This window comes from Pelophylax lessonae (genome assembly GCF_965119305.1).
Source record: "Pelophylax lessonae genome assembly, chromosome: 10".
NCBI lineage: Eukaryota > Metazoa > Chordata > Amphibia > Anura > Ranidae > Pelophylax > Pelophylax lessonae.
The window spans coordinates 54,587,862-54,659,950 of record NC_138777.1 but is presented as its reverse complement, the minus strand read 5'-3'; the positions used below and the strand labels follow the sequence as shown (position 1 = coordinate 54,659,950).

Sequence of the window (72,089 nt, the reverse complement as noted above, 5' to 3'; positions counted from 1 at the left end):
ACACAGCAGCTCCCATGGGAGTAGTGCTACATGTTGAAGACCAGAGCCCCTGAACAGCAGTAAATCATAAAACGGAACTAAACCCACAGAGTTAACGGTTTCAAAAAACATTGTTAACTGTCACATTTGCTTGGAGGGGGGAAGGGGGTGCGAACAAGCGGAGCTTCCCCGTTTGGGTGGAGCTCCACTTTAACCACTTGCCGACTGCCTAACGCCGATCTACGTCGGCAGTCAGCCCCTCACAGGCAAAGTGACGTAGGGCTACGTCACTAGCTTGTGAGGGTCTAGGGAGCGAGCGCGCGCCCCCGGAGGCGCGCTCCCGCTCCCGCGTGGTCACGGACCCCCCGCGTGTGTGACCAGCGGACCCGATGTCCGCCGGTCACTCTGCGATCGGCGGGGGAGAGGAAGAAAGTCAGGCGGCTTGTGTAAACAAGCTGCCTGTCATTCTCCCCTCTGTATGAAGGATGATCATACAGTTCTACTATGTAGAACCGTTGATCACTCTTCATACATCTGAAGCCACAGCCAATCACAGTAGAAAGCATGCCCCTAGGGACACACATAGCCCCTCCCTTTCAAAAAAAGTTAACCCCTTCACTGCCAGTGTATTTTTACAGTAACAGTGCATATGTATAGCACTGATTAATGTAGAAATGTCACTGGTAACCCCAAAAGTGTAAAAAATGTCAGTCAAGGGTCCGATCTGTCCGCCGCAATGTCGCAGTACCGCAAAAAAAATAGCAGATCGCCGCCATTACGCGTTAAAAAAAAAAAAACAACAAAAATGACAAAAATCTTTCCCTTTGTTAGTAAACGCGATAACTTTTGCGCAAACCAATCAAAATACGCTTTTTGCGATTTTTTTTACCAAACATAGGTAGCATAAAACAAATTGGCCGAAAATGTTAAAAAATTTAGATTTTTACATTTTTTTGGGGGGGAATTTCATATAAAAAAATGTGAAAAATATTGCTATTTTTGCAAAATTGACGCTCTTTTTTTGTTTATAGCGCGTGATCAAAAAATCGCACAGGTGATCAAATACCACCAAAAGAAAGCTCTGTTTGTGGGAAAAAAAGGACGCCAAATTCGTTTAGATACAGCGTCGCACGACTGCACAATTGTCCGTTAAATTCACGCAGTGCCAAATCGCAAAATACCCCCTGGTCAGGAAGGGGGTAAAATCTTCCGGGGCTTAAGTGGTTAAAACTACCACAGTGGTAAAATGCTACTGTGTGAATTTTCTACTCAACAAACAGTGTTGTTCCCCTATTACAGGAAATGAGAAAATAATGAATGGATCGACCAGCAGGATCAACAGGTAATGGAAGAAAAACTGCCAAGTTAAAGCGGTTGTATCCCGCTTTTTTACACTTTTACCTACAGGTAAGCCTATAATAAGGCTTACCTGTAGGTACAATTAATATCTCCTAAACCGGCACGGTTTAGGAGATATTTCCAGTGCATGCAGCCGCTCACGCGAGCGGCGCATGCGCTCTGAAGGTCCGGGGGGACCTTCAGTTTTGCTTGCCGGGAGCTTGCCGGAAAATCACTCCTGCGCGCATGCGCAGGAGTGTCGTCATCGCGGCTCCGGCCAATCACCGCGCCGGAGCCGCCGAACGCGGAAGAGATGGCGAGGGATCATGGCAGCGCCCGCAGCGATGTCCGGGGGTCCGTGTCGGGGCTTTGTTCTAAGGTAAGTACAGTGGGTAAGGAAAGTATTCAGACCCCCTTAAATTTTTCACTCTTTGTTATATTGCAGCCATTTGCTAAAATCATTTAAGTTCATTCTTCTTCCTCATGAATGTACACATAGCACCCCATACTGACAGAAAAACACAGAATTGTTGACATTGTTGCAGATTTATTAAAAAAGAAAAACTGAAATTTCACATGGTCCTAAGTATTCAGACCCTTTGCTCAGTATTTAGTAGAAGCCCCCTTTTGATCTAATACAGCCAGGAGTCTTTTTGGGAAAGATGCAACAAGAAGAATGAACCTAAATGATTTTAGCAAATGGCTGCAATATAACAAAGAGTGAAAAATTTAAGGGGGTCTGAATACTTTCCGTACCCACTGTAATACATAATGAGCTAGTATGTGTGGCTTTGTCTTGCAGGTTTTTTTGTTTTTTTTTTTGTTCGCGATTTTGGGTTTACAACCGCTTTAATGTTATTGGAAAACTCATATATATGGTTTTTTCCTGTGTTTTTTTTTTTTTATTTTGCCTATATTTCTTTGTTTATGAATTACTTTATGTAAGCACATCCTTAGATAGCTCAATAAATGCAAACAATGCTTTCGATTTTCTGAACTTCAATACCAAGCGCTTAAGCCAGAGTTCCTCATCTATGGCCAGCCTAAGATTAACCTATTCTTTGCCTATCCCACCACTCCATTTAGCTGCTGGTAGTTAAGAGTCATAAGATAGAGCTTACACAGAGACTCTCTCTCCACTCCCATTTGACAGCCAATCACTTAGCTCCAGTACTGCCACCTGGGAAGGTTTCACATGCTCCAAATACTCAAGAATATTGGGTTATTTTCTTTGTTCCTAATGATGAATGTAGTGTGGCAGGGCAGCAAATGGAAGGTGAGTATAAGCTACTGCAGTGACTAACAATAAAGTCAATATAGCTTTCCACTGCATGACAAAGTTCACTTTAGTAGAACTATAGGCAAAACTTTTTTTTTCCATTTTGGATAGAGCAAGGGAGGGTTATGACCCCAGTCAGAGTTTTATTCGCCATTTGTGTCCCATTATGGAGATTTTCCTTCACTTCCTGTCCCACAGCCAAAAAGGAAGTGAGAGGAAATCCCTGAAAATTAAGGGATTTTCTTTAGGGACCCCCTGTTTACTAGAACTAGTGTCCCCATTGGAAGATTTCCATGCTATTACTCTTCAGGGGACAACCCAAAATTTGGGTAATTTCTTTTACTTTCACTTTCAATGATAATGGTGTAGCACTGTCTCCGTGGGGCTTGCTGTGTGATGACTTCTTGTGTCTCCCTCTGATACCAGCAGACAGTCATTAAGGGACATTTCACACATCCATCCTTACTCCAGGGTATTTGGGTTTATATTTATTGTGGAACTTGGATGAGAGAAGGGAATAGTGGGATACTCCAACTTGAACTATTCACAGTAGATGAGGACAACTCTCACTTGGCCTCACCAGGTTATTTGTGGAAGCAGACACACTGCTTTAACCATACTGCCACTTGGAAGAATAAGTCCTTTTGCTTTCTATAGCAGTATACTTGATGCAACTACATTATCTTCAGAATACCCTCTTGCATCCCATTGACTGACACCCGTCCACTGATTCTTCTAGCAGAAGGGGTGGCCTCACTGTAGGCAGAATCAGATCCTCTCTGGTGTCTCCCTTCCAGTCAGTTCTGCAGGACCTCTGGGTTCAGTTTTTCTCTGACTCTCAGGCCCTTAGGTCGACCCCCTGAGGCCGCATGGTAGCTTCTACAGAGGAGGGGCAGCCGCCCCCTCCCTCAAGGACCCCGCTCTCCAGCTGAAAGGCATGTCTTTGATAACGCCCATTGTAGGCGGGCGAAACGCGTTGGCGTACTTCCTGGCAGACGAGAAACCACACTACGTCACTTCCTATACTCCGTGGAACGCACGCCGGCAGCGTACCCGGAAGTGGACGTATTCGATGTGTTACTGCTGATGTTTAAATGCCATCTTATGCCTTATCATTGTGAGTAGATTTTATATATATTTTACATTTAATAAATGCTCTACGGGCTTCACTATTATTGGCTCCTTCCCTTCCTTTTGAGCACTTGATCGAGGGGGGACCTGTATATAGAGGCTGGTGGTCTACGTGAAAGAGGCTCTGCTGACCTGTCCATCTCCATTGGCAATTTGGTTGATTATCCACTGCATTTATGAGGCTCTAATATATCCGATATCTGGTGAGTGGATCCCCAAAAGGGTCTCTTTGAAAGCACTTTGGCACCTGTGTGGAGCACTTGAAGCACCTTATTCAGCACCTTTAAATTTAAAGTGGACTATATATATATATATTTTTTTTTTTTTATTTTTTGAATGCACAAGATTCAGCACTTTGGCACTCATGCACTATATATGAATTTAACTGCACATTTATATTTATTGATTTATTAATTTACATTTATTGTTATTTGGATTGTATAATTTTTAGATGTTGGCACTAGTGCACTTTACTATTTATATTTTATAACTTGGGAATTATTTATATTTGTCACTTTATATACACCTGGTAGCGCTGTTTTTATACCTCTTATAAGATAGCAACATAAATTTACATGGTAATCTCTCTAGTAAGCAGAAAGACCCAAAAACTATACACTCTCTCTAACACCTACCTAGGAGGGTGCTACAATGGTAAACAGGACAAATAGAGAGGGTGAATCTCCCTAAGGCTACATTCACGCGTTTTTTACCGCGATTTTACAGCGATTTTTACCGCGATTTACAGGCGTTTTTACAGGCGTTTTTTGTGCAGACGTTTTTAGATTGAATAGAAACCAATGGAAAATGCCTGTAATCTGCCCAAAAAGAAGCTCATGTACTTTTTTGAGCGTTTGGCGTTTTGCTTACAGCGTCAAAACGCTCAGATGTGAACAGGGGCCATTGAAATGAATAGGATTTGTCTTGTTGGGCGTTTTGAGAGCTGATCCTAGAGCAGAAAAACTCCTCAAAAACGCCCCAAAACGCCTACATGTGAACGGAGCCTAACAAGAACACAGACAGCAATAAAAAAAAATGACAAGTGTTCTAATCCCTCTCTACTCTATCCGAAACTAAAAAAATGTTTTGCCTGTAGGTATACTTTAGGCTCCATGCACACAGGGCGTCATAAAAACGTGCTCCAAAGCTGTTTACATAACGCCGGGAAACAGCAGCTGTAAAAACGTGCTTTCAGTAGCTTTTTCTACTAGCGTTATTGCACGTTTGGCCACAGTAGCTGTTAGCAGCGTTTTTTCTGCCTCCATTCAAAATCAATGGTTCCCTATGGGAGCCTATTGATTTGAATGGAAGTCACACCGCAGGTCGGATCGGGGTGATCCGACTTGCGGTGCGACCTGCACTGTGAGAATCTTGAGGGGGAACTCCACGCCAAAATGGGGAAAAAAGCGGCGTGGGGTTCCCCCCCAGGTTCCAAACCAGGCCCTTCGGGTCCGGTATGGAATTTGAGGGTAGCCCCGCGCCGAAAAAACGGCGTGGGGTCCCCCCCAAAATCCATACCAGACCCTTATCCGAGCATGCAGTCCGGCATGCCGGGAAAGGGGAGGGGACGAGCGAGCGGCCCCACCCCCCCTGGATCATACCAGGCCACACGCCCTCAACATGGGGGGGGTGTGGGTGCTTTGGGGCAGGGGGGGCTCTGCACCCCGCACCTCAAAGCACCTTGCCCCCATGTTGATGAGGACAAGGGCCTCATCCCCACAACCCTGGCCGGTGGTTGTGGGGGTCTGCGGGCAGGGGGCTCATCGGAATCTGGAAGCCCCCTTTAACAAGGGGGCCCCCCCAGATCCCGGACCCCCTCCCTATGTGAATGGGTATGGGGTACACTGTACCCCTACCCATTCACCCCATAAAATGCAGTGTATGGAAATAACGACAGGAGACGTTTTGGAAAATTTATTAAAAAACTTCATCCGGCTCTTGTCCTCTCCGGGGGTCTTCTGCTGTCTTCTCCTCTCCGAGGGTCTTCTGCTCTTTTGCTGTCCGCCCTTCTTGTCTTCTCTCCGGGGGTCTTCTGCTGTCTTCTCCTCTCCGGGGGTCTTCTGCTCTTTTGCTGTCCGCCCTTCTTGTCTTCTCCTCTCTGGGGGTCTTCTGCTGTCCGCCCTTCTTGTCTTCTCCTCTCCGAGGGTCTTCTGCTGTCCGCCCTTCTGCTGTCCAATCTTCTTGTCTTCTCCTCTCCGGTCTTCTGCTCTTTTGCTGTCGGCTGTCGGCTGTCCTTCTTCCTCCGGTCCTCCTCCGACGACGTCTCCAGCGATTATGCCGGCCTCTGGTCTCCGCAGCTTATTATATAGCCATTAGGGGCGTGGCCGCCAGATGACGTCATCTGTGACACGAGGGGGCGTGGTCTCCCGATGACGTCATCTGGCGGCCACGCCCCTAATGGCTATATAATAAGCTGCGGAGACCAGAGGCCGGCATAATCGCTGGAGACGTCGTCGGAGGAGGACCGGAGGAAGAAGGACAGCCGACAGCCGACAGCAAAAGAGCAGAAGACCGGAGAGGAGAAGACAAGAAGATTGGACAGCAGAAGGGCGGACAGCAGAAGACCCTCGGAGAGGAGAAGACAAGAAGGGCGGACAGCAGAAGACCCCCAGAGAGGAGAAGACAAGAAGGGCGGACAGCAAAAGAGCAGAAGACCCTCGGAGAGGAGAAGACAGCAGAAGACCCCCGGAGAGAAGACAAGAAGGGCGGACAGCAAAAGAGCAGAAGACCCTCGGAGAGGAGAAGACAGCAGAAGACCCCCGGAGAGGACAAGAGCCGGATGAAGTTTTTTAATAAATTTTCCAAAACGTCTCCTGTCGTTATTTCCATACACTGCATTATATGGGGTGAATGAGTAGGGGTACAGTGTACCCCATACCCATTCACATAGGGAGGGGGTCCGGGATCTGGGGGGGCCCCCTTGTTAAAGGGGGCTTCCAGATTCCGATGAGCCCCCTGCCCGCAGACCCCCACAACCACCGGCCAGGGTTGTGGGGATGAGGCCCTTGTCCTCATCAACATGGGGGCAAGGTGCTTTGAGGTGCGGGGTGCAGAGCCCCCCCTGCCCCAAAGCACCCACACCCCCCCCATGTTGAGGGCGTGTGGCCTGGTATGATCCAGGGGGGGTGGGGCCGCTCGCTCGTCCCCTCCCCTTTCCCGGCATGCCGGACTGCATGCTCGGATAAGGGTCTGGTATGGATTTTGGGGGGGACCCCACGCCGTTTTTTCGGCGCGGGGCTACCCTCAAATTCCATACCGGACCCGAAGGGCCTGGTTTGGAACCTGGGGGGGAACCCCACGCCATTTTTTTCCCCATTTTGGCGTGGAGTTCCCCCTCAAGATTCTCACAGTGCAGGTCGCACCGCAAGTCGGATCACCCCGATCCGACCTGCGGTGTGACTTCCATTCAAATCAATAGGCTCCCATAGGGAACCATTGATTTTGAATGGAAGAAAAAAAACGTATAACGTGGCTTAACGCACGTTAAGCAACGTTATGAAGCCTTATGGAGCCTTTAGCAGCGTCAGACGTTTTTTGCAGCTTGACGCTGGAGCTCCTGAACCCACAGTTCCTGGGTTTTTTTTGGAGCTGTAAAACGCCTATGCCACTTGGAGCTCCTAAAAGCTCTATGTGTGCATGAGGCCATAGAATAACATGGATGGGCGTTCTGCAGCTGCAAAAAAAAACGTCTGACGCTGCTAACAGCAGCTGTAAAAACGTCCAGTGTGCATGAGGCCTTAAGATTCACACCGCATTGGACACAAAGCATCCAATAAAGAGTATTTTCTGGTAGCTTTCTACCAGCCACTGGACCTCTCTCCCGGAACAGCAAGGAACCTCTGGAAGAAGCCAAAGAGTCAATAGCTGTGGTCCATATGTCACAGATCGTGTTCAGACCACAGTACTGCAATGTTCTGACCCCCATCCCTAAAGTGAACAGAGCTTTGGCTATTGTGAGATGAATACTCAGAGAAAGACAATTGTAACATGCTATATACTATATACATTCTTATTTACAACATACAGAAGATGTTGGTCAATCTGATGGCTATTTTTTATTTGTAGATGAAATTTTTTCAAGAAATATTATCAATACAAGCGTATTTAAGGCAACTGCAGTATAGAAGGTAATGGTCAGGTAATTCCAACCAAGCAAATGTGGAGACTCAGCCAGCAGACGTTCTATACAAATCTTGGCTTTAAAAAGTGAAGTCTCACCGTACCCCTCGAATGTCTCCTTATTGGTAATGGGTGACCTTACTAATCAATAGGGGGGCTCAAGAGGTGAGACAGGACCAAGCTCAACATGTACAGAAAAAGTCAAGATTTGCATATAACTTCAGCTATCTATATCTTTGGATCTAATTATAGTTTATGCATTGGGTTTTCGTAGAAGGTAACTCTAATTATACTTTGTTTCATCATATACTCGGTTGGAACTGGACAGGTTTGTGACAATGCTGTAATTTACACTATGTAGAAGAGACAGGTAATTACATAGATCAGAGAAGATGGCCAGGACAGTATATTATAGGGACAACAGATCAATTATTAGCACATAAATTACATAAATAAATTACTGTCATTCATTGTATGGATACAAAGAAAGTCATATACTCTACCTGTACCAATGCTATGACAATAATACACAATTGGTACTACAGATAAAAGCCACACAAATCAGTAAACCGAGTGAAAAAACACATTAGGAGGAGAAGCAGTAGCAGAGGAACCATGTTTCTGATTACATTACCAATATACAGTATTACTGTCCATTACTGGACTAAGATATAAAAGTGCATTTAACCACTTGCCGACCGCCGCAAGTACATATACTGCGGCGGTCAGCCCCTCACAGGCAAAGTGACGTATCGGTACGTCATTAGCCTGTGAGGCTCTGCGGAGCGAGCGCGCGCCGCTGGATGCGCGCTCCCGCTCGGTCACGGACCCCCCCGCACGTATGCCCGGCGGACCCGATATCTGCCGGGCACTCGCGATCGTCCGTTAGAGCAGGAGAAAGGCAGGCGGCTAATGTAAACAAAGCCGCCTGTCATTCTCCCCTGTGTAAGAATAGTGATCATACGGTTCTGCTATGTAGGACCGTTGATCACTGTTCTTACACCTCAAGCCACAGCCAATCACAGTTAGAAACACGCCCCTAGGGACACACTTAACCCCTCCCTCTCAAAAAAAAGTTAACCCCTTCACTGCCAGTGTCATTTTACAGTAACAGTGCATATGTATAACACATTATACATATATATGTATAACACAATAATGACATTATTGTAGTAATGTCACTGGTAACCCCAAAAGTGTCAAAAATGTCAGCCAAGGGTCTGATCTGTCAATGTCGCAGTCCCGCAAAAGAAATCGTAGATCGCTGCGATTACGCGTTAAATAAAAAAACAACAAAAATGACAAAAATCTTTCCCTTAGTTAGTAAACGCAATAACTTTTGCGCAAACCAATCAAAATACGCTTTTTGCAATTTTTTTTTACCATACATAACATATGTAGCAGAAATAAATTGGCCTAAAATGTTAAAAATCTTTGATTTTTACATTTTTTTGGGGGGAATTTCATATAAAAAAATGTGAAAAATATTGTTATTTTTGCAAAATTGACGCTCTTTTTTTGTTTATAGCGCATGATCAAAAAATCGCACAGGTGATCAAATACCACCAAAAGAAAGCTCTGTTTGTGGGAAAAATAGGTCATCAAATTTGTTTAGGTACAGCATTGTTAAAGTCACGCAGTGCCGAATCGCAAAATAGGCCCTGGTCAGGAAGGGGGTAAAATCTTCCGGGGCTTAAGTGGTTAAACAGAATTACTTTTCATGTTTTTCAGGCATTTTACTACATAGTGAATATTATTGCCTTTATGAGTCTCTCTGATCTAGTTTCACTTATATTTCACAGTCAGTGTTTATGAGGGAACCCCTCCCTCTGTTCTATTGTATTCTGAAGTTTCCCTGTTGTCAGAATACAATGATCACTGTTGCTGGCTAGAGCAGGCGGCAGTGATTGTACAGAAAAACCCAACAGGCTGGTTGTACTGAAGTCAATCAACAGATTGAATGTAGTACAACCTAAAGATGGATCGAAACTTAATTCCGTCTATGGTGTCTTAAGAGCTTGATTTTCTTGGCTTTTGAGTGAAGACCTGCCCAGCTACCACACCTTACCAATATTATCACTTTAGTGGCCATTAAGTGTGCGTTTATTGAACAGGTTTCATGAAGGTACTTGGGATTAGCCCAGAAGTTAGACAGGCCATAGATTAATTGATTTTCTTTTGGTGGAAGAAAAGAAAATTGCTTGATGCCCCCATCAATACAGTCAGTGTTGATAGAGGGAATCCCTCCCGCCGAGCTGTTGTGTTCTCATGGCAGTTGAGCGCAGGGAGCCATCCCTGCCAGGGGAACACAATGATTAGTGCTAGAGACTATAGCAGCTGGCAATAATTACATGTAAACATCCAACATGCTGGTTGCACCCAAGTCCATTGATGGATCCACTTGGGTACAATTGGCCTGCCAATTGATGATTTGAATCTTGGCTGCTCCCTGCTGAACTTTCCCCCTCCTCACCACTTTCGGTCTTCTCACTCCTATCCCCCCCCCCCCCTCCTTCTCTCTCACAATCAGACATTTTTAACCCTTTCTAGGGGCCACACCCCTGGATTCTCAACCAGCTTCCTGGGAGACTCACATCACACATTCCAAGAGGCCTTGTAGTACTCTACAGAGCATGAGCTACAGTGCCACAAGGAACCCTGTGGTCTTTCTGCCCTTGTAGCTGGCCCCTTATGGCGCTTTTCCACTGCATGGAACCAAACGGTTCGGCTCGCTTTTCCACTGCATGGTACCGCATGGTACGGTGTTGGAACAGTTCGGTGCGGTACGGCGGCGCTTTTCCACTACATGGAACCGAACAGTACGGCTCGCTTAAACAGTACCACCTCAGTTGTGGTTCCAAGATGGCTGTACCGGTACCATATCCCACAATCCTTTGCATGCAGCCTTGACTGTTTGTCACTACTAGCCACTGATTGGTCAGAGAATCGTTGTTATCCCACCCACTTACTATTAGTGGAAAAGCAAACCGTACCAAACCGTTCCAACACCCTACCATGCGGTACCATGCAGTGGAAAACCAAACAGAGCCTAGCAGGGCCAAGTAGGACCGAGTGGAGCCGAGCCGGTACTTGCAGTGGAAAAGTGCCATTAGTGAAGGGCTGAAACACATGCACATTATCAAGGAGCCGGCTGTAGAAACCCAAAAGGAACAGCCTGCTCCCAATAGATGGTGGCGTGGGACGAAGTAACCAGCAGCGGAGCAGGAAATGCTTCAGAAAACCCCTGGATTTGCTGGGTTTGAGTTTGTTTTTTGTAGGTATCCCAGTGATCAAGGTAAGAGGGGGTATAAAAACATGGGAGCAGGGTGTTAGGGTGGAGTAAAATTCCTCTCAAGTCCCAGCATGGAACTAATTCAGAGATGCACACTAATAAAGGTAGCAGCAGGCATTACAGGTGTAAGAACCACTCTTACACAGCTGTCACGAGTTAGGACAAGGGGTCTTACCCTTCACCACTCTAAAAATTGAAAAAAAAAAAGTCATTAGACATAGTTTTCCACCAACACTACCCCCTCCCTTCTGTAATCACATTCATATGTATATTGGCGAAGACAAGTATAGATTTGTGGGATAGCTGGCTGATAAATGTGCTAGAGGTCAGATTATGTTTGTACATCATATGTCTATGGTCAGTTTTAGACATTAGATGCCCTAAGGGGCGACTGAAAATGAAGGGTCTGGTAAACGTAAATGGAGACGTAGGAGAAGGAGCCCAACAAAGGAATAAAGCGACAAAAAAGTTTGGGGGAGGGAAGGTATAGGGTAGTGGGTTATAGTGGGAAATAGGTTGTATATGAAATAGGTGAAATATTTGTATGTTACGTATATAAGTATATTATGTGTATAGTATGTATACATTGATTTGAAAATTAATAACATTTATATAAAAAAAAAATGATAGACTCTAGAAAATGCCCAGTTCCAGGTTGAACCAAAATCAAGAAGACCATAAGCTAGGCTGCTAATTACACTATTTATTGTATGTGACATCCTTGACTTCTATAAATGTCCTTCCAAATTAAAGCATTTATGTGTCTGATGGGGGAGCCCTGGATCCTAGAGTAGACCAAAATAAAGATAAAAAAAAAACTAACTTTTAAAGGCAGCTCTCTGTCAACAACAGTATCCCAGAGGATCCTTGCAGTAGTCTGTAGAGCTCTTTAGAGCAGTGATTCTTAACCTTTCTGAGACCAGGGCTTGGTAAATTCTTCTAAAACCTACCATACCCAAACAGTAAAACATAAAATGTATACTCACACAATGAAATTATGGTAATAAAAATCATGCATTGAAATGTTGGAAGGCTCCGGATGGGACTAGGGCTCTGTGGGAGGCTAGGTGGCCTTGTAAGAGGTGGGGGGCACTATAGAGACTGAGGGCCTTTGGGGGCCTGTGGGCATTGTGGACTACTATGGGAGGTTGGGCAGCACTGTGGGAGGTTAAAGTGATACTAAACACACTGTTTAATTTACATTGTCCCTTCTATTTCTGTATATGGATGATTGATGGCACTGTAATTATTTAATTTAAAAAAAATCAAAACACCTTTTTCCTAAACGATGTACAGCTGTCACATGACCCAGATCTTTACCATCCTATCTGCAGGGAAACCTAAGCAGGAGGAGCTTCTAGGCCTCTGCTGCTGGTCACATGGTCAAAATGTGACCAAAAAAAAAAAAGCCTTTGGAATACAGAGCAAAAATAAATAAATGTTATCAATAAACTGTTTTATTATGATAAGAAGGTGGTTGAAGTGAATACTACAGATTTTTGAATGTTCCTTTACTACCCCCCCCCTTTTTTTTTTTATTGTGTGTTTTTATCAGTTTTCTAAAACTTAAATTGTCAATAAAAATCTATTTGATAAAAGAAAAAAAAAAAAACCTCTGTTTTAAATTGTCTTAAAAATATATGTTTGAACTTAAATCTTTATTATTTTATGGAAACAATGGTGTGGGCATGTTTCTGCTAGTCACAGGCTGTGTCATGCCGCTCTAGCCTGTGTCTTAGAATAAGAGGGAGGTGAAGCCTCCATAAATCAAGATGCAATTATCCCACCCCTATTGTTTCTAGCTGGTTAGTGGGCATGGAGAAAGAGGGAGGGAGTGGCCTGTCATTTACCACTGTGTATACGCCCACATGTGTGACTCTATGGTCACATGGGCTGCTGAAATGTGATAGGGAGGAAATGCTCAGCATAGAAACTCAGTGAAAACTGAGCATGTGCAGAGTTGCCACCACAGCGGCAAAATCCCTGGCTGAATTGGGACATGAACAGAAGATGGAGATAGAGAACAGGATAGAGCAGGATCAACCAGGATTTTTTGCAGAATACAGAAAATAAATCTCATAGTGACTCAATGAGTATGAACAGCATTTATTAATAGTTTTTATGATGTGGGTTTAGTGACATTTTAACCGCTTCCAGACCGCCCCACGCACATTTACTGCAGCAGGGCGGCCCTTCAGTGCAAAATCACGTACCTGTACGTAATTTTTTTTTTCCAGGTCTGTGACATGCATGTGCGCTGCCGATGCCCCGCTCCTGCTGTGATTGGACACAGGGGGAGCAAATCAGTGGATCCAGCAGACCCGACATTTGCCGGCACCTGGCGATCGTTTCCAAGAGAGGCAGAAAGGTGGTCTGCCTATGTTAACAAGATCAGCGTTCTGAAAAGATGGAGATCTTGTGTTTCTGCTAAGCAGATTTCTATCTTCCCCCAGTCAAAACACCTCCCCCACACAGGTAGCAGGCACTCCCTAGGGACACATTTAACCCTTTGACCACCCTTGATGTTAACCCCCTGTCCTGCCAGTGTCATTAGTACAGTGACACTGCATTTTAGCACTGATCACTGTACTGGTGTCACTGTGCCCCCAAAGAAGTGCGATTATGGCTAGTGGCTGCTATAGCACTGTCTGATCCCGGCAGGGACAGTTTGCACCCCCCCTTCCTGCTGGGAGCAGACAGTTGCTAGACGGGAGGGATTCCCCTGTCATGCCTGTTTGTGTTGATGGAGGAATCATGGTTGCAGGAAAGAGATTCACACTGTGCATGGCCTGCCTAAAGACCTGACACATTATCAGAATATCATAAATAAATCTTTAGAAGTGATCGTACGATAATCTGATCGTTAGTACACAGCTTTTGTCTGGGACAAACACGAAAATTTCTCATACGATACCAGATCGCACGATTTTCATTTCATCAGCACAGTTTTTGTCCAGAATTTCAGTACAAATACATTGCATCCAAATATTCTTTCTGTGGTATGAGAATTTTCATACTTTAGGAATCTATTCGTTTTCGTATGCAAAAAATAAAAAATAAAAAAACAAGCAAAAAAAAAAAAAAAAAAACGACAATCATTCCTCCGATCATCTCATTGTGTGTACTAGGCTTAACAGTTGGGCTGAAATTATGGGGTTCAGGGATACCCAGGACCAACCTCCCAAGTGGTCAATGGGGGGAAGGAAAACAACAAAAGGGGGGGGGGAATGATGGGAGGGAAGTGTATGTGGGACTTTCAGGGTACCGTACTCAACAATAGACACTAGTAAAATCTACAATTTTTATTTTAGAAGAACAAAATATTAAAATCACATGACAATGACGTGGATACAATCAGTGTTAACATGTACTCTGAATAGTGTTGAACATATACAATATAAGTTTTACAATCCTGTGATGGATTTTCAAACTTCAAAAATGTGCAACCTCGACATGTTTTGTGGTATACCCACTTCTTCAGGAGGATGTTATACACATTGATACTTGCATCTAGTGACAATGATAGAATATTTAATAGTCATGTAACAACAATATGGCATAGATAATACAAAACAGATATGGGAGGAGCCATCTTACCCAGTATTCAGAGCCAAGGTAGATCACAGATCCAGACCCAGCCATCATGTGCCTCTCACCGGCGGACATGGGAGACACTATATAAAGATTGGTTATAGAGGGTATGCATATTTAATCATCTAATGTGCGATTTATTACATTAGATGATTAAATACGCATACCCTCTATAACCAATCTTTATATAGTGTCTACACGACCATTAATATTCTATCGTTGTCACTAGATGGAAGTATCAATGTGTATAACATCCTCCTGAAGAAGTGGGTATACCACGAAACATGTCGAGGTTGCACATTTTTGAAGTTTGAAAATCCATCACAGGATTGTAAAACTTATATTGTATATGTTCAACACTATTCAGAGTACATGTTAACACTGATTGTATCCACATCATTGTCATGTGATTTTAATATTTTGTTCTTCTAAAATAAAAATTGTAGATTTTACTAGTGTCTATTGTTGAGTACGGTACCCTGAAAGTCCCACATACACTTCCCTCCCATCATTCCCCCCCCCCTTTTGTTGTTTTCCTTCCCCCCATTGACCACTTGGGAGGTTGGTCTTGGGTATCCCTGAACCCCATAATTTCATATGAATTCGGGATGCTGGTACTATAGATCTTTTAAATACCACAGGCGTCCATATTTATCTTAACAGTTGGGCTGTCAGTTGGTGACCTGGATCTCATGCTATGTGTAATAGTTTGCAATTGTCCAGTACAAACCTGAATTTACTGACAGCACACAAGCCTTGATGAAGGAGGAGTTCTGAGCATCCAAAATGTGTTGGCTTTTAAATTATGTTTAGTAAAAAATCTCATCCTTCTAATGCTCCATGGACAAAGTCTTTTCCAGATTTGAGGATGGGGGAACAATTTGCCGGTATAGGTCACCAAGCTGTCACCCTCCCGTAATGTTGCCCCACTTTTTTTGGGGATCTGTACTTTTCTAGTACATATCACAGGTGTAGCAACAATAAGTATAGGGGGTTATTGCTACAGACATGGAGTAAAATACATTGGTGATTCTTCCTTCCTCATGCAGTCACAGTATGTTCTTAATAAGAGGTAAAGCCCTGGAAGGTGATCTCCAGCAGGACAATGTTGGCATTATTTCTTAATCAGGACAACATTGATTTACCACATTTAATTAAGTTGTGTTGTCAGTGAGCCAGCTCAGAGATGTCCTTGTAGATAGATGACACTGTTCGGGGGCTTTCCAACATTGTACTACTACACCGGTCACTGTTACAGGTAGACGTCAGTCTAAGCAGATGCACAGCTCCATGCGACTGTCACTAATCATCGTGTAACACAGTAACGTGATCACAAGAGCTGGAGGACCGCCGATTCCATGTAGTAGGTCAGGCTGACTTTTATACGCACACAGACATGGGAACAAAGTATCATAGTAGTATCAAAGCTCTCTAGTGCCCGGCCAGAATACAATGGCACAGCCGGAGAGATCCCCACATCACACATTGTTGTGTTGATGTGGGAATCTGTTCGTTTTTCTTTGATAAAAGACAACTGTATGTACCCAGCTTTAGACACATAACAGGATATAGTCAAAGCCTATGGGTATGAAACAAGAGATTGTCAGAGACTGTGGACATAATACCAGAAATGATCAGAGGCTGCAGATGTGATGCAAGAGATGGTCAGAAACTGCAGACAGCATAGATAGGATGGTAAGAAACTGATCATCTTTTGTATCCTGGCTGCAGTCTCTGACCATCTCTTCTATTCTGTCTTTAGTCTCTGATCATCTCTTCTATTCTTTATAGAAGAGATGGTCAGAGACTGTAGACATGCTACAAGAGATGGTGAGAGATTGCAGACATGCTACAATAGATGGTGAGAGACTGCAGACATGCTACAATCGATGGTCAGAGACTGCAGACAGAATACAAGAGATGATCAGAGACTGCAAACAGAATAGAAGAGATTATCAGAAACTGCAGACAGAATACAAGAGATGATCAGAGACTGCAAACAGAATAGAAGAGATTATCAGAAACTGCAGACAGAATACAAGAGATGGTCAGAGACTGCAGACATACTACAAGAGATGGTCAGAGAATGAAGATAGAATACAAGATATGGTCAGAGAGTGCAGACATGCTACAAGAGATGGTCATAGAATGAAGATAGAATACAAGAGATGGTCAGAGACTGCAGGCATGCTCCAAGAGATGGTCAGAGAATGAAGATATAATACAAGATATGGTCAGAGACTGCAGACATGCTACAAGAGATGGTCAGAAGAGACTGCAGACAGAGTACAAGAGATGATCAGAGACTGCAGGCATGTTAGCACAGATGGTCAGAGACTACAGACATGATACAAGAGATGGTCAGAGACTGCAGACATGATACAAGAGATGGCCAGAGACTGCAATCAGAATAGAAAAGATGGTCAGAGACTTCAGACATGATACAAGAGGTGGTCAGAGACTGCAGACAGAATAGAAGATATGATCAGAGACAGAGACTGCAGACATGCTACAAGAGATGGGCAGAGAATACAGATGTGATACAAGAGATGGTCAGAGACTGCAGACATGATACAAGAGATGGTCAGAGACTGCAGATGTGATACAAGAAGAGATGATCAGAGACTGCAGGCAGAATAGAAGAGATGATCAGAGACTGCAGACATGATACAGGAGATGATCAGGGACATAATATATGATGCAGGAACGGGTAAACATGCTGTACACCTCCCCCCATGCTCCGGTTCCGATGATCACACTGTACACGTGCTTAGCGGAGCTCAGGAGCTTCTCCTAACATTGGGGGCGGTACGTGGTGTGGCTCCGCCCCGTGTGCAGTAGAAGAGGCGCAGAGCCCCGCCCCCAGGCTCAGTCGGGGATCCCGGGGAGAGGAGGATGGCTACAGTCCGGGAGAAGGCGCTGAGTCTCGGTCTGTGTGTGGAGTACAGCCCGCTACGCCGGCCGCCAGGTACGTCCCAGATATATACCGTGTATAGAGCGGCAGGAGATCTCCGTGTGATCGGGCGGAGCTGTGTGTAGAGATGGGATACACACGGAGGGAGATTTGGGGAGATGAGTTGGAAACTTTTCGGTGATGTTCTCTGATCACCGATTGACTCTCTTCTGTGAACATCACCTGACCTGTGCTGTGGGTGGGGGTCCTGGGTTGGTATATTTGTGGGGGATCCCTGGGATGGGGTATACTTTATTTATTGGGAACATCCTTGGCTGTTATGTGCTTGGGTGGTGTATTGGGGTGGGGGGGTTTATCTTTGGGCGGTGTATTGGGGTAGGGGGGGGGTTACCTTTTTGGGCGGTGTATTGGGGTATCTTTGGGTGGTGTATTGGGGTATCTTTGGGTGGTGTATTGGGGTATCTTTGGGTGGTGTATTGGGGTATCTTTGGGTGGTGTATTGGGGGGGGGGGGTTACCTATGGGCGGTGTATTGGGGAATCTTTTGGTGGTGTATTGGGGTGGGGGGGTTTACCTTTGGGTGGTGTATTGGGGTACGGGGGGTTTACCTTTGGGCGGTGTATTGGGGTGGGGGTTATCTTTGTGCAGTGTATTGGGGTGGGGGGGATCGGGATATCCCTGTTGGGTTAATTGTAGTGAAAGATGGATTGTCTCACCAGTGTTTGTGTTCAATGTTGGGGGGGGGGGGGGGGGTCCTGTTTCTTCTCTATATAATGAAGGGTTGGTGATCAGCAGAGACCTCCCATGTCTGATGGTTGCAGGTGATGATCTCATTAGTGACATTTCTCTCTCATCAGATTCTGTATAGCTTTGGTAAGCCAATTATCCTTTTGTTTTATTTGATCTATATCTGGGCTCACACTATAGACTGTTGGTGTACAGAACACACATGTGCTAACATGCATATAAGTTGTATTTTTGAACCATTGTGGAACATTATATTCTTTACTTTTCCATTTAGTGCATCATGCACAAAATTGCATAACAGCACCTTTGCACTGATAGGTGTGCGTTATTGTGTGCAAACTACGCGTCTGCTGCCGGCCATTGTGCAATCACACTGTGATACATTGCAGTGATTGCCTTTTTATTTACTTTCTTATATTTTACCAATAGGGCTCCATGCACACCGGCTTATAAAATTGCTGCTACTACAGGAGTTTTGTGTTCTTCCTGTAGAAGCCGCTGATTTTATCCTATGTGTCCAGGCACATTAGGACGATTAGAGACATATTTTAAGCTCAACGTTTGGAGGCAGGAAAAACCCTTCTAGTTTGTTTCTAATAGGAGCTTACTGGCAGAAAAATGCTAAACTCTCTAACTTGTCTAAACTCTGTACAAAAAATTCTCTATATGAGCTTTTTTTTTCTGCCAGAACTGTTTAAGCCCAGTGTGCATGGAGCCTGATCTTACCTGCTATAAAGTGCATCCGACTGCTGTGCAAAAACGCAGCTTATGCTTTTTGCAGCACATGCCAATGCAGCTCACTGGTGTGAATCGCAACCTGAGGGCATTATTGGTGGGGGGGATTGTTTATCACTGCTTGCCAACACGTCTCGTTGAGGCCAGTGTGAACAAGCCCTTAGGTCTAACTCCTGCTCTTCATATTTTATTCAGATAGAGAAGTCTAGGAGGTTAATGAAAAAACTTTAGATAGAAAAGGCGGGGCTTTGCGGGCCAGTGGGAGTAGAAGGATCAGAGACAAAACTAATTATAAAATCAAAAATACATTTTATTGATACATAAAGAGAATAAAAGACACGCATGGGCTACCATGCATGTATCATTGCAACACACAGACATACAGATAAAATCAAAACATATAATGTCACTGTTGGTCTAGAAACATATCCCGTAGGGATTAAAGCCAAAAGACAAAGCCTGTATAGGATGGAAGATGGGTCTCAAGCTGAGTTCGGTCACGGTAGGTCCCCAGCAAGCCGACGCGTTTCGCTCAAGGCTTCCTCAGGGCCTGAGAGACCATAACAGACCGATGTTTCTATAAGTAACATAAAGGTATATCAAATCAATGTGAGTTACAAATTTCATAATACACCATACATATACTATCAAATATTTTTATGTCTATGTTTATACTTAGTTCTAGTTTTGTACTGACCCTTCTTAGCAGTGACCGGTATTAGGCGACAGGGCTGCAGCGATACATATGCCGTTCGGAAGATATTGCTTCCATATTCACCATATAGAGTCTAAAATAAACCTCAAAAAGACCTCAAGGGTATATTTTTCTAGGTGGTGTTGTGCTGGAGAGATCATCTGCAGACCTTACCTGGTGTGCAGGTCCTCCTCCAGTTCCGGGTCTGTCTCGGGGGGGGGGGGGGGGTACCGGGTCTGTCTCGGGGGGGGGGGGGGGGGGGTACCGGGTCTGTCTCGGGGAACCAGGAACAGGTTGGTGATCTGTGATCAGGACTACCCCCAGCAAGTCATGTTTTCCATTCTCATTCACTGGTGACCCAATATCGGCTGCTAATTATTAGATATTTCATCTGATGGGTGACCTTAAACATGAATACACAAAAACCTCACTCAGAGTAACATCCCCAGCAAGGCTTGGTTCACACTAGTGCAACTCCAAAGTCACGCAACTTTAATGTGACTTATTACTCTTACATTAAAGTCACATCAAAGTAGTACAGGAAACTTTAAGACGCTGCAGCTTTAGTCGCATGGATTGGAACGGTTGCCATTGAAATAAATGGGTTTCGACTTTATCATGTAACTAGCACTAGTGTGAAATGAGCCATGAGGACAAAGAGAACCCCAAGTCCTGCCTAAGTGGTGCAGGCAATTAAAGACTATCTGACTCCTCAAAGGTTATTCCATGTAGAGTTGCCACCTCATCCCTATAAAACGGTACACAAATGAATTGCACAGGTTCTGTGGCTGATTAAGGTAATTAAATTCACTTAGTGCCTCATCTACACTAAATTTGCCCCAGAACCTGTGTACTTGGTGTGTTGGGTTTTAAAGGGATAAGGTGGCAATCCTATCCCAACGCGCAGGTCTTCCTTCGAAGGTCAGGTAATGAGTCTTGCTGCCCCCCCTTCTTCAACAGAACTGGAACAAGGACAAAAGAGGGCACACCAGCATTGTGCGTTTCCATTAAAATGATATATTGAGAAAAAATGCCAATGTATTCACAAAGGAAACTACGTAAAGGCTCATCAGAGCTCTGATGAAGGGGGGACTGCACTTGAAATGCATTACCCAACAATAGGGAGCAAAGCTAACACATTTCAAGTGCAGTCCCCTTCATCAGAGCTCTGATGAAGGGGGACTACACTTGAAATGCGTTAGCTTTGCTCCCTATTGTTGGCTATCACCTGAGCACCTCTATTGGACATGTTTTGTGCCTGTACATTTCCTTATGTGCGTATATTGGGATTACTTTTGCTATCAATAGATTGTTTTTATGGTAATGCACAAGGCTGGTGCCTCCTTTTTTGTTTTGGTCCAATTGCCCTAAAAACATGGCACGTTAGGAAAACATGAGGATTGCTGTTTAGAAAACGACCCGTGTATAAAACAGATTGGAATTATTAATTGGCTATTAACATTTAACGGGGTTGTTTGGAAAACAAATGTGAGGAATTGAATTAAATATTGGGTTTCCTGGGTAAATGCTGGCTTTATATAATGGGGATTTTTCAGAAATTCCAAGGACTCTTACACTAGCGGTTTGAGGGGTAAAACCATGTGTTTGAGCCTCGCTTTTACCACCCCCCAACCATTACTCCCTTTAGCTGTAGAGGCAGCAGCTGAGGGTGTTTACATGCTGCAGGCCACACTGCTTTGCTTCATGGCCTCGGCAGGCATTGTACCCCTTGTTGCTTTTGGCAAGAATAGTGCCCACCAAACGTCACCCATGCAATTGAATGGGGCTGCTCTGCAAGCACCCTGCCACCACTTGCAATGCACAATGTTGCAGCTTGTTAGTGTGGGGTTCAAAGGGTTAAAGTAGGCGGTCAGGAGGCGATATAATGCCTCCCCAACGCCTGTCATAATCACTGAAAAGTAATTGGAATGTGGATTGCTTTTCAGAGAGCATAGCTAGTGTGAACACCTTTTCTGATCTGAGCATGGCTGATAGAGGCTAGGTAAAATGTAAGGCTAAATCCTGGCACAAACATGCAGAATGTCAGGAGATATTTGACAGTTCAAAAATATTCTGCCCATGTGTATATCTCTGTAAACCAGCATCTGACTGATTATCCATTGTTTTCAGCCAATGGCGGAGAGGGCTGATCGGAGTGTTCTGGCGGGAGGGAGGGGTTAAATCGATCAATATGATTGTATAAGTAATCACTCTGTATAGGTGACCATACATACACAGATTTCTTTCAATCAGCCTGCAGGCAGAACAAAAATCCTAATGGATTTCTTCATCCAGGCCTAATGTGTGGCTGGCAGAATCTCCCCTGCCGACTGTTATATCCGGACAGCTGGCACCCACGCCTGTCAGAAAACCCAAACAGGACTACATCTAACTCCATGCAGTCGCTGTTTGTCTGACAATTTTCCACCTGACAGCTTTGACAGAAGTTGATTTAACAATCAATTTTTGTTGAGCTGGGTAATGCCGACAGGGACATCCATGACTTGAATTTCGGCTGATTCAGCAGGAGTTGTCAACATTCCAGCCGTGTATGGTAGCCCAAATCTAAGTTTTTGGAGGGACCAGAAGTCTGATGAAAAATGAGCAATTTAAAAAAAAATATATAACTGTTAACGGTAAACGCATACAGCTAAATTCATCCTACTTATGTTTATTGTATGTGTATCAATTCTGTGTGTATTTGCAGTTTAATAGTGTATCTGCGCTGTGTGTCTTGTGTTCTGTGTGTGTGCGCGCCGTATGTATTAGTGTGTGTATGCGCCGTGTGTATTTATAGTGTGTGCGGTGTGTGTCATGTGGATTAGTGTGTGCGTGTGCGCGTGTACCGTGTATTAATTGTGTGTGTATGCGCCATGTGTATTTATTGTGTGCCGTGTATTAGTGTGTGTGTGTGTGTGTGTGTGTGTATTAGTGTGTGTGTGTGTGTATTAGTGTGTGTGTGTGTGTGTGTATTAGTGTGTGTGTGTGTGTGTGTGTATTGTAGTGTGTTATTGCGTGCGCGTGTCATGTATTATAGTGTGTGTGTGTGTGTGTGTGTGTGTGCCGTGTATATTGTAGCATGTGTGTGCCGTGTCTTATAGCGTGGTAAGTGCACCAATGGTATCAGTACGCACTCCGTGTGTGCGCGCGCGTCGTGTGGATTATAGTGTGTCGTGTGTATAAGTGTGTGTATGCGCCATGTGTATTGTGTTTGTGTGCGCGCGTCATGTGTATTATAGTGTGTGCGCACGTCTTGTATTATAGTGTGTATTATTGTGTGCGCATGTGTTGTGTATTATAGTGTGTGTGTGTGTGCCGTGTATTGTAGTGTGTATTATAGTGTGTGTGCGTGCCGTGTGTATTGTAGCGTGTGTGTGCCGTGTGTCTTATAGCGTGGTAAGTGCACCAATGGTATCAGTACGCACTCCATATCTATGTGCACCAATTGTATCAGTGTATTGTATGTACGCCATGTGTATTATGTAATCTTGTAATTAAGCTTTTAACTCCACTAATGTTCAATGCTGCTTTATGTTCAGCATTGTTTACATGCTTCTGTTTTTATTAGTTTGTTTATGCACACGTTGTGGTTTGTGTGGTGTAATGGCTTATTATCCTATTAGTCAGTGGTGTGGGATTCTGGTGCTTTCGGAGAACAGGGCTGTGTAATGCACATACCATATGGCAGTTGGACGGGTTGTCCTTTGCCGCGTTGCATGTGAAGGTATGCAATGTCTCAGCACAGGGAATGTGGACGGGGCAGCTCAGCCGTCTGGTTTGAAATTTTGTATTTTGCTCATTTCCTTTGAACGGCTGTGTCTTCCTGTCAGGGAGAGGATACAGTTTCTGTATATACCTGGATTTCTCTGGATGAGGCTGTGTGATCAGAAGAATCCTGGGTGGAGAGCGGATCAGTCCATCTTGTGTGTTGTGGTTGGGTTAGGCTGCGCTCTGTGCAGTCTGCTTGTTATGATTTCAGGTCCTCATGCACATGGGTGGTTTGGCTCGTCTGGGTCAAATTTCTAGAGCCTTTGGGCACAATAGGAAGCACAGCTGAAATGCATAGAGGTTGGACACTGTACTAAGCTATACTGGTTTAACTGGCTGCATGCTTTCTCAATGCTAAGTGTCCAGCCAGCGCATATTTCAGCTGGTTGTAGATTGACAAGCTTCTGGCAGTAGGGCTGGATGCTGCACATATTCATCCCAGGTGCCTGGAAAGTCTCTCCAATTTGCATTAAAGTTCTTCAGTCCCCCCCCCCAACCCCCCCCCCCCCATTCAATAAGTTGGCTACAAATATTGTAGCTGCTGACCCTTTAATAAAAGGACACTCCCCAATCCAGCACCGTCCTCACCCAGGCCAGTTCTTTGACGGTCTTTGGGTCTCCAGCACCTTCATGTTTCCTTTGGGAAGCCGGCTGTGACTCCTTGAGTCGTTTTTACTGCGCGTGCTTGAGCTGTGCTGTGCTTTGTGAATGGTCCTGCAGCCTTCTGGGATCTGACCAGTGTTCATTTCGTCGATTAAAAACAGACTAAAACGTTTTCGTCGACTAAAATACGACTAAAACTAAAACCATTCAGATGACTAAAATACAACTAAAACGACATTTTAGTCAAGACTATAACTAAAACTAAATCGAAATTTGCTGCCAAAATTAACACTGGTGCATGCTCAAAGCTTAATACCATAAATAACATATTAGATTTTTCGCTCCAGGACCAGCAGTAGTATATAATGAGTTTGGAAATTGTAGAGAAATGCTTAAATAATGCATTACAAATTACAATTGAACTACACCCATTCGATTATAGATGACTAAAATGAGTTTTAGTTGACTGAAATGTAGGACGTTTTAGTCGACTAAATACGACTAAAACTAAAACACTTGCAGAAGACTAAAATGGGACTAAAATGCTATTTTAGTCCTAAGACTAAAATTTAAATTTGCTGCCAAAATTAACACTGGATCTGACGTGTCCCAGAAGGGTGAAGGCAAAGGCTGGGGGCGATTTCCACTCGGATCGCCTAGAGCAGGTACCTGCCAAAACTGGACACTTTTTTTTTTTTTTTTTTTGGGGAGCGGGAACCTAAAGTGAGAGAGGGGGGAGGCAAGGAAAAACAGAGCGTCCCCTTTTGAGTGAGTTAAATTCCTGTTGTAGTTCCCCCTAATTATGGTGGTTTGGTTTTTGATTAGTTTCCAACTATGTCAGTTTTTGGTACTTTTGCACGGAATACATCGCTACCTTGCTATATTTGCCTATGTGGCGCACCAGGTTCACCAAAAACGGGGGTCTCCAAACTTTCTAAACATAGGGCCAGTTAACTGGCCTTCATACTTTAGGGGGGCTGGACAGAAGTAGAAAAGGCATCAGTTGGAGTAAAAAGCCCAATCTTTGGTGTCAGTGAGAAGAATTGCGCCCTATTTTGTCATTGGTAGGAATTGTTCCCCATTGTTTTATTGGTAAGAATTGTGCCCGATTGTTAGTGTCAGTGGGAGGAACTGTACCCCATCATTGTTGTCTTTGGGCCCCATTGTTGGGGTCATGTGGATGAACTGTGCCCCTTCATTGGTGTCAGTGATTGAAATGGTACCCAGAGGCCAGCTAAAAGCAGAGGGCTGCACCCAGCCCCTGGGGTGCAGTTTGGAGACCACTGACTAAAGCCTAGTACACACGCAACGAATTTCTGCCGACCGGTCGTCCATCTTTTGTCCAGAGTGGTGTTTTGTTTGAATGTGCTTAGACTGCCCACGAATTTTCCCCCACGACAAAATTCTACTTCAGAAGTGATATCATGTGTTGGTTTGTTTTCTTTGTGTTCTTTCTTCTCTGAGCATGCCCAGTCTTGCTCATTAGATTTTTCCCTGTCGAAATCTGTACTGACTGCACGAAAATCGGCCGTGTTTTGACGGAGGACAAAAATTTTATAGCCTGCACTTCAGATTTTTTTTGGCTGAAAAGTCAGTAAGTTGTCGGAAGCATCATACGAACAAGCCGAAAATCGGCAGATCCGTCGTCGGACAAAAATTCCCGGCAGAATTTCGACTCGTGTCTACGGGCCTTTAGAATGTATGTAAAGGCAGGAAATAAAACATGCAATGCGTCTCTGCTATACTACACGTCTCTTCTTTACATACCCTAAAAGTACAGAAATGCCTATTGATCGGGCAGTAATGAACTCGGTGCGAATTCCTGTTGTGGGCTGACAATGCACAGCCCTTGCTGGAATGAAATCTCAAGGTATGGTATTGACTGTCTGGGTTGACTGATGTAGTATACATTAACCACTTTACAACCGGAGGATTTTGCTGTCTTCCGTCCAGGCCACTTTTTGCGATTCGGCGCTGTGCGACTTCAACTGACAATTGCGCGGTCGTGCGACGCCGTACCCAAACGAAATTTACGTCCTTTTTCTCCCACAAACAGAGCTTTCTTTTGGTGGTATTTGATCACCTGTGCGATTTTTACTTTTTGCGCTATAAACAAAAAAAGAGCGTTTATTTTGAAAAAATAACTATTTTTCACATTTTTTTATATGAAATTCCCCCCCAAAAAAGATGTAAAAACCAATTTTTTTAAAAGTTTTTTGCCAATTTGTTTTATGCTACATATGTTTGGTAAAAAAAATCGCAATAAGCGTATTTTGATTGGTTTGCGCAAAAGTTATTGCGTTTACTAACAAAGGGAAAGATTTCTGTCATTTTTGGTGTTTTTTTTTTAACGCGTAATGGCGGCGATCTGCGATTTTTTTTTGCGGGACTGCGACATTGCGGCGGACAGACCGGACCCCTGACTGACATTTTTGACACTTTTGGGGGTACCAGTGACATTACTGCAGTAATCAGTGCTATATATATGCACTGTTACTGTAAAAATGACACTGGCAGGGAAGGGGTTAATTTTATTGGAGAGGGAGGGGTTAATGTATGCCTGGTGCTTACTGACGTGTAGGGGGGGAGGTGACTATGTGATTCATGGACAGATCGGATGTCCAGCTATGCTGAACAGTCCGATCTGTCACTCCCTGTCACTATGGAGATCCGCCCGCTGTGTTTACACACAGCGGGCGGATCTCCAGACTCGATCCCCGACGATCGGGTAAGAGCAGCGGCGATCGCCGCTGCTCCTCCCCTGGCCCGACTCCCGCTGTGAATGAAAACAGCGGGAGCGAGCCTCCGGCGGCGCGCAAGCGCCGCCCAGAAGGGGAGGAGTCCAGTCACGTTAATACTACGTGACTGGACGGGAACGAGCCACTCTGCCGCAGTAGTATTCCCGTAAGCGGTAGTAAAGTGGTTAAACTGCAGTATACATTCCCCCATCTCCTTCCATAACATGGGGAGTTCTTTGTATCCCCAGACAAGAACTTAGCAGGGCTGATTAGACAGCTTGAAATGATGCAGGCAGAGTGGACAGAAGACCAAAGATCAATCTTTTGCTTTCCATTTGTTGAACAGGGCAAAATGCTTTTAATGACATAACGGTTAAAGGGAGCAAATAAAAGTAGTAGTATCACAAAAACTGCTCCCCAATGTGCTCTTTTCAACTGCTGGGAATGAAAAAATGCATGCGGTATTTCTGGGTATAAAGGAATGACCCCCCCCCCCAATATAATGCGATAGATAGATGGATGGATGGATGGATGGATAGATTTACAAAATGAAGGTGGACATTACCGTTAAAATAGGATTCAATACAAGAGGAATCTGAGGGCTCTGCTCATTGGGAGCTTTCGATCTAAAATTGGCTGCTCATGCGCCCTGTGTTGCATGGGGATAAGCAAAGACTCCAGTCCTGGGCTTCCTACGGTAGGCTAACACTTTCCTGCTCTCATAAGGCAAAGTTAAGGTTTGTATGTAGGCTCTTTATTGCAGAAGAGCCATGCATTAGAATATATATTTGCCCGTTGATGATCCCCCTTTAGATTATACATGGAGCTGAGCATGCGTAGCTTGGTCTACATTTGGGCACACTGCCTGTATGCCAGGATAATCACTGTGCATGCATGGGAGTAATATCTGCTTTAGGAGCTTTTGAGTTAAACTGGTTGACTCAACGATGGCAAGTGCTAAATTCTGATGAGCATTTTTGTATGAACGTTCATTTGAAGTTCTAGTCTATGGCCATCATAATGAATGGATTGGCCATGTACTGGGTCAGTTGGTTAATTTTCCAAATAAAAATCTTTTATGTTCGATCCTCTAATCGGCCCTGGAGTATACCTGGTTCAGCTCATTGTTGCTGATTGCAGTTTGTTTGCTGGGTGACAGCAGGTTACAGGCGTGTAGAGATAAGACTGAGGAATGCTCCGGTATTTATTGCATGATCTGAATGTGACCTTGTTCAATGTGGAAGTCCAATGTACCAAATCTGCCGCTTTGGAGTTCTAGTGGCAATATATCCAGCGCTGACTCGCTTTTGGCATCTAACTACAAAGTAGCAAATAGTTATGTATTTGTGTCCAATATAACCTTGGTTTCCTATAAACAGTGGAACAATGGCAAACATTCAGAGGACCGGTGTTGGCAGAGGATTGTCCATACATTGATTGACATCCTCTAGGAATCCGTTTACCATTTTTCCAGTATTGGAAATTTGAGGTTCTAAGTAAAGTTGGTTGCATAAATTTGCTGTCATGTTGCATTTGCCAAAAAAGTGGGGCATTTTTTACCATTGTTATGAGTATAGCTAAAGGCAAAACAACTTTATTTTTCTTTTAGTTTTGGATAGTGGAGAGGTATTAGAACCCCTGTCAATTTTTTTATTGTAGGTATATCAAAAATATACAGTAATAAAAACACACTTTGTCTGCCTGCTCAGGGGCTACGACTGACAACATAGAGGGCATAAGTGTACATACAAAACGCAGGTGAAGTAGGGCCTCCTTTCCTCAAAAGGCACATCTAACTTAAACAAAACATATGTTTTTCAGGAAGAACCCCCCCCATAATTGCCAAGTTGCCAACTCCTTAATGGATAGTCCTGGACACCAATAGGCAGCTAATGAGGACTTTAAAAACCCCATCAAAAAAAGATGCAGAGAGCAAGACAGGGAAGAGGGGTGGGGACCCGAGAGCAAGACGGGGAAGAGGGGTAGGGACCCGAGAGCAAGACGGGGAAGAGGGGTAGGGACCCGAGAGCAAGACGGAGAAGAGGGGTAGGGACCCAAGAGCAAGACGGGGAAGAGGGGTAGGGACCCGAGAGCAAGACGGGGAAGAGGGGTAGGGACCCGGGGTCGACCTACACTTCTCAGAGGAAGATGAGTGAAGGCTGTCAGTTTTTATTTCTAGGGAGAAGAGGTAATCCCTGATGCCGCACGACCATGTAGTCCTGTGGTGGTAATGAGACTGACCTCAGCTGGGACTCCAACCAAGCCATGCCCCAACACGTTTCGCTCTGCCTCCATAGTTTTAATCAGGGGGATTAGGTCCCCATGATCTCCATTGGTGGAGTGAAACACAATGGGGCATAGCCTGGTTGGAGTCCCCATGATTTAGCTCTGGGGCTGAGCGAAACATGTTTGGGGCATGGCCTGTTTGGAGTCCAGGCGGAGTTTCACACTCATCAACGCCATAGGATTACATGGGATGTGCAACATGAGGGATTACCGCCTTCTCCTTAGAGCTATAGCGAAGAGCCAGGGTGGGCTGGGCTATGTCACTTGCCAGCACTTCCAGATGCGGAGGAATCTACATGCCTGAACGGCAGTTATACCACGGGTCACTGTCAGTTTTTATTGCGGTCTGTGCCTCCATCAGGGAGATTTACCTTCTTGATGTGTTCTGTTTTTACCTTTTACCATTGAAAGTAAAAGAAAATTCAAAGTTTTGGGTTGTCCCCAGAAAAGTATTAGAGGGGAATCTTCCAATGAAGACACTAGTTTTGTGGACCTAGATGGGGACCCCCTAGGAATTTGCAAGGATTTCCTCCCCAAGGAATTTGCAAGGATTTCCTCCCTGTTTTGGCTATGGGACCAGAAGTGAAGGGAAATCTCTACAATGGAACACAGATGGCGGAAAACTGACAGGGGTTATAACCCTTCCTTGTGCTATCCAAAATGAAGAGTTTTGCCTATAGCTTTACTTTAAAGGCATGGCGACATTTTGGCTACACACTCAATACCTTGCATTCGGTTTATGCTTCTTTGTGTGTCCAGGGAACTACAGAATGAATGTGAAATTTGTCATGATTCACACTTTCTCCTTTAATAACCTATTTTAATCTAGTCTTGCGTGATCAGATGTCTCATGTTCATGTGACCTTGGCAGATCTGGTAGTATTTGATCTCCTTGAACCTTCTGTAGCAGGAGTTGCCAGTTTTCCCAAAGAGCCACATGAGAAACTGGGACTTCTAAGAGGCTGAGCCACAGTTTATATAAAATATTTAGACGTGTGCGGTTTAATTCCGAATTGAAATTCAGACTCTTTTCTTTGTAAATTCGGATGTAACTACTTTAAACAAATCCAAAATTGCAAAACACGATTTGGGACGTATTTCGAACCTAACTCCGACTCGTTTTCATAGAATATACATTTCGAAATAAACAGAACTAATTTTTTCGTTCTGCACGGCTAGAAATGATTTTAAACCAGCAACACTGGACTGAGGTCTGCAAGTATGTAATTCTAAAGCATTCAAACACCCAGTAATAGGAATAATTGGTACAGCTACTCATGAAATAGTGTGCACACATTTTACAATTCTTAGCAACCGTAGTGAAGAAATGTCCTCTGTTGGTCAGAGTTGGTGTAGGACAGGCTAGTAATAGCATTGGGGTTAATGACCTGATCTGATGTTCTGAGCGCCAATGTGTGACAAAGGCTCAGGGGATAACTTGCAGCACTGTGACTGGAAGGGGAGAGCCTTAGATTGGTACAGTGGGGATTTCTGCTGATCCTGACCTGGAGTGAAGGACAGGTGCACGGCTCCTGGGGTTTTCAGCTTGTAGGCGCTAACACAGGAATATTTTGGCCAGGTAGTAGAGTGGCGGTAGAGCCTCATGATGTCTCCAAGGCACTGCTCTTCCGTATTGCCCTGGAGACATCCTGAGGAACCCAGCCTCCCCATTGTTCTGATCAGCTCCTCAGGCTCTCTCCTTCCAGTTCTTGCAGCTCTCGGCACAGAAATCTCAGCGTGCCTATCTGAGCCTGTTGGCTTCCTCCACTGAGGAAGCTCACAGGAGCAGAGAGGTATGCTGACAGTGGAGGCATTGTGGGCCAGATGTGGAGATGTGGCCTGGGGGCTGCAGTTTGCCCAGGTCTGTTCTATGGTAGGGCTTTTTTTTTTTTTTTTTCTCCTCTGCATTTTGGGTTCTATAAGCTGGAAAATAACTTGGCAATTGTCCTGGTTCAAATCACTTAAGCTTACCACAAGTTACAATCCGATTTTACAATATTCTATCGGCTGCCAAGGGCCTCCTGAATTGGGATAGGTAGGTCCAAGTATCTGTTTTAGTAAAGCTAAAGTTAATTGTAATGTGTAGTGATCCTAAGTAAGGCAGGTGATCGAGGAATTCCCCCCTTTTTGCAAAAAATTTAATTTGCAAAAATATGCTTTTTGCTTTTGACACTGCAAACCACAGTCAGGAGATCATTGGTGCAATGCTCTGCCTCCTACAGACACTTCTCCAGGTTTGTACAGAGGTACATACCTTTAAGTGTTTAAAAGTTCTTTGAAACAGTTATATTTGCCTGTTTTGTGTAATGGTTTTGCACAAAGCAGCCCTGATACTTCTCTCCTGGGGTCCCCTGCTGACTCCTCCTACTTTGCTGTGGCGGCACTTGTGCAGGTTTGATTCTCGAGTGCAACTCGGCACCGCTCCCAACTCCTACTTTTGACAGCAGCAGGAACCAATGGCTCCTGCTGCTCTGAGTTCAGTAAGAGATAGAGAGCACTGTTGCTGAATCGAGACCAGGCTTGGGTGAGTGTTTAGGTAGGCAGAGGGGGCTGCACATAAATGTTTTTTAACCTTCATGCAGATAATGCATTAAGGTAAACTTTACAACCACTTTAAGCTACAGGACTGGAGGAAGTATCAATGGATGTGCTCATCTCTGCACATGCCTCATTGAATGCGTGAAAGATGTAGAAAAGTGTGAGTTTTCTGCTGCTTTGACAGATGGGTATTTTTCGTTTACAACTTGCAGGTCCATTACTCCACTGGATAGGTATCCAGCAATGTACCCCCTTTCTTAAATGTATGCCTAAATTAGTCTGCAGCTTGTCTGTCCTTTGCAGACATTTTTCATGGTGGTCCCCTGGATTTAGTAAGGTTTTATATTCTCTTGAGTCCGTAGTAGTTCAATTAGTCTCCTAAATACCACAAGTTGTGCCACAACCATAATGCCGGTGTAATCGCTTTTGAGATTTACTGCTGTGCGTGAATTGACTGCTGTTCTCCAAAGAACAGGGAACTTTAGTATTTCTGCCAGTAAAAATGTCAACTGGTAAAATATATTTGTGGTTTTCAGGAGTACAATGGTTAAGCTGGTAGTTCATAGCAAGGCGTATAATGAGGAAAACTTCTAGACTGCAGGCTAAAACCCATTCTGTAGGTTTAGTTGGTGAAACCTTTCATGGCTGTAAGGGGGCTCGGCATTCTCTGCTGCCACCCCTGCTAGCTTGCTACTGCCTGTATTCCTCAGGAAGTTAAAAGGGAGGGGATGTGTTTGCCCCATTCTATGGCTCGGTGTGCAACATCAGGACATCAGCTATGAGGAAAGGCTACAAGCACTGAACCTATTCTCTCTGGAGAAGAGACGATTGAGGGGGGATATGATATCAATGTACAAATACTATACTGGCGACCCGAGCATAAGGAACAAACTATTCAGAGAGAGGAGATACAATAAGACACGTGGCCACTCACTAAAACTAGAGGAAAGGCGGTTTAACCTTAAAATGCTTAAGGGGTTCTTCACTGTAAGAGCGGTAAGGATGTGGAATTCTCTTCCACAAGCAGTCGTATCAGCAGGGAGCATTGATAGTTTCAAAAAACTGTTAGATGATCACCTTAGAGACCACAACTTACAGGGGTATACAATGTACGGTTAAAAGCAAACACACACACACACACACACACACACACACACACACACATCATAGGTTGAACTGGATGGACTGTTGTCTTTTTTTTCAACCTCACTAACTATGTAACTATGTAACATTGGGGAGATTTACTAAAACTGGAGCACTTGGCATCTGGTGCAGCTGTCCATGGTAGCCAATCGGCTTCTAACTTAAGCTTGTTCAATGAAGCTTTGAAAATAAGCCTTCGTTCACACTGAAACGCGTCTTTGAAATCGTGTGAGTTCATCTGAACGCGCAATTTCAAAGCTGCACTTGAGTCCGACTTTGGGGGAAACTTCAAAGACATCTAGGTGAGTTCATGCACGGATATCTATTGAAATTGCTCCCGAAGTCGCCAAAAGTAGTGCAGGAACTACCTTTTGAAATTGGTGTTAAGTTGGCGATGCTCGGATTGCCAGTAATAAGCTGCAATTCGACCTGTCAAATCGCGCTGATGTGAATGGGGGGGAAAAAACCTGGAAGCTGACTGGTTTCTAAGCACAGCTGCACAAGATTTTGCATGCTCCAGTTTTAATTATTAATTCAGGTACTTGTATAGCGCTGTCAATTTACGCAGCGCTTTACATATACATTGTACATCATTTCGGGCCCCCCCCCTTCCCCCCGGTGGTGGTTTGAATTTTTTGGGTTCCCGAGTAGTTGGCTTTATTCGCGTTTTTTTACAACCGTCTAAAACAATACTGGGTTAATCTATCATCCAAGGAGTACATTGAGTTTTTATGACTTTAATATATATTTGTCAAGTAGTTTTTTTGTTTTGGCAGCTTGCTTGGACTGCAAACTGAACACTTTTTAAAGCTACAAAAAAAGTTTGCTGTTCCATATTTTATAGCTTCTGCCTCTATTAATGTTTGCTCAATTTAACATTGATTACACTGAAAGTTAATAAAGTATATGAAGTCTTTGGTTAAATACCTAGATTAGCCAGATTCCTGAGATTTGAAAACTGGGGAAGTAGGGGAGGAGGTAGGATCCTTATGGTGGTTGGAAGTGTCTGCCATGGTTTAATTTCCAAGGAGCAATGGTGATGTCCCCTGGTGTGGGTGGGAAAACAATGATTGGCATCTCTCGACACTTGCCATCTACAGCGAGATGTAGCTTGCAACAGCTGCGTGGGGGGGGGGGGGATTCCAGCAACAGTCTTGACTATGGGACTTACAGGTGCGTTGACATGGCATCCGGAGTCTCCCAAGTTAGGAGAGATGGAAGCTGGCAATGTTGGCATACCAAGGGGAACTGGCGCATTCAGAAAGTATTTCCTAGTGAAGCAGAGTGTAGCAGCATAAGAAGCAACATGTACCATATTTTTTTTTTTTTTTTTTTTAAATAAAAAATTGGTTACTTATCAATTTTTAAGGGTTGCATAAACTGACCATTTTCTCATGTATAGCCAAATACAATAGTCCAAGATGTGGGCACTTTATTATCTGACCAATACAACAACTTAACTGACCTTCTTTTCTTCATCTTGCCAGGTCCGAACCTGAATAACAAACCTTTCCGAGCCACCTACATCTGGAGCAGCATCATCCACGCTCTGCACACTCAGGTGGAGGTGAAGAAGCGGCGGCACCACTTGAAGTCCCACCCGGACTGTTTCATTGGCTCAGACGCTGTGGATGTTGTATTTGCTCATCTGGTGCAGCACAAATACTTTGGCGATGCCGATATCCCACGTTCCAAGGTTGTGCGGGTGTGCCAGGCTCTTATGGACTGTAAGGTGTTTGAATCCGTATTGAGCACGTGTGTGTTTGGGAAAGAAAAGAAACGCTCGGTGTTTGAAGACAGCAGCTGCAGCCTCTACAGATTCCTCAATGTACCACATCGCACTACTGGGCAGATTGAAAAGGGCAATGGCCGATGTACACCACAGAGGTACGTGAGAGTAAGGTGGTATGGGGCTGTGGAACCCTTTAGGCCTCGTGCACTCGGGAAATCTGTTTAGCCCCATCTGAATGCTGGAAGGAGAAAAGCTGCTTAAAATGGCAAAAAGCTGCATCATTACACATGCATTTAGGTGCATCAAGCATTTGAGCATTGGCTTCCATGATCTAGAACAGGGGTGTCAAACACAATTTCATTGTGGGCCATAACCGCATTATGGTTGCCCTCAAAGGGCCAGTTATATCTGTAGGATTGATGTCCAGAGCCCCCCACACCCTTACACCCCTACATGAGATGTCAAGAACCCCCCACCATTAGAATTCAAGCCACCCTTGTTTACATCACAATGCACCCCCTTACCTTGTGCTGCTGCCAGGAAGAAGATGCAGGTGGATCTGGGAAGAAGTGCAGGGGCTGAAGGAGAACTGGAGTCAGCTTCCAGAGTCTGCTGAATGCTGAGACCAGTGGAGGCAAAGGCAAGGTAGTGTTGTGGCTGCACGGAGAGGTGCAGGATCTGCCCTTCTCTCTGCTGCGGACTGCTAAGAAGGGGGGGATGGGCAAAGATGGGATGGGCAAAGATGAGCCTTTCTGCAGCTCCACAGAGGAATGCAGGATCTGGCAAAGGAGTTCTGTCCTCTCTGCTGCCAACTACAGAGACAAGGTGGGGCAGAGACGAGGGGGGTGCCATAGCTGCAGGAGAAGTGAAATGGCCTGGGGTGCCGCATTTGGCCCGCGGGCCTTGTGTTTGACACCGGTGATCTAGAATATTCACTTATTCCGACCCTTGGAGTGCATTAACATTCAACTGCTAGCATTTAAATGTGTTCCATGTTCTTCTGTTCTCCTGAACGTGCTTTTGGTGGTTATTTCTTCCCAAGTCTATAAACCCTCCTCCTCTGGCAGCTCCCATCATTTTGTCCATTAAGATTTCCCCATTAGAGGCCTATTCTAAGAAGTATGGAGACTGCCTGTGAGGACATAATGCCAGCTGCCTGTTTTGAATTAAAAAAAAAACTGGGTCATTAACCCAGAACAAGCCTGAGGATCAGAAGGGTCATATGACAGGTAACAACTTTTACGATGTGTGATCCAATAGCAACCTCCATACCTTGAGATCTCTAAGAAATATGCATAGGCTGCCATTGAGTTCTACTTCTGAAAATGCTCATGGGGCTGCCTCAGTGACTAGTGGGAAGAATAGGGAGGAACCTGGATAAATTTTGTGGCTCGCAGAAGACCAAATCTGCCTTTCGCTGCATTTACAGAACAATTTGATTTGGCAGGCAGTAAAATTTCCTCAACTTGTCCCATCTGTTTTGCAGAGGCCCCAAATGATATGAGCAGCTTTCTGGTGACCATAAGTGAAATCTGTTTTTTGGGTGGGCACTGGGCAGTAGTTTTTTTTTTTTTTTTGTTAATGCTAGATCACTTTAGGCTGGCTGCTTTTCTATATGGTTCACAATCTAGGAATACATTCCCTTACCCATGCTCAGTTAACTCTTTTTCATGGCTGTGCCTAAAATGTAGAGGACTATGTGCTATGTGCACAATGGCTATGTGCTGACAGCCTAAATATTTACTGCTGCTCGTGGCTTTGGGCTTCAGCAATATGGCAGCCTCCAACAAGAAGAAACCGGAGCAATACTGGAGGCAGTTTACATCCCTTGCTAATTTTGGTAGCCTAATTATCAGTGTAAAATGTTCCCTGCTAAAGAACCTTTTTTATAGTTGTTGCTGTACCAGGTGTATCTGTAGGAAGATAACCCTATCCTCCTGTTCCAAAATTGTCACTCGTCATTTTCCAATCGCTTTCTCTAACTGTGACAGAGGGGAAATAGAGGGTGAATCGACTGGGGCCATGAGCAGCAACAGAGGATAGGTTCTAAGCATTCCATATTCTAGCCAAAGTAAAGTGTCTAAAGACCATTTATGCTTTTAGTACCTGGTTACCATCCTGGGCTCTATATTGTGGATCTCTGTAGTTTAGTTGTTTACCCTGCCAAAGCCATTGCTGCCTTACTTGAATGTGTTCTGATTTCAGCATTCAGCTCTTCCACTGTATTCCATTCTGTGACTGAAATTAGGAGATAAAATTTGCATTCTATATCTTGTAGTAAGCAAATCGACCAAATCCTGGGAGCTGAATATTGGTCACATGTAACCTGAACAAAGTGGCCAAATTTTTTTATTGGGAGAACTGTAACAGACATTTGAGGTTGTCTGTGGCTTACATGCTTGAATGTATAAAGCATGGGAAAGACCTTGGGTTAGTCTAACTACATGGAGTATCTATAGAAGACCCTGAGGCCTATCCTGTTGGCAGTGGATGATTTATTACTTTTTTATAGAGAAATCAAAAACCAATTTTGCAAAATACTCGGATGTGTTGGCTGCATTTTTTTTCTTCCACCTGGTGGTCCTGCCCGTAAGACTTCTCTAACCTAGAGTGACAGCCCTCAAACATCACTCACTTTCTGTCTATAGAGGTAGGGCCCTTTCACACGGGCGCTCCGTATGTCCGCAAATCATCCTATTTTTTTGCGGATGACTTACGGACATAATGTAAGTCAATGGCATTGCGGATGACCATCCGCTGACATCCGCTTTTCTTCCTTTCAGTTCTGTTCCGTTTTTTGGAACGGAACAGAACCCTATTTTTCCTCTGTTAAAAAAACGGAAAGGAAGCAAAATCGTATGTCGGCGGTGTCATCCACTGACATCTGCAATGCCCATATACTTGCATTATGTCCGTATATCATCCGCAAACGGATGGGATGATATGCGGACTCACGGAGCGGAAGACACAAGTGTCACCCGCTCCGTGAAAAAAAAGACCAGAGCGGAGCCAAAAAACTGATCGCCCGTGTGAAAGAGCCCTAACACGCTGACAGGACTACAGTAAAGCTCCCTCTTTTTATAACGCAGCTTGGAACAATGTAATGGATACCAGTGCGGCAAAGGATGTTGGCTTGCAAGGACAGATAGAACAACTCTTTCAATAGTATATTTGAGAAAATGAGACATTCGATAATGAGTTTTCCTTTTTTTTTTTTTTTTTTTTTTAATGCAACTCGGCTACAGCTAAAAACGCATAAAAAATGCAGAAAAACACTTTCAACACAGGTAGGCAACCTTGGCACTCCAGCTGTTCTAGAATTGGAAGTCCCTTGAACTGGAAGACACCATGAATGATTTGCAGACTCTTGATGGGATTTGGAATTTTAACCTCAGGTGCCAAGGTTGCCTACCCCTGATGTACAAGTTGGGGAGATTTGTCAGTTGTCACCTGAAGAGGTCTTCATTGGGAAGATTTTTTTCCTCACCCGTTCTAGTGACAGCTCAAATTCTGCATTTCACATTGTCCTGTCTTGGTGGTGATGGTCCCCAGGACAAATAGAGGGTGACCCGGCCAGTACACACAAAGTGAATACAGATGCACTCAAATACAGCAAGTGGTTACAAATTCATTCCCACGCTATCCAAATCTTCAACAAAATGTTTTGGCTATACATACTTTTAAATGCCTGCCTTAATGAGCTCCTGAAACAGTTACGTTTTTCTCCAGGAATCTCAGGAATTTCCGCAATTGTTTTATGAAAACGATGCAACTTTTTTACGGTCTCAAGACTTCGAACCAAACTTTTTTCATTGTATGTAAATTGGCCGGCGGCCAGGCACATAATGCCTATTCCGGTAGTGAAGCTTTATTATATATTTTACTTTACAAGAGTGGTGATTGCTACCGCAAATGTCATCATTACAATTCTAATTTTCCTGCAGGCATAGAGTCCAGCTATTCTTTGTACTGAGCCAGAAGTTCCTTCTGTACCCTTTGGATTTAACTTTGTTTTTCCTAGTGCTGCCTCTAATTTTAATTTAGTAAGAATGTTTTTGTGGCCATCTAGGTTACTTGTTGGACCAGAGTAAGGCAGGCGAGGAGGTTTAGCCATGAATTGGGAGAAATTGCTTAAGCCTCGTACACATGCAACGATTGTTGGCCGTGAATTTTCGGTCAACGTCCGATCGGCCGATTTTCGGCTTGTTGGTATGATGCTTCCGACAACCGACTGCGACTTTTCGGCCGAACAAAATCCGGTGTGCATGCTATAAAATTTTTGTTGGCTGTCAACAGAACGGCCGATTTTCCGTCAGTCAGTACAGATTTCGGCAGACAAAAATCAGATGAGCAAGACTGGGCATGCTCAGAGAAGAAAAAACACACGGAAAGTAAACCAGCACATGACATCACTTCTGAAGTTGGTTTTTGTTGGGCGATAAAATTCGTGTGCAGTCTAGAGCACATTTCAACCAACACAACAACACTGGACAAAAGACGCCGATCGGTCGACCAACAATCGTTGCGTGTGTACAAGGCTTTACTGGTAACAAAGTAACACTAAATCAGAGGGGCAAAGATGACTTTTCAGGCTAATAAAAATAATGGCATTCTTTCTTTGTCTGCTCTTTGTAAGACCTTACTGATTACATGAACTGATCTTTAAATGTGGATGTGTTTGACATCTATAAACCAAGCCACATTCCTTATCCTGAGCTGTAACTTTAACAGCAAGACCACTATTTTGGTCTGTCCTGTCTTGTATTGATCTAGCCAGTTGAGGCAGTTCTTCTTCTAGTAGGCTTGTAGCCTGAGGTTTGTTAGTATTCATGTTGTATAAACTGGAGAATTCTAGGTATGTTATGGCTTCTATGAGCTGGACAATTTGTCAATAGCTAAATTTCTTAGTAACTAGCTGTTCGGTTTTTGTGTAGTGTAAACAAAACACTTTGTTCCTTTTTATTCTGATGTGATATCAGATGGTATGCACTCAAGCAGTGGAGATCAAAACAGAGGTGTCCTGTATTGTGAAGCTCTTGATGCCAAGCAAATTATGGGAAGCGGACTACAAGCCCCCAATTAAAAATAGGTGAGAGCCGAGGTGCCTTCACTTTCTGTCCAGAGGACGCAACCAGAAAATTTCTTATCACCAGAATGTTATTCCCATTATTCCTGGTCTGATGACTCCCAAATTTTGGATTTTCCCTCACTTAGTTCTGGTGGCAGTGGTTACTAGGCCAAATCAAGAAGTTTCCTTTTTCTCATGATAAACCTGAACCGCAACATCTTGACAGTTGGTAAACCCTTGGTACTCAACCTACGGGCCTAGAGCCACATATAACACTTTTCACTTTTGTAGCCCTTTTGAACCCTGCAGATGGCTTGTAGCCCTTTTGAACCCTGCAGATGGCTTGTAGCCCTTTTGAACCCTGCAGATGGCTTGTAGCCCTTTTGAACCCTGCAGATGGCTTGTAGCCCTTTTGAACCCTGCAGATGGCTTGTAGCCCTTTTGAACCCTGCAGATGGCTTGTAGCCCTTTTGAACCCTGCAGATGGCTTGTAGCCCTTTTGAACCCTGCAGATGGCTTGTAGCCCTTTTGAACCCTGCAGATGGCTTGTAGCCCTTTTGAACCCTGCAGATGGCTTGTAGCCCTTTTGAACCCTGCAGATGGCTTGTAGCCCTTTTGAACCCTGCAGATGGCTTGTAGCCCTTTTGAACCCTGCAGATGGCTTGTAGCCCTTTTGAACCCTGCAGATGGCTTGTAGCCCTTTTGAACCCTGCAGATGGCTTGTAGCCCTTTTGAACCCTGCAGATGGCTTGTAGCCCTTTTGAACCCTGCAGATGGCTTGTAGCCCTTTTGAACCCTGCAGATGGCTTGTAGCCCTTTTGAACCCTGCAGATGGCTTGTAGCCCTTTTGAACCCTGCAGATGGCTTGTAGCCCTTTTGAACCCTGCAGATGGCTTGTAGCCCTTTTGAACCCTGCAGATGGCTTGTAGCCCTTTTGAACCCTGCAGATGGCTTGTAGCCCTTTTGAACCCTGCAGATGGCTTGTAGCCCTTTTGAACCCTGCAGATGGCTTGTAGCCCTTTTGAACCCTGCAGATGGCTTGTAGCCCTTTTGAACCCTGCAGATGGCTTGTAGCCCTTTTGAACCCTGCAGATGGCTTGTAGCCCTTTTGAACCCTGCAGATGGCTTGTAGCCCTTTTGAACCCTGCAGATGGCTTGTAGCCCTTTTGAACCCTGCAGATGGCTTGTAGCCCTTTTGAACCCTGCAGATGGCTTGTAGCCCTTTTGAACCCTGCAGATGGCTTGTAGCCCTTTTGAACCCTGCAGATGGCTTGTAGCCCTTTTGAACCCTGCAGATGGCTTGTAGCCCTTTTGAACCCTGCAGATGGCTTTTTCTGATCTAGATGTCCAGTACATGGAAAATGTATCTGGGTATCTTCTGTCTCATGCATGCCATCTCTTGCCATCTCCTATTTAATGACTGTAGTCTGACTGCTTTATGTAGCATTACATTTACTGATCATTTTGAGTGGCCTTTTGGTGATTTAATTGGCCACAATTGAGGTCCCCTGCTTCAAAGTTGACCACCACTGGATTGGAAGCTTCCCCACTCTATATCCAAAGTTTTCTGCTTTGCATAAGATTTAAATATGCTAGACCACCCATCAAGGCTGGGTTCACACTTAATACGGATGTGGCTCACAGGAGGGGTCCAGTGCGTCCCTGTTCTCCGTTTTGAGGGACAAATCTGGCCCAAATTTTGGCCTAAATTCAGACTTGAAACGGAGCCAAAGACACATGGGACCCCTGTGTAATCCACTCCAACTGCCATGGAGATGTGTGAACCGGCTCCATTGAGTCGGGCACACTCTCCTGTTATGCAAATTGGATGCGGGGAAACCCGCATCCAATTGGCACTAGTGTGAACCCAGCCTAAAGGGATAAGTTCAACTCCCATATTTAGGGTGTGACATGTTAGTAATGCAGCATCCCTGCTCCCCACTGTGGCAGAGCAGGGGATCCTTTCCCTGCACCTGCTGTCAGATTTTTAAAAACTGCATCATTTTATTCACCATGATCTGTGAATGAATGAACTACTAATCCGGTCTACCACGGCAGGGGTCTTGTAGTTCTCAATTAACCTATCGGGGTTATCCACACCCTTGTAGTTCACTGACTCTTCCTGCAGCCCGCGATGGATGGATCAGATCTCAGCCAATTCAGCAGAGACAGGTTGACATTTGATTTATCTATGCACAGGCTGATTGTACCTGAATCAACTTTGGTACAACCAGCCTGTCAAATTTTTACCATGCAATTACTGCCTGCAGTTATAACTCTAGCAGTAATTGTATTCTGCCGACCGGGAAATCTCACTGCTGTCCAAATACAATAGCATTGAGGTGGCATTCCCCCATAAGCACTAACTTGAGTTGATGGATGATGAATCTAGCAATTTTATTTTCTTCCACCCATGGTGGAAAGAAAAAGTCGATCTATGACTTTTCTAACTGTCTGCTCCTATGGAGTTACATGCAGACAGCTGTCCGTTTTATGCAGAGCCTGACATTGCAGTGCTTTGCTGGCTTCATGGTAAAAATGCACTTGCCTGCTAAATCTTGTGCATTATTTACAAAAAGCGAACTTTGTCCTTTAAAGGGAGGATGAAGGGTGCTGTGGTGATGCTCACCTGTGCAGACATGTCAGTAATGCCAGGCAGTGGGTTAAATGATGCTGGGCGTTCTCCAACTTGGACTGGTGTGGGATCACAGAAGACAAGTCTGCTTTTTTTATATTTGCTGGGATATCCTATTAAAAATTAAGATTCAAGTGAAGTCCTGTATTTGTGATAGATATTTTTTTTTTTTTATATGAAACCAAATAAAATCTCAGGTAGACTAGTTAATGCATGAAAGCAATGCAAAGGTCATTCCTCCTTTGTAAAACAAGTGTCAAATACTTTACTCGTTGAGGAGGGATAATTTTTGCATAGGAAACTGTATTGCGTTTTTCTGTGAACGGGAATAATGGAAGTGATCCCCATAGCATTGTCACCTGCCTCCCTTGTAATAGATTAGATGAGCTAAAACCGAAGACGTCCGTAGTTTTATTTTTCAGTTGCTGCCATCTTGGCCTCTTTTTTGATCTGCAGTTGCCATGGTGCTGCACATGATTGGCTATGACACCAGCCATTTGATGACTTGACCATTTGAAGAGCAAACCTAAGCACCCAAACTGTTTGTTCTCATTCAATGCAAGGTTAAAGTGGTGGGCTTAAAGTGGTGGGCTTATTTCCACTTTGAGGGTCTGTTCACACCACAGTGCATTTTTTTTTTTTTTTGCATCAAAAATGCATGGATAGTAGGTTCTATAGTTTTCAATGGCCTAGTTCACACCAGTGAGGCCAGTTCCAGGAAAAAAGTAGAACATTTTTTTTTTTTTTTTCTGCACTCGACACAGTAAAATGCACTGGAATGCATTTGAACACACTTCCTTAAGGTTAAAGGGGGGAGGGAATGCATCAAACATATATGCAGAACGCATAAGGACTGTTTTCTGGATGCATTTTTTGTAGTCAAGTGCATTCCCTCCTTTTTTCTTTTTCTTTTTCTTTTTTTCTCCCTTAAACTTAAGGGCTAAGTTCACACCGCATGCATGTTTTTTGTTTTTTCTGCATTAAAAACGCATGGATAGTAGTAGGTTATATGGTTTCAATAACATGGTTCACACCAGTGAGGTCAGTTCAGAAAAAAGTAGAACGTGCTTCACTTTTTTATTTTTTTTGCACTTTTGAAATGCGGTAAAAACGCACTGGAACACGTCTTTTAAGTTTAAGAAAAGAGGGGGAAAATGCACTGACATGCATCAAAAACTCACATGCAGAAAAGCATCTGAACTGCATTTACTATGGTAGAAAAATAAGGACTGCTCCTGCTGACCTCTCCAAAAAAATGCTAGTTTCCTGGCTGTCATGCTGAACCGCTTGCTTTAAAGTGGAAGCAAAGTCCTCATACTTTAACGGTCCATCGCACGCCAGTGTCTTGTGCCAGGGTGCGGCTGTCCTCATTGGCAGATGCAGAATGTTACCCCTGTATAGAAATTCCATTAGCCCCAATAAATGCCAGCATGCCAACTGATCTGATTGCACAGCTCATTGCACATTCTGAAGACAGGCAGGTAGGTTTATTGCAAAGAGCTGCCTGCTCACGCTTTAAATCTGGGACTTTAGTTCCCCTTTAACACTTGAAGCATGAGTAAGTTTTTTTTTTTTTTTTTTTTTTTTTTCTGATTTTGTGGCCAGAGATGTGATTTGATTTTAGACTCTCACCTAGACTTGTAGCTCCACCGTAACACAAAAGCTCTTGTAGGACTTGATTGCCCAGCCTGCTGAAGGGCTCAGCGCCTGGAATATAGCAGCTGTCATAAATACTGTAACATACTGTTCATTTCCAGCAACTCGCTCCCTTCCTGTGTATGTGTAGAAATGCCGTGTGACCTTGCTGTATTGTTGACTAACCTGTAATCTGTCACTGGCAGGCATGAACAGGCTCGGTTCCAGTCCGCTCCTCTGCAGTCGCAGAGCCTGGAAGATCTCTGGGATAACCTCAGTCTGACACCTGCTGACCCAACACAGATGAATCTGCCCATAGACCTACCTCCCAAAGGTAAGAACGCATGGGATGCTGAAATAATGCTTTGGACACGCTTTAAGCCCAACTCTAGCACAAATTTGAGTTGTGGACAAAGTGACTTGAGAGGTACTGTAGAACCGTTGTTAAAGGCAATATACACTGTCAACTTTTTTTTACTAGGCTTTAGTGTAGTTCTGATCCATGTGAGGTTTGCATTATCTTGTAATGATGGGATCCCTTGTTGTGGCTGCAGTTTTTGTCGTGACTGATTCCCCTATGTCCATGTATTCCTTCACCTAGCTTGTCCCTGTTTGCTAAAGGGGGCAGGTGGCTTTTTGTTCCGCGTCAGTCCAGTCCATGTGTTGCATCACAAATGTGGGTGTGCTAACACGTTAAACACATCTCTGCCAGTTTGTCTGTGTTGAATATAATTTTGGCTCCCACCTGCACCAGTACTAGATTGAGACCCATGTGTAGCACCCTCCTAGGTAGGTAGGTGCTAGATAAATGCATTGCTCATCAGGGGAGCCTGATCTATTAGGCCTGTTACATGTTTCCAGGTGTGATTCACTGGGTCTGAGGGAGTATCCCCACTGCATCCAATGAGGCAGCTTGTTGGACAGTAGAGGAAACCAAGCCAGTGACACATTAGCTTTTATGGGAGTCCCAGTGCAAAGGGCATTCTTGCAATGCATCCTGGGATTGCTTATAAAAGCTTAGTGGACATGTGACAGGGGGTCTTTGGTGGGAAGTCCCAGGAGGATGCAGATGGCTCTCTCCTCCTGCTGTGTGTGAGGAAGGTGGTCTTAGGCAGTCGGCCTAGTGAACCAGGTGTGGAGTTGCTGGCATAGTATCTCGGGGGAGAGGGGAGAGAGTGTTCATGAGTACTAAGGGACTTGCCAAAGGGTCGGCCCAGCAAGGGGGACCACTCCAATGAAGTCAGGGGATCAAGGAGCTAGCTCACACAGTTACAGTAAAGGGGGTGCTGTGTGGAACCCTGAAGAATAGGGACAAAGGGGATGCCTAGTTGGGCCCTGAAGAGCGATTCACAGAGCAATAAAAATTCATTAAATTCTTCTTCACAGCTAGTGACAAGGTGAAGCAGCAGCCTTGCGGCACTCAGCTATATCTAGACGTCCCAGCAAATTGTGTATAGTTCTTTCAAATTGGAGTATCCCACTCATCCCTTCTCCTCCTATCCAAGTTCTCAAATAAAACTACAAAAAACAAAACCCTAGTTTTCTGACTGAGCCGAGTACTTTGAACATGCTTTATTGTCAAGTTGTTGCTATGGGTAACCCAGGGGAATCCGTAACCAGCAGCTCCCAAGGGAAGTAGTGCTACACAGGGATTGTGGGATATGTAGTTTCTGCAAAAGAAGTGTCGGTTCTTAGACTTCACACAGAGGTCATGAATGACTTGTGCCATGCCTCTTCTAAACTTACACTTCTGATACTGGAATGTGGAGATTTACTCTAATTATGGCACACAGGCCAACAAATGACACAAACTACAGGTGCACATTTTATGCAGGTTAAAAAAAAACTCTGTGCATGTAGGAAAGTAATTAAAGTTTTTTTTTTTTTTTTTTTTTTTTTTTTTTTTTCTCTAAACCCTTACATATAGCCAGTGAAGTTACAGGCCTTGGGTGATACAGAGGTTAAACCAATCCTACATATGTTGTATCTGCTTTCAGAAAAGGAGAGCTGAAACGGCATTCTGCAGGGGTTAGTGGGGAGAGCTCTGATAGCTGATTGGCGGTAAGGGACACAACCCCCTTTCACACAGCTGAGGCTGTCAGACGGAGTGCTCTACCCTGTCCCCTTTTTTCCCTTGGTGTCAGGAAAACTTGTCATAAGTGACTCATGCAGATAGCAGAGGAACGAAGCAGCGGACAGAAATGACACTTAGTGCTTTTATAGATGGGCTCAGGTGTGTTTGGCATCCTGTCAGGAAGCCGACAATGCGCACTGCTAATCACAGGCAGTCTGACATTCTCCGGTCTGTGCAGCAATGCGCCGGGAAATGTCTCACTGTCTGCGATTAAGTTTGCAGTGTCGGCTTTCTGGCAGGATCAGGCAGGTGGGTTGGACTAGGATTCTGAACACTTCTGAGCCCATCTCTACTCCTAATTGAGACAAGTACACACTATAGAGCAGGGGTCTCCAAACTATGGCCCGCCAGTTGTTAAACTACAATTCCCATCATGCCTAGTCGTGTCTGTAAATTTCAGTTTTGCAATGCCTCATGGGATGTGTAGTTCCGCAACAGATGGAGGGCCATAGTTTGGAGATCCCTGCTATAGAGGAATATGCTTTTAGATTTCATATCTGAGGTTTAAAACCACTTCACTTTTTTTTTTTTTTTTTTACATTTTCTTTATACAATTCTGCTATAGAATATAATCCTAAAACCGTCCTTTCCACCAAGGACCTCCATTTACTTTTCATTGTTTACAATCATTCATGAGTAATTGCTAAAAACCTGATGCCGATCAATACTGAAGGTCCATGCTCTGATTACTTGTAATTAATAAACCACTGATTAAGTTGAAATTCTGTACCCACTTAATAAAGAATTTAAGAAACCTGAAATATTTGCCTCTAGGGCAAATCTGCTGCCAGACTGGTAACAAACACTTCTATTGACCAGGGCACAGTTTATGGCATTGTTCAGTTGTTGTCACGTTCATTATAAAGTATAATGACGAGCTCAGTAAGTCTATGAAAGGAAGGGTTTATGTGTAATTTCACTTGACTGTCTGTCAATTTTTGGCTTTAAGATTGTGGAAGGAAATCTCTAAAAGGCCCCTTGTATTACAATGGTGGTGATTGTAGTCTGCACACTGGCTTTTAAATGGAAGATGAGACTATTTGTTCTGCAGCACTACATGTACTGTCCAAGTCCACCAAGACTTTTCCGACAGATCTTGGAGAGTGTCTTGCGGTGCATGTGATTCCATGGTGGGTCATTTAAACGTGGAACATTCTAAAAAGAACTAGAGACCAAATAAAGGCTTAAATGTTTGACTGTATATACTACAGGCCCAAAAATAAACTTTATATTCCAACTTATCAGTTCTGGGATATGATGACTGCATTACTGGCTTTTTTACCCAGTGATCATACCAGTAACAACCCTTCTGTCCTAGGGTGGCCATGTTCACCCACTTTACTGTACTTGTGGAAGAGCAACATGGTCACCATAGGCTGCTCTTATTTGGGCTACAAATAAAACCTCTTCCTTACATAGGGTTGCTGTAATCAGCAGAAGATGTCTGGGAAAACCTTGTTTTGAGATCAGTTTAGTGCCCTGAAATTTCCAAGGACCACGGTTTGACACACTATAGGTATTATCCTGTACTTAATAGAAAAATAGTGCATATTTTTCTTTATTTGATTATCCTGTACTTGCCAAAATATACGTGGCCTGAAAAAAGAACACTAAAGCATCCATCATATCCAAGAAATGGTAAACTTCAATATGTTGATCTTGGGTTTAATTAGATTGTAAGCTCTTCTGAGCAGGGCCCTCTAAATCCTCTTGTATTTTATTGTATTGTACATGTACTGTCTCCCTCTAATATTGTAAAGCGCTGCGTAAATTGCTGGCGCTATAGAAATCCTTAACGTACCTTAAATTTGCTCCACAGCCAACATGCAGTGATTTTTATTTTTATGATTTTTCTTTTTTTTTTTTTTATGAAGTTCTCAGTGAAGTTTGGCAAGAACAAACCATTCGTCGACTACTGCAGCTAGTGGATCTCCCAGTTCTGGACTCTTTATTGGAGCGTTCTCCTGCCGTGCCTAAATCACAGCCAACAAAGAACGAGGAGCTGCTCCTCACCTCACACTATTTGGACCGTGAAATCCTCAAGGCATTCAGTGACTCTCAGTAAGTGACAAGACCATTCTTTTCTACTATAGGGATCAAAGCAATATAAAAGGTTTAAGCAAAATGCAACTATTGCTGGGCAGGATTGTTCCTTGCATTTTAACAGATGGTAAAGGTAAATTTCCTTTTAGATATAGAAAATGCCACTCTGGTTTGGTGCCAACAGATTGGTCAAGTTATAAGATCTGTCCCAAAGGGGTTGGTTTACTAAAACTGGTGCACTCAGAATCTGATGCAGCCATGCATGGTAGCCAATTTAAGTTTCTCAGCTTGTTCAATTAAAGCGGTAGTATACCGCTTTTTGACACTTAACTACAGGTAAGCCTATAATGAGGCTTACCTGTAGGTACAATTAATATCTCCTAAACCGGCACGGTTTAGGAGATATTTGCACTGCATGCAGCCGCTCACGCAAGCGGCGCATGCGCTCTGAAGGTCCGGCAGACCTTCAGCTTTCCATGCTGGGAGCTTGCCGGAAAATGACTCCCGCACGGGAGTGATGTCATCGTGGCTCTGGCCAATCACAGCGCCGGAGCTGCCGAACCTGGAAGAGACGCCGAGGGATCATGTCAGCTCCCACAGCGGTGTTGGGGCTTCGTAAAGCAAGTAATACATAATGAGCTAGTATGCGATGCATACTAGCTCATTATACCTTTGTCTTGCAGGTGTTTTTTTTTTTTTTTTTTTTTCAGGTTTACAACCACTTTAAGCTTTGCTAATAAAACCTGAAAGCTGATTGGTTACCATGCAGAACTAAACCAGGTTTTGCACTCCAGTTTTAGTATATATGCTAAAATGTCTAAACTGGTAATCTTTAGTGTTTTGTATGGTGGTTTATGTAGGTGTCCCTGTAGTGCTGCACTATTAAGTTATTGCTTAAGGCAGTTTTTCAATGAAGCTGGACAGAACAGTAGCAGAACCAGATCTACAACATGGTCTCATCTAGTCTTGGAACACTGTCTTAAAGTGATGTCATGCTCAAATGCTAATGTAAACCTTGTTCAGTTTCTGGAATGGGTAAAGGGAGAAATATTGAGCTGACATTTTTTATTTTTTGAAGTAAAAATATACAGTATCAAGTTTTTGCATTGGGCGAGGAAGGTCTCATTTCTGTGTAAGCTCTGACCAGAGTGATTGTAGCTGATGCCTGAACAGCTACAGCAGGCAACAAAATGTGTGCTACTGGGAACGCACAGCTTTAACGCAAGCTTATTGCTGTCTGCTGCATAGGGAAAAAAACAGGTTTGCATGAGAATGCCAGTCAGCTGTGGTCTTATGAAGCTTTTATATATTTTTTTCTGTGGCAGGGCAGATGAATGGGTTTCAGCTGCAGTGGACTGTTTGGAATACCTCCCAGACCAGATTGTTGTGGATGTGAGCCGGAACCTCCCTGAATGCCCAGACAAGGACAGGTCTTGGAAACTGCTGCTGTTTGAGACAATCAGCAAGTACTACAACCAGAACAGGGTTCCTCTTGTTACCAACCCTTTCTTTGACATTCATTCGGGCATTGCTGAGCTTTTAGGTAAGTTTTTTTATAAACCAAGACATTAACTGTGTTTACATTACACAATCCTTCTTGGAAAATTGAGTTTGCACCTTTAAGATACCTTGTGAGGTGATCGGTGTGTGAGCCCAGTTGTCAAGATCTGTTATGTGCTGTAAGAGGGCTGGTTGTCCCATTTGGCTCAAGTCCTTTTGAAGACTTAACTGCCATGCATTCGCTGTAGCAAATATGGAAAAAACACAAAATTGTGCAGCGCTAAAATCAATAAAATATGCTTGAACATATAACACATGTGAAATGAAGAAGTGTCCAATCATATAAACCAAATGTGATTCAATGAAAAGTCCAACTGGAATAAAGTCCCAAGTGAATGGAGTGATAAAAAAAAAATCCAACATAAATGACTTGATCAGTGTGCAGCAAATCCCTACACCGAAAAGGAGTAATTGTATGCGCTCACCAGAAAAGTAGGACCCAAATACCATATAGCATGTGGGTCATACAAGCTGTTGGAATATATGGTGGATGTAAAGACCTCAGAGGTATCCGTATGGACCAGCAGCAGGCATGGATAGACCAAATTCCAGCTCCAACGTTGGTAGGAATACAAACCAAAGAGGGACAGACATAGTGTGATATTGCTAAAAATCATTTAATGAAAAAACATAGCAAGTACACTTATAAAACATCCCAAGGTATTGAGCATATCAAGGATATAAAGCAGGGATGACTGTAGTGTAATCCTCTTAACGCGTTTCAGCAGAGATGCCTTTCTCTAGCAAATATGTTGGTCCAAAGCTGGCATGTCTCAAATTCCCCCTTGGGATGAACACAGTTGAAGAAAATCTTAATGGGGTTGCACCTCTTCAGGTTACACTATTTTCTGGACAAGCTTAGTGGCACTTTAGTAATTAAAATTTTTGTAAAAATTGCAACTTACAACATTTATCCCAGAGAAAGGGTTTTTTTTTTTTTTAAACATTTTACAACATTTATCCCAGAGAAAGGGTCTTTTAAACATTTTCCTGAAGTATTCAGTTGCAGGGTTTGTATATATTTTTTAGCCTTCTCAACTGGTGAACAGCTGGGGCTGAAGAGGGCCACGTGCAGACACACGTGTGGCCCAAAGCACAAGTATGCATGTGTACTTTAAAGGTAACCACTGACTTCAGATGATTCTCTGCCTAGGTCTTTATGCTAGCAGGCTATGCCTGACACCCCAGGGCTGAAGAGGCTATGAAAAATGGTGGTCAACGATTATTAGAAGCTGAAAACTTTCTGAACATTCATAAACTATATGAACAAGTCTGGACACTTGACCATCACACTCAGCTTGGCAAATCTATTCCAAGACCATGTTGAGTGTTTCCATTGAAGGCTACAAAGCCACGTCCATAAAGACTTTGTGGTGAAGAACTAGAGTGGCCTACACAGCCTTGAACTCCATCTTACTAAAAACCATTGGGATGAACTGGAACACAAATTGCAAGTCAGGTTTTCTCATTCACGATCAATACCTTACCCCTGGCTGACTGGGCTTTACTGGTGGGATGCACCTCAAGCACAGTAAAGCCCCGTACACACGTACCGATCGTCGGCCGAAAAGCTTCGGCCGACGACCGATCTGCCGATTGTAGGCTTGTTAGCATGATGCCGCCGACAGCGCACATTCGGCCGAAAAGAATCTGTCATGCAAGCATTAAAATTTTTGTATGCCGACACCAAAGCGGCCGATTGTTCGCCAGTCAGTACAGATTTCGGCCGACAGACCGCAGATTTGCAAGACTGGGCATGCTCAGAAAAGGAAAAACACAGGAAAAGTTAACAATTACATGACATCACTTCTGCAGTCGGTTGTAGTCGGCGGACAAAATTCTTGTGCAGTCTTTTGCACTTTTCAACAGATACCGACAGCCCTGGACAAAAGACGGCCGATCGTTCGCCGACGATCGGTACGTGTGTATGGGGCTTCAGAGGGTACTAGACACTCAACCAAGCTCCTGACTAGTCACATTTAGGACTTGGTACTTGCACATTATCAGGCCTGCTAAAAAAAGAGCAATTCCTTTTAACATATAAGCCTACACCTCCAGAGATGTTTCAGAGAGTTTATGTACACTATCCAGAACATGGTTACCAAACTATTTAATGGCAAATGACACGCTGTTTAAATAAGTTACACGAGAACGTGAGATAAGGCCAAGGTAACTCAGATAAAGTGCTATAATTCTGTAGAGGTGTTGAGCAAACAGTTTATGTACTCCTAGTGCTTGCATGGCTTTAGTGATTCTAATTGTAGGATGTTGTCACTTCAGCTAAGTTTCAGTACATTTCCACTTTTATTTTACTCATTATGGCAACATTTAGCAGATACGACTTGTTGAATGGCAAAAAATCTATACTGTTCAACTAAGACAGAAATAAAACACTTTGCATTCTTATAAATCCTAACCTGGAGCTGATCCAGAAAAAGACAAAAAACCTTTATAAAACCTGGTCCAATGTGTTGCAGCAGGGAAGAAATTCCATCCAGATCCCCAAAGGCAATTGGATCTCCCTGGATCAACGTACAGTTTTCTTATAATCATGGCTGCCAAGCTTAAAAGTAAATAACCTGTGAGGACAAACATGGGAGCTGCTGTTAATCATTTTTTCTAAATGACCAGGCTGAACTGTTATGGTTTTGCTGTCTGCATGATCAATTTTTATGTCAAACCCTTAGGTAGTGAAGCCAGAGATGGGAAGACAGGCCCATTTATTTACTTTACACTTTTTTTTTTTGAAACATTTTTAGTAATGGCAGCTCCTTGTGTCCCGTTTTCCTCTAATAAATCCATAGACCTTAGATGTCCGGTCTTATGAATTATCCATGTCTCATGGAGTATTACTCAGCAGGCTTCTTGGCAAAATGGGGCTCTGTTGTGTGGAAACAGTGCGCCATTGTTCTTTATCACTGCATCCAATATGGTAGGCCCTTGTAGGATATGTGGGTCTTGCGTCACTGTACTTTGGACTCCTATTAATTGCTTTTTTAGCTTTGTAGCGATGTTCTCTCTTGCACAGAGAACTGTTGGGATGGGGGGGAGGCACAGGGAAAGCATGCAGTCGGCCATGACGTTTTAAAAAGCCTACTAGTTTAGGTAGCCCTTGCTGTTGTAAAAGGTAACAGTCTGCTCATGTAGATTTCCTAAGCAACTCTTTAGGGTGACCACATACTGAAACGGAAATGCTCCGTCCCGGTTTCTGCTTGTAAAGAACTGCTGAGGGTTGTCGTGTTCTTGGTTTGCGAGCATCTGCCTTGTATGGTAGATCTGAACAATGAGCATTGAAAGTCCTGAATGATGGTCTACATGATGTAACATGTTTATCTCGGCGTGCTCTTTTCTGTCATTTTTGGAATTTGTATGAATGCTCAGTTGATAGTTTCCATGCACAGCAAAGTGAAAATTCAGAAACCGCCACCAGCTAACTGACATTCATGCCTTCAGTCAAAAATAGCTTTGCTGCATTACATAGTTGCATAGTAGGTGAGGTTGAATAAAGACAACAGTCCATCCAGTTCAACCTGTGTAATTACCTATACTTAAAGAAATGTGTATTGTGTGGAGGCTACCATTGCTTAAAAATGCTAGTTCCCTGGCTGTCCTGATCCAGTGGCTCTGTGCTGTCAAGTCAGACATGGAACAATTCTACATATTGAGTATCTTTCAGAATAGAGGCTTCAATTAATGACCACCCCCCCCCCCCCCTCAATATACTAATTTTCTGGCTGGCATAGTAATCCAATGGCATCAGTCCTTGGGTCAGTGGCTTGAGACACGAATACTTACCAGTAGTTCTGACTTTACAACTTAAATGTTTGTTCATATCAGTGTTTCATAGTATCGGTGCCAGAGGCAGCCATCCGCTAGCATTTTCAGAGTGATCTATAATCTCCGTATTTTTTCCTTCAGTTTACCTGTCAGGAACAAGTATGGGGGGAAAGAGCCCTTTGTCTTTTAAGCCTGCTTTTCTGATCTTCCGAAGTTTATCATTTAACCCCATTTTGTACTTTTTAGTTAATGGAAAAACGGAACAAGCATTGGAGGCCACACAGTTGTGTTTGAAGCTTCTGGATTCCCACAGTCGGGAGGAGTTCATGCGTCTGCTTTACTTCATGGCCATTGCTGCAGAGCCCTCAGAGTTTAGACTTCAAGAAGAGGTACCGGCTATGGGTGTGGGGATGGGTTTTTTTTTTTTTTTTATGGAAATGTGACATTGCAGCTAGCACCCCACTTTTTGAGCCATTTCATGTAAGAATGTGTTTAGCTTCTAGTTTTGATTATTTTCAGACTTTCTCACTAAGTGCTTGACACTTTACTTTTTTTGTCTAGCCAGCACTGAACTGTATTCCATATTCAAATACATAACCAATAAAGCTAATATCCATGCAGATAAAAATGAATGCACATGGGTGCTGAAATGTATGCAGGATTTTGCTGGTAGAAAGATCTGCGTAAAAAGTCTGTAGTGCATCTCCACTTAAGCCCAGTTCACATTTGTGCGATTGCGGAGATCGCATGTAATTCGGAGCGCACTGCTCCTAAATTACATGCAATCATGTGCGGTGCGAATTTCAGCCATACACTTGCATTGCTGAATTTGCACCGCATCCGCAATAAACTCGCACATGAGGCTTTTTTTTTTTATCCGCAGCAGAATCGGATCGCATAGTGGTTCACACTAGTGCGATCCGATTCTGTGCGAACTTGCAGATCACACTGCGATATGCGATCGCAACTGGGGGTGTCAACTTTTAATTGACACCCCCTGCGTATCGCATATGGCAGTGTGAACTGCCAGAGGTGCGGATGTGATGCGGGTTCACGCTGCATATTCGTAGCGTTCCCGCATCGCACAAATGTGAACCGGCACTTATATGGACAATACATGTACTTTGTATGAGTTGCGACGTGTATGGGCAGCTTTATGGATCTTTACTTAGAGATGGAGATCTCAGCCTCTTAAATCCCTGTATAGTTGAGCTCGGATTGGGCAAGTGAAAAAAAAAACAGCACAAGGTGCCAATCAGTTGTGCTGCAGCACTAATTTGTTAAAGGGGCATGCTGTTGGGAGGGGACAACAAAGTGACAGATGTGAGCTCATTGGACTGCTCCCCTTTTCAGCTTTTCACTATGTAGTTAGACTGGGGGGGAGAACAAGTGTTAGTGCAGCAGATAAAAATCGGTCTACTGTCATTTGGACAAAGCTCTGTTGTGATTGGACAACTAGATGGACAGAAATAAGAAATCGTTTGGCAGATGCAATGGCTCCCTTTATGTATTCCAGCTGTTTTTCAGCAAGTAAGCTTTAGGATGTGCTCTTCTGTATTTGCCTGGAGTCATTAGGGTTGAAAGAAAACAATATAGAAATTTAAACTTGCACAAGTGTAGACTTTTGATTCTCCTTTACATTTTTAAAGTAAAATAAATGCAGCCTAAAGGCAATAGAAATATGAGAATTCTTCAGAAGGAGGCACGTGTTCAGATTTTTAAACCAAGCGATTTGTATTTCTGTCCATTCTAAAACCTGAGCAGTGCTAAGGATTATTGTTGTGCCTAGGGGTTTATTCTCGTTTAACTGACATATATTGTATAGATTTGTGACTATATCATTTATTTTTTTGAAGAGTGACAACCGAATGACTGTAAAGAGAAAGTTCTCTCGAGCCATTGTTGACCACAAGAATCTCTCCAAGGGAAAGTCTGACATGCTGGTACTTTTCTTGCTGGACCACCACAAGGATGTGTTCAAGGTAACTAACTAGGTTGAAATGGTTGGATGATGGACATGTTGTGGGCTTATTCTATGACACCATATTAAGTGCAGTAACCATCCCAACAAAGATGAGGGTTTTTTTTTTTTTTTTTTTTTGGGCTGAAGAATTCTTTGATTTGGATCAAATTCCATTTTGCTCTTGGGCGAAAGGAGTAAGCAATGGCCTGTAAGGCCTATTTGTGGGGGTGGGGAGGAAAACCGGGGTTGTTACCGCGGTCCTGCAAGAGGGTTTTACATGGGTTGTGGTTAATAATTCCTATATAATTGGCTACATTTTGGAAGACTTAAGCCAGTCATAGAGGATTTGAATCTCAGTCAATTTCAGCCAGAACCAGATGAGATTCGAACCATGTATGGGCAGGCTGAATGTACCAAAGTTAACTGATCAACTTGGGTACAACCAGCCTGCTAGCATATTCAGTCTTCTCCTGGCAGGGATGGCTTCCTCCACCAGGAGAATACCGTGGCATGGATGGGAGGCATTCCGGTCAACACGGTCTGTGGTGAAGGGGGAATCGTGCAAATTTGTTGCAGGAAAGACATTTTTGGAAGAATGTCCTTGTTCCCAAGTGCTTTGGTGCTGAAGAAGTGCCCTAATCGTGATTGAAGTGAATCACCAGTGCCTTGGGCAGGTGATGAATCTCGGTTGCTTAGTCTTCACACACACACAAATATGTGAATTATTTGACACAAAGCGATGGTTAAAAAAAAAAAAAAAAAAAAATTCCACGTTCAAGCTGATACATTATAAACTTTCCTTTTTAAAACAAAGCCCTTCAGTGACCCACTGTCATCACTGCAGAGGCTTCCATCTTCATCTGGTCGGTCTTCAGGGTTCAGGAACTCTTAAGCATCTGCTTGGACGAGCTGCAATTGCGTCACTCCCGCACATGGGAGTCACGGCTCCGGCACACAGCTCTGAAAGAACAACACGGGTATGCCATTCAGAGCGCATGCGCCGAAGACTTCACTGGCTGTTGCTTGCAAGAATATCTCCTAAACTATGCACATTTAGGGGATTTTCATTTTTACCTACAGGTAAGCCTTAATCAAAACTTACCTGTCGGTAAATATAAAAAATTCTAGGTTTTACCACCACTTTAAGGCGCCGTCTAATTAGTCCATCACTACCTCTTTGACCATTGTTTTAGATTTGGTCACCAACCAGATTTGTTTTTGTGACGGTACTCACCGTCACTGGGAGTGAAAGACAGCTACTTAATGGACACTGAGAATATAGTTTGGATTGCTCAAATGGATTCTGTGTTTACACTTAGGATAATGTGTATTGAACTTCAATGTCAGACAGGCTCTCCCTATTTTCTGTGTATTGAGGTGTGATATGGATTCTGTTAAGCCGTCTGTCCCATTGTTAATGAACTCTCATATTTCTGTCCAGATGGCTAGAGAATTAGTTCAGGTTCTTTCTGTATACAATTTCATCTGCATATAATAATGTAATCAGGCAACCCCTGACCTGTGTGGTAATCTGATCAGGAGGGGGATGTCCATGCTGTATATAAACTGTGTGACCGTTCAATAAAAGCGAAGGGTCCAGTACAAGCTAAGTTGTCGACTAGCTTTGTATGGGGGCCAGCTGGAATATTTAATATGCATGTTAAAGACTGAAGGAAGCCGTATACTGACGGAAGTCCACAAGCAGTGTGGGTCACGGTTCCATTAGTTTTAAAACAGCCAGTTTGATGGTTGGCACACCAGAGCTGCAAGTGGATATAGTAATGCAGGGATCCTCAAACTACGACCCTCCAGCTGTTGCAGAACTAAATATCCCATGAGCATTGTAAAACTCTGACATTCAGACATGACTAGGCATGATGGGAGTTGTTGTTCCTGAACAACTGGAGGGCCATAGTTTGAAGACCCCTGTAGAAATGCAACATTCAATGCTAATTTTTTGGGTTTTTTTTTTTTTAGATTCCTGGGAGTTTGCATAAAATGGTCAGTGATAAGCTGGTGGCTATTCAGCAGGGGAGAGATCCAGACAAAGACACAGGTGAATATATCACAAATGTTCTTTTTTTCTGCCGCAACACTTTCTTGGGTTTATATTAGGACGTTTTTTGGTAAGTGCACAGGAAGGTTGCCCCCCAGTGTATTTGGGTAACAGGTTCTCTTTTAATGAAAATCAGCCTTCATTCTTCCTTACAGAATGAAACACGCAAAGTTTTATGTAGTACTGCCCCTCGGGGACTGCTGGATTGTTCACCTTGGGATTCCCCCTGGGTTACCGATAGTAACTGCAGCATGCACAATTTAACACTTTATTTTCTGGCTCAGTCTAGGGAATGTCTTTTTTTTTTTTTTTTTTTTTTTTAAATTGGGGATGGGAGAAGGGAAGAGTGGGATACTCCAACTTGAACTATTCACAGTAGAGGAGGACTTCTGTCTGAAGATGCAGCCAGGCTGCAGATTCACCTTGCCACTTAAATGAATTTAGGATAAGTCTCTATGTAGATGACTTGTTAGGATGAATTATCTTTGGGATACACACCTAGTACCCCCTTTCATTCCACCTGCTGACACCCATCCTCTGTCTATCCTACACCAAGGAGTTCTCCCTCAGGTCAGGCCCCTAGATACGACCCCCTTGTACTCGCGATTCTGTTTTTCGAGAGTCTCCAGTGTCTCTACCCCTTCGGTCAGTGCTCGTGGACCTCTGGGTTCAGCTCCTTCCTTCTGGTCCCCAAGCCAACTGCCTGTGACTGCGTGCTACTGCTACAGAGGAGGAGGCAGCCGCCACCCTCCCTCTGGGACTCTGCTCGCCAGCTAAAGGCCCTGCAGCACATTTGCTCCTGGCTTTTATACTTATTGCAGACCTTCAGATGTACACCTGCCTTTTTGCTCCCCAGCCAATCTGTTCATTTTGAAGTGAAAGCAAAGCTCTGCAGGAGTGGAGTTGGTGGAGTCATAGCTTACACAAGGCTATGGATTCCTCTTGTGACCACATGGTTCGGCCAACCTTCTCCCATGCTCCTCTAAACTTGGAATTGCTGCTTCTCTCCTTTTCTGGCTTGGAGGGGGGAAGGAAAGCTAAATATATGCAGAGAAAGGGGTGAGGTATTACTGCAAACCCATTTATTCTCCCTTTTTTTTTTTTTTTTTTTTTTAATACTTGCTGTAAACTAAAATTTGACTTATGGATATGAAGGGTTAGAACACTTGACAATTTTTTTTTTTTTTAGTCTTTCCCCCCAGTGGAGTGGTGACCTTTTTTGTCCTGGAGGCAGTAGTGAATGAAAAGTGAAACTTTGATTTTGTAAAAAAAAAAAATTTTTTTTCACTTCCTGTTGCATCTCTGGTGCAGGAAGTGAAGACAAATCCAGGGACACTGCAGAAAATTACCAGTTTTTACCTTTTACCGTATCATCACTAAAATGTAATTGTGTGTAAAGAACACCTGCAGGCTAAATGTGTAGGTTCAGTTTGTAGCCGTTGCAGCAGTTTCATGTATATTGGCTATTTGTGCAAGACTCAAAAGCCATACAGAACAGGACTTGTAGGGCAGAGATGCAGGATTATGATCTCCTTCAGATAAAGGAACACTAAAGCCGCTGCTGGTGTTGACATTTTCTGAAATGTAATTTCTCTTGTTCCCAGGTTATGCCTTCTGCCAAAGAATAGAGAAAAGCGAACTTGATTCTGCCACAAAGAAAACTACACGGACAGAATTGTGGACTTTGTTGAAAACTATATATGAGAACACTAAACTATCCCCTAAAGAAAAGAAGCGTCTTCTGGGTCAGTTCTACAAAAGTCACCCAGATATATTCATCCAGTTCTTTGGTGACAAAGTCAGCACTGTGTATACGTAATATATTGTAAATGAATAATAACCTGTAAATGTCAAGTGTTAATATTGTATATGTATGTCTATTTTGCACATTAATAAAAGAGAAGCTTTTTTTTAATGAAGTGTAAATCCCATTCACACACAGAGATGAAACCTTACCTATGCATACATTTTAGAGTGAATGGCTGATGACATAAACACCTAGCTGTCTGTGCCGAACACCTTCCTGCCCAGCCTATAGAAAAATGATGGCCAGGTGGGAGTTTCATTGACTGGACCTCATACCACATCCTTCAGAACAAGCTGCTCGTGCGTGCCTCCGGGGGCATGCAGCACGGCTAATTAATGATGCGGTGTCATCCAGGCACGCTGCATCTCTAATCACAAAGAGCCTATGATGTAGGCTCTTTACCAGGTGATCAGTTGTGTCCAGTCCCAGCTGGTCAGTGTAAATGGGGGAAGTGCCAGTTATATGCATTCCTCTACTTGCGTTGACAGCGCGTGAGTAAAGGCGTGCTGATAAGCGGCTCTCCTGACAGGAGGGTCTGCACTGATAACCAGTGCATTATCTGTGCAGACCCATCAGTGATGCCTGCCAATCAGTGCCCTTCACTCCTGCAAAGTGCCTCCCCATCAGTGCCAATCGGTTCCACCTCATTAGTGCAGCCTAGCAATGAAGGAGAAAGTCGTGATTTAAAAAAAAAAAATTTAACATTATTTTTTTATTTTTTTCACTTGTTTTACAAAAAATAAACTCAGTAGTGTTTAGACACAAACAAAAGAAAGCAGTCTCAAAAAAAGATTTGTTTGGGTACAGCATTGCATGACCACAACTGTCATTCAAAATGCAACATCGCTGAGAGCTGAAAATTGTCCTGGGCAGGAAGGGGGTAAAAGTGCTTGGTTTTTAAGTGGGTAAAGAGGATGTGCACTATGTAAGAGAATTCAACACAAATCCTGTAGCTGCTGACTTGAGAACAGGACACTTGCTTGTCCAGGGATCCAGCTCCCTCCTCACTTGCGGGTAGTTCTTCACTAGCATTTGCGCTCCTGACGCTGGCATCCTAACTGTGGGTAGCTGGCTATGCTGTTTTGGGTTTCACAGCCAGCTGCCCACTGCTCATGCGTGAACCACGCTGCAATGTGAATGGTCCCACAGTCTTCTGGGACCTGTGACGGTTTCTGGAAGACTGGGGAGGGGAAGAGGAACTTCTGCCAGATTGAAGTGGGTACCTATCAGGTCGTTTTACCCCCCCCCCCCTCCCCGAAAAGACATTCGCTTTTGTTTGACACACAGCTCCTGTCATTCTGGACCATTGGGTTATGCTGCCCTCTACAGGAGTAGGGCACTAGGCAGAAAATTTTGGCTATACCCATGAGCAGTCCAAGGGGGTATACTTCTGACTAGGCAGAAAAAAAAAACTGACTATAGCAGGAGTAAGGACCTAGTTCCTTGCTGGTATCTTTAGTCCTGGAAATTTCTCAATGAAGCGCTAGGTCGGCCGTGACCTGGCTCTGTCCTGAGCCTGGTCTCCCAATTTCTGGGTCCCTCTAGGCCTCGTGGTGCTGTGCAGAGCTGCCATTTTGTTGTACCCTTGTGTATTCCTATACACGGCGGCCATGTTTGTATAGTCCATTTGCAATGCAAACCAAGAAAATTGTCAATAGCGGTGGCCATGACAGTGGAGCCCCGTGGGCAGTGATTTCGGTGGTGGCAGCCCCTCCTTATCCCCTGGTGTTGATTCCTGGATCATTTAGCTTCCTGATCGCCGCACATGTAGTGTGTTCTGGTGATTGAAAGTGCCTGTATCGGTGGGTGGCGAGTCTTTTGGGGTCCTCTCTGCTGAGGATCGCTCTGTGCCTTGTGCTTGGCGACCAGGTGGTGGTGCCAGCGTGGTGGGGGTTGTCCCTTAGCAGTGTTACTTTTGTTGTGGGGTCCCCCTGGTGACTCGTGGAGTCTTTGGTGCACGTTTCCCCACCTGATCCCCTCTGAGGCTGTGGGGCTCTCCGGGTCCCAACCATCCGTCCATGCCCTGACGGCAGTCCTGGAGTCTCTTGTGCCTTGGTGGAGGTGGCTTGCGGATGACCCCCCCCCCCCCCCCGCCTTCCCCCTGCCTTATCTCTCATTGGATCCTGAATCTGATTTGGCCGCCGTGGATGTGGGTCACCCTGTTGTGTCTGCAACCACGCGTCTGTTATCCTGATAGTGAGGATGATTCCTCCACGTATGTGACCATACATGAAAAGCACTGGGGGATGCACTGATTGTATCTGTGTGCGAGACCCTGAAGATGGGAGGATGCAGTTGTGACAAAGGCGCAGGTACCCTTTGGCACTCACAAGCCACCCAGAGCAAAGGTGTTTCCTTTCCCCACAGATTTTGACAGAATTGTTGCAGACAACCAAAGCGTCCCCGTTGGGGTTTCAAATCGCTTTACATGGAATTACCCCGGAATCCCTTAAGTGAACTGTGCCACCAGTGGTAGACCCTCTGGTCTCCAGTTTAAACAGAACAACCATGGTTCCGGTGGAAGAGTCCCTGGCTTTTAAGGATTCGACTGACCGGAAAGGCGAAGGCTGTGGCCTGCATTATATACACTTTAGCTGGTTCAGTAACGAAGCCGGTATTTACCAGCCGGTATTTACCATTGCCCTAGTGTTGCAAACTCTGACTAAGTGAGCTACGCTCCTACACTGTGACCTGGAGGGAGAACAGCTCCCTCCTGCCTTTGCTGAGCTGGCTGAGCAGCTGGTTCAGGGGCTGCAGTTTATCTGATGTCTCTTTGGATGCGGCTCGCCTCGGTTTTGGCGGTGGTCCTTCGGCATGTCTTTTTTTTTTTTTTTTTTTTTTTTTTTTTTTTTTGGGGCTTAAATGCTGGTCTGTGGACCAGACATCTAAAAAGGCCTTGACAACTGCTCTTCCCTTTCAAGGAGATCATCTGTTTGGAGCTACCCTGGATGATCTCATTAAAGGGGGCAGAAAAGAGTACCTTCTGCAAGCTACTAAGGGCAAGGAACCTCGTCGTAGATGTGGACTGTCCTTCTCGGCTTTTTTTTTTTTTATTTTTTCGGTTTGTCCCTCCATGGTTGACTGACAAGGGTTCAAAGCCTTTCAGGGCCTACTCTGGCGGGTCCAAACAAACCTGTCCTACCAAGCCGAGAGCGGACTTCTCCAGATCTACGGACAAGGCTCCTTCTGCATGAAGGTGCGCCCTCATCCGTATCTGGGAGGGGGGCCACGGGTCTGGTTTCCAGACCTGTGGAGTTCCCTGGTGCAAGACAAGTGGGTCCACAGTCATTCGGCCGGCTACAAGACTGAGTTTTGCTCTTGTCCCCTGGCAAGGTTTTTTCTTCCAACCTGCGCCTGTCCCCAGACCGGTTACAGGGTCTGTATGGGGCAATACAAGACCTGTTCCTTGATGGTGTGATGGTCCCGGTTCTGACTTCAGAACATTTTCAGGGTTTCTACTCGAACCTGTTCAGTCCCCAGGAAGGAAGGCAAAGTGCGTCCACTCTTGGACCTCAAGGCGCTAAACTGCTTTGTGCGGGTACTGAAGTTCAGACTGGAGTCCATTTGAACAGTGGTGGCATCCCTGCGTCGGGTATTTCCTTGCCTCCAGTCACCAGCCTTTTCTCCGCCTTGCTGTGGGAGAGGATAATTTATCAGTTTGAGGCATTACCCTTTGGTCTCGCCTCTGCTCCTCTGGTCTTCACAAAAGTATTGGCTTCAGTGCTTGCCTTGCTATGCCAATGAGGGATCGCGGTACTGGGCTACTTGGACAATTTTCTGTGAGCAGAGCCTCTCTGCTCTGGTGGAGAACCTGGAGATCACAATACAATCTGTGGGAGTTCAGCTGGATTCTGAATTTTCAGAAGTCTGCCCTGGTTCTGTCCACAAAGCTGGACTATTTGGGCCTGACTCTGGACTTGGCCATAGCCAGAGTGCTTTTTCCTCTGGACAAACTCCAGAAATTGCAGGCTGCAATTTGTCTATCAACAAATGTTCATCCCTCTGGACTTGCATGCGGGTGCTGGGCCTGATGGTATCTACCTCTTCTTTTTTTTTTTTTTGAGGCGGTTCCATTTGCACAGTTCCATACAAGGTCCCTGCAAATGGAGATTCTGACTAAATAGGACAAGACTCCGCAGTCTCTGGTCAATCATATGCAGGGAACAAAGGAGTCCCTAATATGGTGGCTTCGCTCTCTGGTTCTCCGGCTAAGAAAATCCTTTTACCCCTTGTATTGTACAGTGCCATGGCTTATGTTTATCACAAAGGGGCACAAATGCCCTGGCGGCTCTGTGGAGGTAGCTGGCATTCTAAGGTAGGCAGAATGGTCTGCCCTCTCTGCCATACTCATTCCTGGGGTGGAAAATTGGCAGGCAGATTATCTGTCAGCAGGCGTTGGACTGAGGAGTGGTCCCTTCATCTGGAGGTGTTTCATCAGTTGTCTCATATGGGGCACCCCCGAGGTGGATCTGTTGGTGTCTTGGCGCAACAGGTTTGTGGTTTGGTCAAGGGATCCTCTGACAGATGCCACAGACGTGCTGGTGGCCCCATTGGGTCAGTATTGTCTGATCTACGCCTTCCCTCTCAAGCTTCTGCCCAGACTACTACACATGATTGAGGCAGAAGGGTTTCAAGTCATCCGAGTGGCACTGGACTGGCCTCACCGGGCCTGGTACACCAATCTATTGCAGCTGGTCACCGACGTTCTTTGGAAGCTTCCTCTCAGGGAGGCTCTGCTGTCCCAAGGTCCGATCTTCTTCCTTCTTGCTCTACAGTTGCTGGCTTTGATGGCTTGGCTGAATGCCAGGTGCTAAAGGATAGAGGTTTGTCTTGCGTCGGTGATTCATATGTTAAAAAGCTAGGAAGATCTACCATCATACATGGAAGATGTACATTACGTGGTGAGTCTCTTGGTGCATCCTCACTCCTTCTCGGTCTGTATCTTAGCCTTCCTTCAACAGGGGGTTGAACAGAATTCGGCCTGGAGTACCATCAAGGGCCAGGTTTCGGCCTTGGTGGTCTTTTTCCAACAACCTTTCGCCACACGCTCCCTGGTGCGTACCTTTCGTCAGGGTGTCTGACATTTGGTTCCTCCAGTGCAGGCTCTGTTGCTGCCTTGGGATCTTAATTTGGTGGGAGGCTCTACAGAACTCCCCTTTGAAAATATTCATGAAATTCACCTGCTTACGCTGTCCCAGAAAGTGGCCTTTTTGGTGGCCATCACTTCTGCACAAGGATAAAGTAGTACTTCGCCCCTGTCCATCATTCCTTCCTAAGCTGGTCTCTGACTTTCATTTTGAATGAAGGCATTGTGTTGCCTTCCCTGTGTCCCAGGCCTAAACATCCAAAGGAAATTGCCTTGGATGTGGTCTGGACAATTAGGGTGTACATGGCAGCTACGGGGGTCTTTCAGGAAGTCAGACTCTCGATTTGTGCTCACGGATGGACCTTGCCAAGGGTTGCCGCTTCCTCTGTGACCATTTCCAGATGGATCAGACAGATGTTGTTTCAGGCTCATTCTATCAGGGGTCAGGTTCCTCCTTTCACTGTTAATTCGAACTCTACTAGGGCGCTTAGTGCCTCCTGGGTCTTCCTTCATCAAACGTCAAGTGACGCAGGTTTGCAAGGTGGCCACCTGGTCGTCGGTACACACTTTTACAAATTTTTATAAAGTGGATGTGTTGGCATCTGCAAATGCTTCCTTTTTGGCCGCAAGGTTTTTCAGACTGCTGTTGAGGACCTAATCGTCCTTTTTGAGGGTGTATTGTTTACAGGTGGGCTCCAGTTTTGGTTAAGCTCCTGTCGCCTGGTTGGCTACTGTTTAGCCTTGGGGATTTTTTCACCGTTTCCCACCCCTCTTGTTTGACACTGCTTTGGATGGGGACATAAATGGTCAAGAATGACGGGAGCTGTCCAATGGACAAAAGAGAAAATGGATTTTTGACTTACCGTAAAATCCATTTCTCTGATGTTCATTGATGGACACAGCACCTGCCCCCTCTGTGAAGTTATAATTCTCCTAACCGTGCTTGTAACAAAACTGAGTCACTATAGCAGAGAGGGGGAGTATACCCCCCTGGGACTGCCCATAGATGTAGCCAGAATTTTTTTTCTGCCTAGTGTCCTACTCCTGTAGGGGGCAGCATAACCCAATGGTCAAGAATGATGGGAGCTGTCTGTCAATGAACATCAGAGGAATGGATTTTACGGTTAGTCAAAAATCCAATTTTTTTTCCTCCTCAGAGCGTATTTCTTTTAAATTGTCTGCTCACTGTACTGCTATATTCTCTCATACAAATTCATATGCCCTAACTAAGCATTGAACAGGAATGTTGCGGCACGGGAAGGGGACATAAAGGAGGAAATAAATAAATGCAAGAGTATGGGTTTTTTTTTTTATCCGATTTAGGGGAAAATTGTACTTTCTACACTTTAAGATGGGGAAAAAAAAACCTTCCTTTTCCAGCCAAATGCTAGGCCACTGGGTATTTTGATCCTAGATTGTCATGTAGCCTGTAATCTGTCACATAGGGCCCCTTAGTGTGGGGGTCACTGTAGGGCTCTCCCTCTCTAGGGTTTTGAGGATCTGTAAGTTTAGAGGTCCTACGTGTGTTTTTTTTTTTTTTTTCTGAAGGCTCACCAAACCCATCAATATCTTAATTGCTTCTGTTAGCTGCTACCTAGATGTGCCTACCTCACAGGTGTTTGGCTCGCTTCCCTGCAGAGGGTGCCATCTTCAGGCTGTTTACACAATCCACAGTTTCCAAAAAAATTCTCCCCTCGTTACACAGAGCTCTATATTCCCACTAGAGCAGAGCTTGAGAGGCTGTATTCTAAAACCTGGTTACCTGGTGTACTATGAACTTTACTAACTTTGATTGGGTTGTATAGACCTCTTCTATATCAGTCATAATCGAAATAGGGTTTGGGACTACTATAACTGTTGCCGATTTTATTTTATTTTTTTTTAACCTGCTTAGCGGTATCATGGATTTTCCATGCTATATCGGTATCCCCGAGTCAAGCTCGGGGTAGATGTGAAGAGCGAGCAGCGGTGTCTCTTACCTTCTCCTGGCGATCCAGCGATGATCTCACATTGCTGTGATTGCCAGCCGAGATCCCTGCCGCTCGTCCGTTGGTATGAGGACTTCCTGGTTCCGTTCCCTGCAGCAGCAATGCTGCATGGGAGCGGAACTAGGGAGGGAAACTCAAACGTTGCACAAAACACAAACGCATAACATTATTTTATATATATATATATATATATATATATATATATATATATATATATATATATATATATATATATATATATATATATATATATATATATATATATGAATTATAATCTAATCAATAATATAATTTTATAATATATATTGTATAATAAAATTATATTATTGATTGGATTATAATTCATGCGTTTGTGTTTCAAATTTATCACATCTAGGATGACTACTACTATTACTGAAGTCAGTAATTACTAAGAATTGTAGGCCTATAATACATAACGCCAAATTTCCATGCAAAAAGTACTGCTTTTGGAACAGAATTCCTGACATCATACCGCCAGGGAGGTTAACGCGGAGTTCCGGGCACAAAAACGATATTTTTTTTTTGTGCCCCTCCGCTAGGTAGACCTCACCTGAAAAGGAATTGGATAGTTATTTTTTTTTTTTGTTTACTTACCTTGTAATTGAAGATCGTAGATACTCACCTCAGAGTACTTCCTCCCTCGGAGCCGCAGCTCAGCCCGTCACTTCCTGTCTCGCTATGATTCCTGGGAGCTGAACGTCATAGCTCCCAGGAATCAATGCGACGGCACCGGCCCCGCTCGTCATTTCCGGGCGACGCCGCATTCCCCTGCTAAACAGCTTCTGGGCATGCCCAGAAGCTGTTTAGGAATGCGGCGCCGCACCGGAAGTGACGAGAGGGGCCGGTGCAGGCGCATTGTGGGACAAGAAGACGCGGAAGAAGACCCAGAAGAGGACTGCGCCGGCTTCAGCTGCCCACAAGAGAGATGGAAACGCTGTGGAAGAAATTTTATAAATAAGTATTTCTTATAAAAGGTAAGTGCGACCCGGGACAGATCAGAGGCTAGCCATTGTGGAATGTGCTAGCCCTGACTGTCCCGGGGGTATGTTTAGTAAAAAATTACTTCTGTGCCCGGAACTCCGCTTTAAGGCAGTCCTATGTAATGTTTCTTTTCTGATATGGTTTAGACTTTTCCCTGCTGCTAAACTGGCCAGTTGAACAAAAAAGAAAAATGTGTCCATGCTCACAAATTAATTCTATGGAGGAATATCCCCCCCCCCCCCCCCCCCCATTGCTCAGGGCTTTGAAGTATGGGAACTATCCCATGTGACAGTGTTTGGGCCTGAGTAGCCAGTTGACAGGCCCATATGCTGACATGAGTGTTGAGTGCCAGCCAACTGGCTAAGCTCAAACACCAGAAAGGACTCTGGGTGGGGAAGGAGTGTAGATTAGTATACAATGGTGGGTGTGGTGGACTATTGTAGACACGGTCACTCTGCAAGGAGTGGGTAGTAGACAGTGCCTTTTGACGTTCTTGACTCAATGTATTTTTTTTTTTCCTCCTCCTTTTGTCATTTAACGATTGTGCACACTGGCTTGTGATAGCATCTTGTGCCAGGCCCCTTGTGACCCTTCTCTAGAACTTGTTCTGGCTGATGACACCTGTTCTAGTGAATGCTGACAAGTATATTTTGACAAAACCATTTCCTCTTTGTTTTGTTAGGCAGGTCCCAACGTGCTTAATCCCAATTTATACAAGCTTTTTCTTTTTAGATTTATAATTGTTTTATAGTTATGTTGACCCATTTGTGTTGGCCATTGTACACCCACTCCTAAGCTTCAGGCTGGGATTTTAACTGAATCCTAAAGTCTTCTTGTAGTGGATTGAAAACTGATGGTTTTAAGCCTTCCTGGTTTATGCTTCATCTGAAACTGTACAAACTGGCTTGCTAACTTGCATTGCTTTCACAAAATGGCTAGTTTAAAAACAATTAAAAGTTTAGGTAGAACGTGAAAGGGTGACTTTATTGGCAGGTTTGAGCAAAGTTTTAGGCTGTAACTATACTGTAATTCTTTTGAGCGGTTTATTGAACATGAGGTTCCTGAATGTGGCATTCAGAATGAATTTGAGGCCAAAAACCTAAAAAAAATGCATTATAAATTGCCCAGATGGATTTATGATTTTTTTATGGCTTTGGTAGAAGTCTTGTTATGACTGGCACTTCTATTGCAATCTGTAGCCCATTGTAGCTGAAAGTGTGACTCCAAAAAAAAAAGAAATTTGCTTTATTTCCCCATTTATCAGCAGCATTACCCTTTGTTACTCCACTTCAGTGTTCAGCTTCCAAAAACGGAAAATAAATATCTGGTATGCTGAAGTTTGAAATGAGTGTTGGGAAAATTGCCAAGCAACCGTTCTGTCATCTACAGAGATTTAGTAATTCTGTGTAAGGTATGGCCTGAGCAGCTTGTAACTTTTCCTGTTCGCAATGACCAAATGGATTGGGGGAGTGGATGGATGGAATGAACGAGAAGGGAGGGAATGAATGTCTTGTTTTGCTCTGCATATGGAAAGCAATAGATCACTAGAAGGTGGAACTTTTTTGCTGTCAGCATTCACACCTCACTTCATTCACTGCCTGTCTTGATAATCACTACCAGGAAAGAAGATTAGATGTCTTAAAGCGGAGTTCCGGCCACAAAATCGACCTAATCGATTTTGGGGCCATCCGCTTGCTATTTGTTACCTGAAAAACAAATGGGTAGTTACGATTTTTTTTTTTTTTACTTTGTGTAGAAAATATACTCCCCTTTCCTTCCACTTCCTCCCTCTGCGGCCGCGGCCCGCGCCGTCACTTCCTGTCCCGCAATGCGTCCTGGGAGCTCTTACTCGTCACTCCCAGGATGCAATGGGCAGTGATGTAGGTGGCTGGCCACTCTTCTCATCGTTTTATTTGCAAACAGGAAATGACGCAATGATAGGCATCCCTATACTATGCCGATTGCATAGTACTGGGCATGCGCGAGATTTCGCGCTGCATTAACGGCCCCTCTCCATCTCGGACCAGGAAGCAGGGCATCCATTAACACGCAGCGGCTTCAGGGGAACCCGGACAAAGATGGCGGCGCACAGGACACATTTTATAAAGTAAGATTCTATAATTGCATATCTATTATTATACTGTAAAAAACCGGATTAATTGATGTATGAAGGGGGGGGGGGTGACAGTTTGGGAGGTATTGATAAAAAAAACGATTCTGTGGCCGGAACTCAGCTTTAAACTGACCATAGATGGATCGAATCTCAGCTGGTTCAGCAGGTACCAGCCAATATATATTCCCTCTGTGGGCAGGCTGATTGCACCCAAGTCGATTCATAGATTGGAGAACACAATTGCTCGACAGTGTTGATGGGGGGGGGAAGAGATCCAGCAGTTTTCTTTGTGGTTGTAGGAAAGAAAATCACAATCTATGGCCTGACTTAAGCAGATTATACGATTGTCTGTCTTTCATGCAAAAATCTCTTGATTCCCCATCAACACAGTGTTGATCGGGTAGTCCCTCCTGCAGTGCTGTTGTGTTCTGCTGGCAGAGAGCCTTCCCTGCTGAGAGAACACAATGATCACTGCTGCCTGCTGTAGCTGCAGGCAGTGATTGCATTCAAGAAATCTGGCAGGCTGGTTATACTGAAGACTATCAATGGGTTGACACCAGTACAACCAGTGTGAAATTCGATCCAGACAATAAACCTAATTGGTGCTAATCCCTTCTCAATTTATCCAAAAGATTAGAAAAGCTGTAAAGTGTTCTGTCAATGCCCACACTAACCCTTGCTGCTCAGATAAGTGTCTGCAAGTTAAAGCAAAAGAACCTACCTATATGCATTCTTAGATTTGTACCGAGGACAGCCTAGTACAAAAGTTCATCTCACTAAAAGGACTTTTTTGGAACATTTTAATGGTTGAAAGCATTGAATATAGTCAACACATTTTGGGGAAAAAGCTTCCCAATTCTTCAAGGCTAATGTTCAAAAGTAAAATACGGTAATTATCACATGTAAATGCTTTAGGAGTATAGGTATATAAAATCTATATGGTATTCGGAGTATCCTAAAATGTCAATACAAATAATCTTACATTCAATAATTGTAAAAAATATAATAAATATCTATTGTAAAAACACAAAAGGGCCTAGCGCTATCGAAAGTTATTTAAGCTATATTACAACCATGGATCTGCTTCTGTAAAGTAAAAATCCCTTTGCTATAGATCCACTGGAACCAAGTTTCACTTCTTTTGGTCCAACTGGCCAGGCCACTCCATGGCCCTAATATGCTTTTTCTTGAGCCTCTCTTTTGTTGCCTTGGCGGTATGTTTTGGGTAATTTTCATGCTGGAAGACCCATCCATGACAGTCTTCTGGCTGAGGGAAGAAGGGTCTCATCCACGATTTTACAATACATGGCCTTATTCAAGAGGAGTTCCGGCCTATTTTGCAACTTTAGTGATTCCTGGAGTGCTCGCTATGCTGATCAACAATTGGGCATTTTCATTTTTTTTCGGGGGTCCCTTACCTTATTTTCAGGGCATTTTTGATTGTACTTCCTCCTCCCCCCTCTGTGGCCACGGCCACCGACATCACTTCCGCCTTTGCATTGCATCCTGGGAGCTGTTTGTCATCACTCCCAGGAGGCTGGAATCAGGAACGACTCTCGCAACACTCCCTGGAATCAGGAATAAGGACACAGCAGATTACACTGTGGCTTCAGATGCCCACGTCTAAGATGGCCGCGCCCAGACAGCGTTTTTAAAAGTAAGATTTTGACTAAAATCCAAAACTGCACACCTTGTAAGTATGAGAATAGCGGTTCTGTAAAGGGCGATAGATTAGTATTATAGGGGTATTTTTAGGTATTTGAGGCCGAAACTCCGCTTTCATTAGCCCCTCAATGCCGCAAAGTTGGCCTGTACCTTTAGCAAAGAAACAGCCCCAAACTTAATTTTGCCACTTCTGTGCTTGAATGTAGGGATGGTGTTTTTAGGGTCATAGTCAGCATATTTCTTCCTCCAAACACGATGAGTCCCCCTCCTCAAGAAGGCACATGTACAGTCATGCCAATTAACAACTAAATGATTCAGAGAAGGATTGGGAGAAAGTGCTGTGGTCAGATGAGACCAAAATGGAGCTCTTTGGCATTAACTTGACTCGCCGTGTTTGGAGGAAGAAAAAAATGCTGACTATGACTCTAAGAACACCATCTCTACACTCAAACACGGAGGTGGAAACATGCTTTGGGGCAGTTTCTCTGCTAAAGGAACGGGCCAACATTGCCTCATTGAGGGGCCAATGGACGGGGTCATGTATTGTAAAAGTTTGAATGAGAACCTTCTTCCCTCAGCCAGAACACAGAAGATGGGTCGTGGATGGGTCTTCCAGCGTGACAATGACCCAAAACATACCACCAAGGCAACAAAGGAGTGGCTCAAGAAGAAGCACATTAAGTTCATGGAGTGGCCTAGTCAGTCTTCAGACCTTAATCCTATAGAAAATGTATGGAGGGAGTTGAAACTTCAAGTTGCCATGAGACAATCAAGAAACCCTAATGATTTAGAGACGATCTGTAAAGAAGAGTGGACCAAAATCCCTCCTGAGATGTGTGCAAACCTGGTCACCAACTACAAGCAACATCTTGCCTCTGTGCTTGCCAACAAGAGTTTCTCCACCAAGTACTAAGTCATGTTTTGCTTGGGG

At 44.1% G+C, this 72,089-nt stretch overlaps 1 protein-coding gene across 1 annotated transcript; it reads left to right on the top strand.

The window, feature by feature from the left end:
- The first annotated feature begins 17,600 nt into the window (after nucleotides 1–17,600).
- DEPDC7 (DEP domain containing 7) lies at nucleotides 17,601–59,395 on the top strand. The gene is made up of 9 exons (XM_082270594.1): nucleotides 17,601–17,697; nucleotides 34,382–34,781; nucleotides 44,171–44,298; nucleotides 47,973–48,159; nucleotides 49,467–49,684; nucleotides 53,725–53,867; nucleotides 55,335–55,460; nucleotides 57,419–57,497; nucleotides 59,102–59,395. The coding sequence occupies exons 1-9, from the start codon at nucleotides 17,625–17,627 to the stop codon at nucleotides 59,314–59,316; spliced, it is 1,569 nt and encodes a 522-aa protein (XP_082126720.1). The 5' UTR covers nucleotides 17,601–17,624; the 3' UTR covers nucleotides 59,317–59,395.
- Nucleotides 59,396–72,089: the final 12,694 nt, after the last annotated feature.

Excerpts from the sequence above, each read along its gene's own strand:
- DEPDC7 (XM_082270594.1), top strand. The coding sequence starts at position 17,625 with ATGGCTACAGTCCGGGAGAAGGCGCTGAGTCTCGGTCTGTGTGTGGAG. Across the intron at positions 53,868-55,334 it reads AGTTTAGACTTCAAGAAGAG|AGTGACAACCGAATGACTGT; the intron begins GTACCGGCTATG and ends ATTTTTTTGAAG. Across the intron at positions 55,461-57,418 it reads ACCACAAGGATGTGTTCAAG|ATTCCTGGGAGTTTGCATAA; the intron begins GTAACTAACTAG and ends TTTTTTTTTTAG.